Genomic DNA, 72,089 nt, shown 5'->3' with positions numbered 1-72,089 from the left:
GGAAGGTGCTGGGAATGGAGGGTGGGTTGGTGGGGGGGTGGGGGCAATGGACCTACAAGTGAAAACACCGGCGGCAGTAGTCCATAGGCCACCTAACAGCAATCGTTCTGTAGGACAGAGACTAAAAATCAGGCAATAATGAAGGCATGTGATTAAACGATTGTGCATTAACCGTTGGTAACCTTTATATTCATGTAAATTGAGAAAATCAAGTTGGGGAAGGTAGCTACAATGCAATATTTATTTTGGACACTTTCCTACAACAGATGTTGTGGATCCATTCAGGGATCAGGCTGTTTGGGCTAATGGGGCAAATTTAATCCATGATCTGAGAGTAAAAGATCCTGTCGGAAACACTGACCATAATATGTTGGAATTTAGTGTTCCATTTGAGAGGCAGAAATAAAAGGAACTGGAGGTCGGCTGGGTGAAGATAAGAATTGGTCATGATCTAAATGAATGTCAGAACAGAGCCAATCGCTTTCCAGTCCTGCCAAATCCAGTCATGAATGGTAGTGGACAATTAAGTAACCCATTGGAGGAGGAGGCAGCTCTACATATATTTCCATCCTCAATAATACATCAGTGCAAAAGATAAGGCTGAAGACTTTGCAAAGATCTTCAGCAAGACGTGACGAGTGGATGATCCATTTTAGCCTCCTCCAGAGATGCCCAGCATCACAAATGCCAGTAATCACCTAATTCGATTCACTCCACATGATATCAAGGAATGGCTGGAGTCACTGGATACTGCAAAGGCTATGGGCCCTGACAACATTTCAGCAATGTCTTCAAGACTTGTACTCCAGAACTTGCAATTACCCCAACCACACTGTTCCAATACAGGTGTAACACTGGCATTTCCCAGCTATGTGAGAAATTAACCAGATACACCCTGTACACAAACTGCAGGGCAAATTCAAACTGGCCAATTAACCCTCCATCATTTTACTCTCGATTAAGGGGTCATTAACAGTGCTATCAAGCAGCGCTTGCTCACCAATAATTTGCTCACTGATGTTCAGTTTTGGTTATACCAGGGCCACTCAGATCCTGACCTCATGACAGCCGGAGTTCAAACATGGACAAAAGAGCTGAAATTCTGAGGTGACTGCCCTTGACCTGAGACCAGATTTGGCCGAGGGTGACATCAACGAGCCCTGGCAAAATTAGAGCCAATGAGAATGTGGGAAAAACTCTCTGTTGGTGAGAGTTATACCTGGCACAAAGATTGTGGTTGTTACTGGTCAGTCATCTTAGATATCTCTTCGGGAGTTCCTCAGGGTAGTGTCCCCGGCCCAAGCACATTTAGCTATTTTATCAATATGACCTTTCCTCCCGCATGACATCAGAGATGGTTTGTGGATGATTTCACAATGTTCAACATATTATATGACTCTGCAGACACTGAAGCAGTTCATGTCTAAACACAGCAAGACCTGGACAAATTCCAAGTTCGGGCTAACAAGAGGCAAGTAACATTTACACCATACAAGTGCCAGGCAACAACCATTTCCAACAATAGAAAGTTTAAGCATCATCCCTCGGCACATACAAAGATATTACCACCATCGAATGTCCCACTGTCAACATTGTGGTGGTTACCATTGACCAGAAACTGAACCGTCATAGAAATAGAAAGGTGACAAGAGCAGGTCAGAAGTTAAGAATTTTGCAACAGGTAACTCAACTCCTTAATTTCCAATCCTGTTGAGAAAGCGTGTAGTCTTAAATATGACACATGTGCTGCAAAGAATGCAGGAAAGTGCTTGTTCAAAGGAACTGGGGACATCTGTTCTTAGTGTCCATGGATCAGTGTAAATAAGGTGATAACATTTGCTCACTTGTGGAATGTGTGGCAGTACTTCCTTCTCACGCCAGAAGCGCATATTTCACAGCAGGATGTAGAATAACTAAATTGCTGGATTATATCAAAGACTCTTAACAAAACTCATACTCAAGAGGAAATGAACTTGCAATTTAATAAGCTGAGTGGAACATGCATGTAATTGAACAATCCTGATTTTCATATATATCACACTGAACAGATTTGAATTTATGAAGGCGAAAGTGAGGACTGCAGGAATCCTGATGAAGGACTCCTGCCCGAAACGTCGATTTTTCTGCTCCTCGAATGCTGCCTGACCTGCTGTGCTTTTCCAGCACCTCTCTAACCTTGACTTTGAATTTATGAAGCTCGGTTCCGTCATCTTGACTGTCCTGAAATGGGAATGTCTCATTGACTTTACAGACTAGGAAAACACAAAGGCTGAAAGTGGCATAGTAAGGAAGTTGTGTGAGTGAGAGAGAAACCTTCTTCTGTAAATTACATTCACTGTCTGAAGGGTTCAAGGGAAACTGAGAGAGAGAAAAGGAGACAGAGACATGACAAAAGCTGGTGGAAAGTTTAGCTATTTATGGTCTGATTTGAGTGAACATTGGCTTATCATGGATTGAATGTTTGTGTGTTGTTCTCTGGAGTTTGAGATCCAGGAATGTTATTAATTTAATTTGCATTCTGAGAATTTAAGATGATTTTAAAAAAGAAAGCCATTTTGTAGGACAATGATACTGGGTATGTTATCTGAGCAAGGTTACCTCGTGGCCTTTCCATGTAATTTAAATTAATCGCTCATTATGATGTACTGTTAAAAGGGAAGGTTATCTAGCCAAAGCAATCAGCCATTTGGGGATCAAGGTTTCCCACTCTGATGTGCATGTAGCTTAATTAGTCAGACCTGTCAATGAGTTTCTCTTCCTCTGCAAAGTTTTGCCATTTTGTTGCTACTTATCTGATTAAGGATGTGTGGCGTTTTTGTCATTTTAATACCAATTTCTGTACAAAGATAGCTTGTTTGCAACAATAAGGAGAGTAGCCTGAAAGAGCTCTTACAGCTAAGAGCTGGTACCACTACTCTACAAAAGGTTTTAGAACCTTAGCTCAAGCCTGGCTTGTGGGGATCTATGTTATAGTGTAACATTGATGCCATTGGTAAATAAAAGTAATAATTTAAATTAAACTGTCTGTAAGAGTCTTATATTCCAGACTACCTCAGAGTACGATCTCTGGGATGAACCAAGAAAGGCTACAGGTCGAGTCCATCAGGGATTCCCTGAGCCGTCTCGAATAACACTGTCCATCATTTACAAGCCACAAGTTAGGATTATGATTAAATACTCCCTACTCTCTGTATGAGTGCAGCTCCAACAACACTCAAGAAGCTTGACACCATCAAGGACAAAGCAGCCTGTTTGATCGCTACCACACTGACATTCACATTCTTCACCACCAATGCTGAGTAGCAGCAGTGTGTATCATCTACAAGATGCACTGCAGACATTCAACAAGGCTCCTTATACAGCACTTTCCAAACCTATGACCACTACCATCCTATGACCACTTTCCAAACCTATGACCACTACCATCCTACTCACTGCAGAATTCCTAGCTTCTGACCTGCTCTTTATTTGTATGGTTTGTCCAGTTCAGTTTCTGGCCAAGGATAACATCCCACTTCCCAGTCTGTAATAGTGAGGTAATGCCATTGAATGTCAAAGCAAATTATTCAACCAGTTCAATACGTGTGCCTATTTGTACCACTGAAGAATGTCTGGTAAGGCAACTTGTGCTGATGCAGAAGCAGCTGATAAATTTGAAGACAGTCATTGAAGAACGTGGCTAACCAGCTAAATAATTTCTCAAGATTAATTGAATGTGACATTTTTGAAAAGTTATGCTTCAGTGAATGTAGATCTCTCAAGAGAAGATATTACCAACATTCAAGTTGCCAACGATTACTCGGCTATTTTACTTTGGTGAGAATGCTGCAGAAGATTTTAAATTAAAGCCCTATATACAAGGCCAAGGCACCATGGGCTTTGTGGAGTGATTCCAAGGAGCACTGATGTGTTGTTTAACACTGAAAAAAAGAAAGCCTAGGTAATAGGCTTTTTATTTCTTTAGTTCCTTAAGTATGCCATTCCATGTTGTGCCAGAGAAAATCTGTACTGTAAAATATTGCCATTATTGGATAATTTCCCCAGGTCTTCCCATCAACTCGATTAAGTTTTGGAAAACTTCATCAATGCTTTTCCTGCCACCCAACATAAGTAAATTGACACGACTAATGGATCAGGCAGCAAAAGCAGCATTCAAGACTTACTATCGCTGCTGTACCTCCTACCAATTCATTGCAAGAATGCACCAGTGAGGGAACTTGACGCAAATTTAAAATCCTCAAACACTGATTCGTGGGACTTAACCAGGTTGACATGCCTAAACAATCTGTGGCAGAAACTTTGGGGCAAAGGTGTCAGAGGCAAAAAAGAATTTCAGGACACATGAAATCATCACCTTGGTGAGGGAATCTAGCTTTGATGAAGTTTAAGGCTAATATATATGGTGAAATTACTTGAATTCCAAGGAGTGGAATTGTCCAGCCAGTACTTAATGCAGCTCAAGAATCAACAAGCTAAAGAGCTACTCGGGTTTTGACAAAGAAATAGTTGGCAAGAGTTTTCAACTTGTGACCAAAGTGTAGGAAACCCTCACTGGCAGGAATTCAAATTCATGTTTAAGGAGCAGGAGGAACTGGAATATGTTTGGGCATTCTGGATTAAAATGAAATCGCTCAACAACTTAATGAGTGCAACAGGACACAAAGCCTTTGAAAAGATGGGTTCTATGTTCTATGGGTTCTATGCTTGACAAACTTTTGGAAGAAATGGTGCCTAAGTGCTGACAGTCACCTAGTAACACTCCCTGAACTGAAGTTACTGTTTCAGTACACACTCTCATGTATCAGTTGTAGGAACTAACCTTCAAGAAGATGGTAGCAAAAGGATTTCTGTTTGGCAATAGGGAAAATAACTTGGTTCCAAATACTGCTTGACACATCTATCAGAGATGTTTTTCAGGACATAAAAAGCAGAATAGGTTAGATTGAACCAGTGCATGTATTTTACTTAGGTTTTTGGAAAGCTTTAAGTAAAGTCCCATATAAGATGTTAGAATGAAGCGAAACGTTCTCTCAGCAAGTCTGTAAGTTAGCTCACTGAACTTGAAGATTTGTTTTCAGATGTTTCGTCACCATACTCGGTAACATCATTGGTGAGAGTCTCTGGTGAAGAGCTGGTGGTATGTCCTGAGGTGTTTATTGAGTACCCAAGAACTATAAAAAGCGAAAGAAAAATATCTATACAACGTTTTCAAGAAAAACAGGTACCCAATGAGCACAATCTGCTGATTCCTCAGAAACAAACCTAAACAAGCAGACACAAAGCAACCAAGATCTATAGCCACACTACCTCACATTAGACATATCAGAAATGACTTCCAGACGACTCAGACCCCTTGGCATAATGGTAGCCCACAAACCTACAAATGACTTAAACAGCAACCAGCAAAACCAACGTAATTTGCAAGATACCATGCAAGAACCATAAAAAACATTACATTGGACAAACAAGTAGGAAACTTGCCACCAGGACACATGAACACCAATTGGCCACCAAGAGACACGATCCACTATCACTAGTTTCTATACATACAGACAAAGAAGGATGTCACTTTGACTGGGACAACACACACACCCTAGGACAGGCGAAACAAAGACACATAACAGATTTCTCAGAGGCATGGCATTCTAACCAGAACTCCATCAATAAACACATCAATTTAGATCCTATCTACATTCCCCTGAAAAAAAAACCAGAAATGACATCACCCACCTTAAGAAATCAAGACCTATAAATAGAGAGGAGGAACATGCCACCAGTGCTTCACTGGAGACTCTCACTGATGATGTTACCTATTCATGGTGACAAAACATCTGAAAACAAAACTTCAAGCTCAGCAAGCAAACTTACAGATTTATCATCAAGCAGAGCTACAAATCTACTCAAAAATCGCTATCCTCTCAGCACTTACCTTGCTCTTTACAAATCCTATATGCTTCAATGAAAACACCTCTGATTCTTTTAAACTCCTGTGAGTAAAATCCCAACCTGTTTAGCATTTGTTCATAAGACAATCCCTCCTAACCAGGATCATCCTAATGAACCATCTCTAAACTGCTTCCAATGAAAGGATATCTTTCCTTAGCAAGGTGTGAGATAAGTTCTGCTCATTCAGAAAGTAAGGAAGAATGGGATACAGGGAAATCTGGCCGTCTGGATACACAATCAGCTGGCCCATAAAACACAGAGGGTGCTGTTAGATGGAAAGTATTCAGCCTGAAGCTTGGTGACAGCGTTCCGCAGAGATCTATTCTGGGATCTCTGCTCTTTGTGGTTTTTATAAATGACTTGGATGAGGGAGTGGAAGGGTGGATTAGTAAGTTTGTTGATGACACAAAGGTTGGTGGAGGTGTGAATATTATGGAGAACTGTTGTAGGTTTTTAATGGGACATTGACAGGATGCAGAACTGGGCTGAGATGGCAGAAATGGAATTCAACCTGGAAAAGTGTGAAGTGATTCACTTTGGAAGGTCGAGTTTGAAACCAGAATACAGGGTTAAAGGCAGGATTCTTGGCAGTGTAGAGGAACAGAAGGATCTTGGGGTCCATGCCCATAGATCCCTCAAAGTTACCACCCAGGTTGATAGGGTTGTTAAGAAGATGTATGATATGTTGGCTTTCATTAGCAGCGAGATTGAGTTGAAGAGCCACAAGGTTATGTTGCAGCTCTACAGAGCTGTGGTTAGACCATGCTTGGATTACTGTGTTCAGTTCTGGTTGCCTCATTATAGGAAGGATGTGAGGGCTCAGAGTTGGTGCACAGGAGATTTACCAGGATGCTGACTAGACTGGAGGGCATGTCTTATGAAGAAAAGTTGAGGGAGCTAAGGTTTTTCTCATTGGAACGAAGGGTGAGAGGCAACTTGATAGATGTGTACAAGATGATGTGAGGCACAGATTGAGTAAACAGTCAGAGATTCTTTCCCCAGAGCAGAAATGGCGATCACAAGAGGGCATTATTTTCAGGTAATTGGAGGAAGGTTTAGGGGAGATGTTGTGGATAGGTTCTTTACACAGAGAGTGGTGGGTGAAGGGAATTCACTGCCAGTGGTGGTAGTAGAGTCAGATACATTAGGGACAGTTAAGCAACTCTTGGATAGGCACATGGATGATAATAAATTGAAGGGTATGTAATTTAGTTTGATCTTAGTGTTGGATAAAAGCTCAGCACAGCATCAAAGGCCAATGGGCCTGTACTGTGCTCTACTCTTCTATGTTCTAAATAAGGAGAAAGTGAGGTCTGCAGATGCTGGAGATCAGAGCTGAAAATGTGTTGCTGGAAAAGCGCAGCAGGTCAGGCAGCATCCAAGGAACAGGAGAATCGATGTTTCGGGCATAAGCCCTTCTTCAGAAACGTCGATTCTCCTGTTCCTTGGATGCTGCCTGACCTGCTGCGCTTTTCCAGCAACACATTTTCAGCTATGTTCTAAATAAGGAGACCAAAACAACTCACAGTACTCCAGATATGGTCTCACCAGCACCTTGGACAGCTGCACTTAGATTTCCTTACTCCAACCCTCTTGAAATAAGAGCCAACATTCCATTATCTTTTGCACCGTGTGTTAATTTTTTGTATTTCAAGTTCAAGTACCCCTAAGGTATACTTACCACAGAAGAAGTGCAGTAATGGGTCACCAAAATTATTCCAGGTTTGACTTATGAAGAGAGATCAAGTCAACTGAGCCTGTATGCACTGGAGTTCAGAAGAATGAGAGGGGATAAAACATAACAACATAGGATTTAGGAGCAGACGTAGACCATTCGGCCATCAAGTCAGCTCCAGCATACAATACCAAGGTTGATCTGACTAATCTCAACACCACATTCCTGCATTATCCCCATAACCTTTGATTCCCTTATCAATTAAAAATGTCTCTGTCAGCCATGAATATACTCAGTCTCCACAGCACACCATGAGAAAAATAATTCCTCTGAACCTCTCTCTTAAATGGATGACCCCTTTTGCTGAGATTATGACCTCGCAGGAGAATCCAGGACCAAACGGGAAAAACACCTCTGCACCTAACCTGTCAAACCCACTAAGAATCAATAAGATATCCTCCCTGTATTCCAAATGCCAGTGAATACAAACAAAACTATTCAACCTCTCCTTTTAACAAAGCACATGCAGAATCAACCTGGTGAACCTTCTCTGGATTGCCTCCAAAGCCAGTATATCTTTCCTTAGACCTCTGCAATATATTTGTCAGGCATGATTTCCCCTTCCTCAAGCCATGTTGACACTGCTTATTCTGCTTGATCATATTATTTATTTATAAATGCTTTACTATTACATTCTTTATAACAAACTCTTAACATTTGAAACTAACAGGTATTAAGCCTATGGTCAATTCTTTTTAATCTCCCTCCCTTTTCGAATAAAGATAGTATATTGGCAATTTTCCAACCCTCTGGGGTTTTTCCAGAACCTAAAGATTCTTGCAAAAATACAACCACTTCATCCGCCATCACTGTTGCTACTTCATTTAAAATCCAAGAATGCAATCCATCAGGAACAGGGGGTATATCAGTCTTTTTATCAATTAGTTTTTTTTTCCCCCAAGGCTCTCACTGAAAAATATATAATTCTGACAGGTAGGACAGACTGGATAATGATGATAATAGCTGAGGGGTCAAACACTAAATGTGTCAAAGTATTCAGGGAGAGAGCAGGAACGTAGTACTGAGTTATTGGATCAGCCATGATCATGCTGAATGGCAAAGTGAGCTCGATGAGCTGAATGGCTCATTCCTGTTCCAACTTTCTATGATTCTATGATTAGTAATTTAATTGTTAACCAGTTTTGCCAGTTATTGTAAGAATAAGTTTCTTTATAATAAACAAGTTCTTTTTTTACAGCTTATTACAGAAACCTGTGAAAATCTCCTTTGTCCTGGGTTAACAGTAACCAAGAGAAACAACTTGCGTATTTTGGTGATTAAATAAGAGAAGTATACTTTTGTCACAGCTCATGAAGTAGTGGGACGTGATCACCAGCAAACTGCTCCTGTTACAGTCACAATATCGCACAGAATAAGAAGAACAGAAAGCACAGTGCCAGAGCAAATAGCAAGTTTAATTATGCCATTAACAGCTACAATGAGAGGTAAGTACAAAGCAAGCTTCATGGATCAACAAAGCATGCAGGGACTAAGTACAAACTCAGTGGTCGACAGAATTGTGGAACACCCAAAAATGTAGGTGGTGTGATTTCCTATCAACCAATGTTGCCAGGAATGTGGCAGAAAAGGTGGTTGGCAGAGGCAGGGCACAAGACAGAAGCCAATGCAGAAACAAAGAGCTGTGCATGGACCCAAGCAGACTGTGTGCAAGGAGCATCTTCAAACTTCAATAAAGACCACCTGGGTTCCAACCAGAGGTGTGTACCTGAAGTGATTGATAGACCAGAATCTGAGGATGTACACGTGGAGACAGCAAGTGGTGAACAGACGTTTCACTCTGTCACCTTGTAGAAAGCATCAATGTCACCACAACGGCCAGACTGTTTGTAAAAATCTAAATGATTGGCCCTCAGAAAACTACTGATGGTTTGCTTATACCTAAGGTTGCCTTAGGGACAAGTGTCAAGATCATACTTTTGTGAATTCTAACAAAAGATTTACAAGGATGTTGCCAGGCTTGGAGGATTTGAGCTTTAAGGAGAGGTTGAATAGGCTGGGACTGTTTTATGACTTTTTATGACTCTATAACGAAGGGGATGCAAAGGACAACTGTCCTACAGTCCTCAAATACATTTTTCAGATCTGCTGCTGACCCAGGTTCTCATCCCACTAACCCCACCAGGACCTTGTTACCTTCAATTCAAAACCAGCAATCTCCTCAAAAGGTTTTTGAAGTCCACTAACAAGAGATGCAAAAACAAAATGCCCAACCTCAAGGCTCTTAATCACTCAAAGCCATCTTCACTGAAATACTTTAGTATTCCTGAAGATTTATCATTTTGGATACTATTGGGACACAATTTCTCAGGAATACTAGCAGGAGCAAGGTCCATCTGCTGCACAAGAGGGAAGAAGAGGGACAGGACTATAGTGATACAGACACATTAGTAAGGGAAATAGACAGGTGCTTCTGTACGGCATCAGTATGCCCTTATTAAAGAGGAGGAAGTGCTGGATGTCGTGAAACCCATGAAGGTGGATAAATCCCCAGGACCCAATCAGGTGTACTCTAGACCTCTGTAGGAAGCTCTTGTTGAGATATTTGTATCGTTGATAGTCACAGGTGAGGTGCCAGAAGACTGGAAGCTGGCTAACGTGGTATCATTACTTAAGAAAGGTGGCAAGGACAAGCCATGGAACTACAGACAGGTGAGCCCGACGTCGGTGGTGGGCAAGTTGTTGGAGGGAATTCTGAGGGACAGGATTCACAGGTAGATGGAAAGGTAAGGACGGATTAGGGATAGTCAAAATGGCTTTGTGTGTGGGAAATCATGTCTCACAAACTTGATTGAGTTTTTTGAAAAAGTAACAAAGAGGGTTGATGAGGGCAGAGCAGTGGACGTGATCTATATTGACTTTCAGTAAGGCGCTCGACAAGATTCCCCATGGGACACTGGTCAGCAAGGTTAGATCTCATGGAATACAGGGAGAACTACCCATTTCGATACAGAACTGGCTCGAAGATAGAAGACAGAGGGTGGTTGTGGAGAGTTGTTTTTCAGAATGGAGGTCTGTGACCAGTGAGTGCCACAAGGATCGGTTCTGGATACACTACTTTTCGTCATTTATGTAAATGATTTGGATGTGAGCATCAGAGGTATAGTTAGTAAGTTTGTAGATGACACCAAAATTGGAGGTGTAGTGGACAGCAAAGAAGGTTGCCTCAGATTACAATGGGATCTTGAGCAGATGGGCCAATGGGCTGAGAAGTGGCAGAAGGACTTATACACTTAATGGTAAGGTCCTAGGGAGTGTTGCTGAACAAAGAGACCTTGGAGTGCAGGTTCATAGCTCCTTGAAATGGGAGTCGCAGGTAGATAGGATAGTGAAGAAGGCATTTGATACTCAGAGCATTGAGTATCGGAGTTGGGAGGTCATGTTGCAGCTGTACAGGTTAGGCCACTTTTGGAATATTGCGCGCAATTCTGATCTCCCTCCTATCGGAAGGATGTTGTGAAACTTGAAAGGGGTCAGAAAAGATCTACAAGGATGTTGCCAGGGTTGGAGGATCTGTACTATTGGGGGAGGCTGATTTGGCTGAGGCTGTGTTCCCTGAAACATTGGAGGCTGAGGGGTGACCTTATAGAGGTTTATAAAATCATGAGGGGCATGGATAGGGTAAATAGACAGTCTTTTCCCTGGGATCAGGGAGTCCAGAACTAGAAGGCATAGGTGTAGGGTGAGAGGGGAAAGATATAAAAGGCACCTAAGGGGCAACATTTTCATGCAGAGGATGGTGCGCATATGGAATAAGCTGCCAGAGGAAGTGTTGGAGGCTGGTACAATTGCAACATTTTAAAAGGCATCTAGATGGGTATATGAATAAGAAGGGTTTAGAGGGATATGGGCCAAGTGCTGGCAAATGGGACTAGATTAGGTTGGGATATCTGGTCAGCATGGATGAGTTGGACTGAAGGGTCTGTTTCTGTGCTGTACATCTCTATGACTGTAAAATAAAGTCAAGGAAGGTTTGTTGCCTCCTTGATGTTAGGTTCAAGGATGTCTCAGAAGCTACTGGGCTTTCTGAAATGGGAAGGTGAACAGCCAGTGGCTGTGGTACATTTGGTACCGACAACACATGAAGAAAAAGAAACAAGATCTAACACCCTTGGAAGAGTATAAAGGCAGTAAATCAGGACATGGGATAGCATTGGCAAATAGGGTTAAGGAGAATCCAAAGCTTTTTAGAAATACATTAAGGACAAAAGGGTAACTAGGGAGAGAATAGGGTCCCTCAAAGGTCAGCAAGGTGGCCTTTGTGTGGACCACAGGAGATGGGGGAGATATTAAACAAGTATTTTGCATCATTGTTTGCTGTGGAAAAAGACATGGAAGATATAGAATGTAGGGAAATAGATGGCGACATCTTGAAAAAGGTCCATATTACGGTGGAGGAAGTGTTGGATGTCTCCAGGACCTGATCAGGTGTGGCCTAGAACTCTGTGGGAGCTAGGGAAGTGATTGCTGGGCAACTTGCTCAGATATTTGTATCATAGATAGTCACAGGTGAGGTGCCGGAAGACTGGAGGTTGGCCACTATTTAAGAAAGGTGGTAAGGAAAGCCAGGGAATGATAGACCAGTGAGCCTGACGTCAGTGGTGGGCAAGTTGTTGGAGGGAATCCTGAGGGATAGAATGTACATTTATTTGGAGAGGACTGATTACGGATAGTCAACATGGCTTTGTGCGTGGGAAATGTTGTCTTACGAACTTGAATTTTTTGAAAAAGTAACAGCGATTTGATGAGGGCAGAGCAGTGGATGTGGACTTCAGAAAGGCATTTGACAAAGCTCCCCATGGGAGACTGGTTAGCAAGGATAGATCTCATGGAATACAGGGAAAACTAGCCATTTGGATACTAAACTGGCTCAAAGATAGAAGACAGATGTTGGTGGTGGAGGGTTGTTTTTCAGACTGGAGGCCTGTGACCAGTGGAGTGCCACAAGGATCGGTGCTGGGTCCACTACGTTTCATCATTTATATAAATGATTTGGATGTGAGCATCAGAGATATAGTTAGTAAGTTTCCAGATTACACCAAAATTGGAGGTGTAGTGGACAGCGAAGAGGGTTACCACAGATTACAATGGGATCTTGATCAGATGGGCCAATGGGCTGAGAAATGGCAGGTGGAGTTTAATTTACATAAATGCGAGGTGCGGCATTTTGGGAAATCTTAGCAGGACTTATACACTTAATGGTAAGGTCCTAGGGAGTGAGTCATAGAGATATATAGCACAGAAACAGGCCCTTCGGTCAAACTCGTCCATGCCAACCAGATATCCCAACCCAATCTAGGCCAACCTGCCAGCACCCACCCCATATCCCTCCAAATCCTTCCTATTAATATACCCATTCAGATGTCTTTTAAACGTTGCAATTGTACCAGCCTCCACCACTTCCTCTGGCAGCTCATTCCATACATGTATCACCCACTGCGTGAAAAAGTTGCCCCTTGTGTCTCTTTTATATCTTTCCCGTCTCACCCTAAACCTCTGCCTTCTAGTTCTGGACTCCCCCACCCCAGTCCAGAGACTTTGTCTATTTATCCTATCCATGCCCCTCATCATTTTATAAGGTCACCCTTCAGTCTCTGATGCTCCAAGGAAAACAGCCCCAGCCTATTCAACCACTCCCTATCCTACAAATCCTCCAACCCTGGCAACACCTTTGAAAATCTTTTCTGAACCCTTTCAAGTTTCACAAAATCCTTCCAATAGGAAAGAGACCAGAATTGCACACAATATTCCAACACTGGCCTAACCAATGTCCTGTACAGCCACACACGACCTCCCAACTCCGATACGCAATACTCTGACCAATAAAGGAAAGTATACCAAACACCTTCTTCACTATCCTATCTACCTGCGACTCCACTTTCAAGGAGCTATGAACCTACACTCTGCCAGAGGATGTGGTGGAGGCTAGTACAATTGCAACATTTAAGAGGCATTTGGATAGGTATATGAATAGGAAGGGTTTGGAGGGATATGGGCCGGGTGCTGCCAGGTGGGACTAGATTGGGTTGGGATATCTGGTCGGCATGGACAGGATTTATTTCCATGCTGTACATCTCTATGACTCCAAGGTCTCTTTGTTCAGTAACACACCCTAGGACCTTACCTTTAAGTGTATAAATCCTGCTAAGATTTGCTTTCCCAAAATGCAGCACCTCACATTTATCTAAATTAAACTCCATCTGCCACATCTCAGCCCATTGGATCAAGATCCTGTTGTAATCTGAGGCAACCTTCTTTCCTGTCCACTACACCTTCAATTTTGTTGTCTTCTACAAACTTACTAACTATACCTCCTATGTTTACATCCAAATCATTTATATAAATGACGAAAAGTAGTGGACCCAGCACTGATCCTTGTGGCACTCCACTGGTCACAGGCTTGCAGTCTGAAAAACAACCCTCCACCACCACCCCTCTGTCTTCTACCTTTGAGCCAGTTCTGTATCCAAATGGCTAGTTCTCCCAGTGTTCCATGAGATCTAACCTTGCTAACCAGTCTCCCATGGGGAACCTTGTCAAACGCCTTACTGACGTCCATACAGATCACATGTACCGCTCTGCATTCATCAATTGTCTTTGTTATTTCTTCAAAAAACTCAAGCAAGTTTGTGAGCCATTTATTATTGTCACATGCATCCAGATACAGTGAAAGTTATTGTTTTGGGTACTATCCAGACAAATCATACCTTATATATCAAGTTAGTAGATCAGATTTCAGAATACATAGTGTTACAGCGGCAAAGAAGGTGCAGAGAACGATCAACTCTATGACTGACCCATTCAAGAATCTAATAACAGCCAGGAATAAGCTGGTCTTGAATCTGTTGATGCACGTTTTCAAACTTCTGTGTCTTCTGCCCAATAAAAGTGGGTGCCAGAGAGTATAATCAAGGTGGGAGAGGTCTTTGGTTATGCTGGCTGCTTCCCCGAAACAACTGGAAGTATAGGAGAAGTCAATGGATGGAGGGCTAGTTTGTGTGATAGACTGGGCTGTATTCACAACTCTAATTTCTTATGGTCTTGAGCAGAGCAATTGCCATACCAAGCTGTGATGCTTTTGGCTAGGATGCTTTCTATGGTACATCTATAAAATTTGGTAAAATCATTGTTGTTATGCCAAATTTCCTTAGCTTTCTGGGGAAGTAGAGGCATTGGTGTGTTTTCTTAACTGTAGCGTTAACATCAATGGACTAAGGCAGATTGTTGCTGATACTTACTCCTCGGAACACGGATTCAACTGATCCAGGAAAAACTGATTCAAGAGAGAAAACTCCAGCATCCAGCCCAGCACAATTTCATGAAGAGAAAACCAATGAACTGAATTTCTCATTCATATTTTCTTCGAGTTGCATGCTGAGGCAACACTACAGCATCGGGAGTCAAGTACACCAGGTTTACTCACTGGGGAACAGGTTCAAATCCCACCAGGGCAGCTGAGTTCTTTTGTTTTCCAGTGTCGTGCAATCAGTGGACCACATTTATATAGATTATGGTTGGTTGCACCTCCTGGTTAATTATCTCTAAAAAAAAACCTTCTATTTGGTTGCACTTCCCTGTACTAAAGATCTTTAAGTACCTGGTGTAGAGAAGGCAGGCAGGCAAGTCAAAGGAACGTCTCAAGGACCTGTTCCTGGGCATGGCTCACATACACATCGACAGATTCAGGCAGGAGGCTATGAAGGTGGCCATAATTCCTGCTGGGCTGCCTCAATTTCATGTCTTTGGATAGGGACTTCATAGTGTCCACTGGCAATCCTGAAGCCTTTAGAGATAGTTTGATACCATAGGGTATATTATTATCCCACCAACAGCATTTTTATTGAGACCACTCCCTTATTTTCCCTTTTTTGTTTTGGTTTTTGTAACATTGCCTCTGGTAGACTCAGTTTGTAACTGCTTAATTGGTGATTGTTTAATTGGGGATGGGTTTATTTACAAAGAAATAAAAATCAGTTCTTCCTTATGAATGTTTAGTTTCTGGACAGGGAAAAGGTCCAGAAGGGAAAGGTAAAAATTATTGTGCATATGTTATAGCTTTCCAATAAAATCCTCGTAGATCTCTCTATGTCTCTTTCTGCCCAAGCCAACATATGGCTGTTGGTCAGTGAAACAGCCATCACCTTCTCAAATGTGTATCGGGATAGGCAATCAATATTGGCCCAGCCAGCAAAGTCCACTTCTTATGATGAACAGAAATAATGCAGAAGTATTGATAATATTGCCCTCATTGTACCATTTCACTCTGATTACAATATCTCCTGAACCCCGAAGTTGAATGGAACACAGTGGTAGGTATTACGTTTGTACCATAAATAGAAATCTGAAAGAATAGAAAAAGCTGCCCCATTTATAATTCAAAATTAGTTTTGTTGCCATTAATAATAATACATGTGTTCCTGAAATCTGTAACTTCTAAAAAGAATAGATTTTGATCTTCACCGTTCACTACTTTTTGATCAGCTGCAGAATGGAATGGTCTTTTTTCCAAACCTTTGATGGTGCAGGCAAGCTTTGTTTAGGTGGTGCTTTGTCCTGCCACAGTATGAAAGTGGAGCAATGGTTATACCTATACACTCTGCCTTTCAATTCAGGTTTCTTCTTGCTGAACAAAGAGACCTTGGAGTGCAGGTTCATTGCTCCTCGAAAGTGGAGTCGCAGGTAGATAGGATAGTGAAGAAGGTGCTTGATATGCTTTCCTTTTTTTGGTCAGAGTCTTGAGTACAGGAGTTGGGAGGTCATGTTGCGGCTGTACAGGACACTGGTTAGGCACTTTTGGAATGTTGAGTGCAATTCTGGTCTCCTTCCTATTGGAAGAATGTTGTGATACTTAAAAGGGTTCAGAAAAGATTTACAAAGATGTTGCCAGGGTTGGAGGATTTGAGCTATAGGGAGTGGTTGAATACGCTGGGCCTGTGTTCCCTGGTGCGTCGGAGCTATAGGGTGACCTTATAGAGGTTTATAAAATCATGAGGGGCATGGATAGGATAAATAGACAAAGTCTCTGTCCTGGGGTGGGGGAATCTAGAACTAGAGGTTTAGGGTGAGAGGGGAAAGATATAAAAGAGACCTAAGGGGCAACTTTTTCACACAAAGGATGGTACGTGTATGGAATGAGCTGCCAGAGGATGTGGTGGAGGCTGGTACAAATGCAACATTTAAGAGGCATTTGGATGGGTATATGAATAGGAAGGGTTTGGAGGGATATGGGCCGGGTGCTGGCAGGTGGGATTAGATTGGGTTGGGATATCTGGTCAGCATGGACGGGTTGGACCGAAGGGTCTGTTTCCATGCTGTACATCTCTATGACTCTGTGCTGAGTATAGGAAGTTAGGACATAAAATCTCAAAATTATTAATTCTACATTCTAATGGAGAATGTAGAAATATCAGATGAGTACACAGCTGAAGAAATGGTGTACTGCAGAGAAGTGTAGATTCCCGAGACATGAGATCATGGGGAAAATAGGACCAGTACAAATAGGATACAGCAGAAGTGGAACCAATATTCTCAGTGGGGTTTAAATTAGAATAAGAATCTGAGCAGGGAGACAGAGAAGGGGAAAGCAAGGATAGAAATAAAAGACAGGAAAGTAAGAAGTGAATGGTGAAGGCAGAAAAAAATGAGCAAAAAATGGGAAAACTGTGCAAAATAAAGCAAAGATGACTAATAAAATTAAAAGGACAAGTAAAGGTATTCTGTATTAAAGCGCAAAGCACTCACAATAAGACGGATGAGTTAACAGCGCAAATAGATATTCACATTTATCATAGAAACACTACAGTGTGGAAACAGGCTATTTGCTCCAACACGTCCACATTGACCCTCCAAAGGGTATCCTACCCACACCCATTCCCCTACCCTATTATTCTACATCTCCCCTGACTAATGCACCTAGCCTACACATCCCTGAACACTATGGGCAATTTAGCATTGCTAATTCACCTAACCTGCACATCTTTGGACTGATGGAGGAAACCACAGCAAGCGGGGGAAATCCACACAAACGCAAGGAGAATGAGCAAACTCCACACAGATACTGCTGAGCACTGAACCATCATGCTGCCAATATCAGTTGCAATTACAGAGATAAAGCTGCAGGTTGACCAAGGATGGGAACTGAACATCCAGGGGTATTGTAACACTGTTAGTAAAGGAGAAAGGATCATGATGTGGAAAATGTATGGATGGAGTTAGAAAATCTCAGGGAGCAGAAAACATTGGCAAGGGTTGTCTATAGGTCCCAACAAAAGCAGGATGTAAGAAAAGACATTAAACAGATTCAAGACATATGCATTATGGGTACAACAGTAATCATGGGTGACTTTTGATATATATCGCAAAAACCAAACCAGCAATAATTCTGGCATGTATACAATATTAGGTTAGACCAATACACTGGAGAGCAGGCTAGACTAGTCTGGGTACTTTGCAATCAGAAAGGATTAATTAACAGCCTTTTATGCAGGATCTTTTGGGAACGGGTGACCATAAAATGATATAAATGTTTATTGAGATGGAGAGTGAATAAATTGAATGTGAAAGTAGGGTCCTTAATCTAAATAAAGGGAACTATGAAAGTATGAAGCACAAATTGGCAATGGTGGAGTAAGCAACCTTACAAAAGGAACCGGCAGTGTGTAGACAACCGATAATATTTAAGGAACACGTGCATGAATTACAATAATTATTTACTTTCAGTGGGTGCAAAAATAAAACAAGAAACATTGCTCAACCATGGCTTACAAAAGAAATTAGGGTCATATCAGATGGAATGAGGAAGTATATAAATCAGCCAGAAAAACCATCAAGCCAGAGGACTGGGACCAGCTTAGATTACTTACAGTGTGGAAACAGGCCCTTCGGCCCAACAAGTCCATACCGACCCGCCGAAGCACAACCCACACATACCCCTACATTTACCCCTTCACCTAACACTACAGGCAATTTAGCATGGCTAATTCACCTGACCTGCACATTTTTGGACGTTGGGAGGAAACCGGAGCACCCGGAGGAAACCCACGCAGACACGGGGAGAATGTGCAAACTCCACACAGTCAGTCGCCTGAGGCAGGAATTGAACCCGGGTGTCTGTCGCTGTGAGGCTAACCACTGTGCCACCCGAATTCAGCAAAAGTGGACAAAGAGGTTGAGATCAAGAGTGATAAAATAGAAAATAAGTTTTCAGAGCCTGTTTCTATGCTGTATGATTCCATGACAAAGAAGACCCCCAAAGAAGTAGCAGAAATTGAACACATATTTTGGTTTCGTCTTCACAAAACAGTACACAAACCATTTTCCAGAGATGTTAAGGAACCAAGGGTCCACTGAGAAGGAGATTGGAGATAATGAAGACTGCAGATACTGGAAAGTCAGAGTCAATAAAATGTGGAGCTGGAAAAAGCAGATCATCCTCCATTTCTGCCACCGATAGTCAGACCACCACCAGAGATGTATTTCCCTCCACCACTATCAGCATTCCACAGAGACCATTCCCTCTGCAAATCCCTCGTTAGGTTGACGCCCAGCAACCCACTCTCCACTCCTGGCGCCTTCCCTTGCGTGTAAACTCTGCACCCACACCTCCCCCCTCTCCTCCATCCAAGACACCAAAAGATCCTTCCACATCCAGCAGAGATTTTCCTGCACACCCAAACACCTCATTTACTGTGTCTGTTGCTCTCAATGTGGTCTCCTCTACATTGGGGAGACAGGACAGCAACTTGCAGAACGTTTCAGAGAACATCTCTGGGACAAATGCACCAACCAACCCCACCATCCTGTGGCCGACCACTTTAAGTTTCCTTCCCTCGCTGCAAGTCCTGGGCTTCCACCACTGCCAAATCTAAACCACCTGACGCCTGGAGGAATAATGCCTCATCTTCTGCCTTGGGACCCTCCAACCACACAGCATCAACATCAATTTCACCAATTTCCTCATCTTCCCTTCCCCTACCTCATCCCAGATCCAACCCTCTAACTCAGCACTGCCCTCTTGAACTGTCCTACCTGTCCAGCTTCCTTCCCACCAATCCGCTCTACTCTCCATTCTGACCTAACACCATCAGCCCCCACCTGCATCTACTTATCACCTTCCCAGCTACCTTTCCCCCATCCTCTTATCTATCTCTCAGCCCCCTCCCATCCCCACATTCTTGATGAGGGGGCTTATGCCCGAAACATCAATTCTCCTGCTCTTCGGATGCTGCCTGACCTGCTGCGCTGTTTCAGCACCACACTTCTCAACCAAGAATGAGAGGATGTCTGACTGAAAAATATAAAATTAAAAACACGGGTGGACAGACAAGATACAGGGAGGATGCTTCCCCTGGTTGTGGAGTCGAGAACCAAGGGTTACAGTTTCAGGATAACAGAGAAGGGCTAAGGTGAGAAAACATTGGTTAGGTCACAAATAGAATATTGTGTCCAGTTCTGGTCGCCACACTATTGGATGGATGAGATTGCACCAGAAAAGATATACAGAAAATTCACCAGGATGTTGCCTGAAATGAAAAGTGTCAATTAGGAGGATACACTGGATAGGCAGGGTTTGTTTTCTTTGGAACAGAGGAGGCTGAGGGGGAATCTGATTGAGGTGTACAAAATTATGAGAGGCATAGACAGAGTTGATCATGAGAATTTTTCCCCATAACAGTCATGTCTAAGACTACAGGGCATAGGTTTAAGGTGAGGAGGAAGTGGTTTAGAGTTCAGAGAAATTAACAGCCAGAGGTTGGTAGAAATATGAACCATTCTGCCTGAGTGCATAGTGAAAGCAGTTACTATTGCAACATTTAAAAATCATTTGAATGAGAACATAAATTGCCAGGGCAGAGTAAACTACAGACCAAGTGCAGGTAAATGTGATGAGCATAGTTTGGCATTGACATGTTGGGCTAAAGGGCCTATTTCTATGCTGGATAACTCTGAAATTTCATCATAGAAATATCAACCCATATATTTCACTACCAGAAACTGTGGACAGAGAATACTCAAGGGAGCGACCGAAACATTTCTAGACATCAAAAATAACAAAAACAAAAATTGCTGGAAATGCTCAAGCAGTTCCAGGAGGCAAAACCGAAAGAACTGCAGATGCTGTAAATCAGAAACAAAAACAGAAGTTGCTAGAAAAGCTCAGCAGGTCTGAGGAAGGGTCACCAGATGAAATGTTACCTTTGATTTCTCTTCACAGATGCTGCCAGACCTGCTGAGCTTTTCCAGCAATTTGTTTTTGTTTCCAATTTACTGCAGGCACAGTTCTTTCAGTTTATATTTATACATCAAAGATCTTGGGGGAATGGAAAGAAAGCAGAAATATGGGACTGAGATGGAGGATCATGCTCAATGATACTGAATGGCAGATCAAACTTGAAGGGCTGAATAGCCTACTCCTCGTGTCTATGACAAACTTCTTCAGCAACTCAGTGATAAACCAAAAAAGGAGTTTTTATTTGGTATGGCACCAATACAGACCTTTAAAGCATCACCTGTTATTCACTCCTAGCAGAATCTGCAGATTATGTGCTGGATTTAAAAGCCCAGACTTGGAGTAGAAGCCAATCATTCCTAAAATGAAGAGATTGCTTAAGGGAGACTTGGCAACTGTCGTCAATTTGAATTTACAAACTATTTCTTTTTGGTTTTTTTTTGGTTTTTCAAGTTATTTCAGGTAGGATTGCACTGTACAGAAGAGTATTATAATTGTTTCATTTGTTCAGCTTGGCGAAAATAATCCTAACCTCGCCTTTAACATTGATTGCAATGGAAAAGTGCAGTTCACGGTTCAAGTCAACGACCCGGGGCATTAAGCTTTAAGGTTAGTGATAGAAGGTTAATGTTCTTCTGGCTGGTGTCTGGAACTCACTGAAGGCTGCTCGAGCCAGGCAAGGAGCGGGATTGAGAAGGTGGGAATTGAGCCTGTGCTTTCGGTATCAGAGAGCAGCCTCCAGCTACCTCAGCTAACCAACCGTCCCTCCGGCAAGGTGGTTCCTCTTCTCTCACCGAATAAACCTGCCATGACCCTCTGGGCGTGCCTGCCTTGCAGAGGCTCCAACCTCACTCCAGCTATTCAGGTGTTGTGGTTCTGTTCGCCGAGCTGGGAATTTGTGTTGCAGAGGTTTCGTCCCCTGTCTAGGCGACATCCTCAGTGCTTGGGAGCCTCCTGTGAAGCGCTTCTGTGATGTTTCCTCCGGCATTTATAGTGGTTTGAATCTGCCACTTCCGGTTGTCAGTTCCAGCTGTCCGCTGCAGTGGCCGGTATATTGGGTCCAGGTCGAGGTGCTTATTGATTGAATCTGTGGATGAGTGCCATGCCTCTAGGAATTCCCTGGCTGTTCTCTCTTTGGCTTGTCCTATAATAGTAGTGTTGTCCCAGTCGAACTCATGTTGCTTGTCATCTGAGTGATAGCTGGTTTTGTCGTTTCGTGGCTAGTTGGTGTTCATGGATGCGGATCGTTAGCTGTCTTCCTGTTTGTCCTATGTAGTGTTTTGTGCAGTCCTTGCATGGGATTTTGTACACTACATTGGTTTTGCTCATGCTGGGTATCGGGTCCTTCGTCCTGGTGAGTTGCTGTCTTGAGTGTGGCTGTTGGTTTGTGTGCTGTTACGAGTCCTAGTGGTCGCAGCTGTCAGTTCGGAAATGTTTTTGATTTATGGTAGTGTGGCTAGTCCTTTGGGTTGTGGCATGTCCTCGTTCAGTTGTCTTGCATCTGTTGATGAAATTGCGAGGGTATCCCTTTTTGGCGAATACATTCTAGAGGTGTTCCTCTTCCTCTTTTCAGGTGTTGTTGGTCCTGGCTGACTCTTCCTTTTCTCTGATTTGATCCCTTTCTCTGTCCGACTACCCCTGGGTCAGCGATGGCGACGGTTCCCAGTTAGCGGGAGCACGGGGTCTCCACGCCCTGACCGCCGGGGGGCACGGGGTCTCCACGCCCTGACCGCCGGGGGGCACGGGGTCTCCACGCCCTGACCGCGGGGGCACGGGGTCTCCACGCCCTGACCGCCGGGGGGCACGGGGTCTCCGCGCCCTGACCGCCGGGGGGCACGGGGTCTCCGCGCCCTGACCGCGGGGGCACGGGGTCTCCACACCCTGACCGCCGGGGGGCACGGGGTCTCCGCGCCCTGACCGCGGGGGCACGGGGTCTCCACGCCCTGACCGCGGGGGCACGGGGTCTCCGCGCCCTGACCGCGAGGGCACGGGGTCTCCGCGCCCTGACCGCCGGGGGGGCACGGGGTCTCCGCGCCCTGACCGCGGGGGGCACTGGGTCTCCGCGCCCTGACCGCGAGGGCACGGGGTCTCCGCGCCCTGATCGCGGGGGCACACGGGGTCTCCGCGCCCCGACCGCCGGGGGGGCACGGGGTCTCCGCGCCCCGACCTCCGGGGGGGCACGGGGTCTCCGCGCCCTGACGTTACGCGGCGCCGCGCTCCACCCCCATTGACGCGTTGACGTCACCACGCTGTCAGCTCGGTGTGGAGGGAAAGGAGAAAGCCTGGAGAGGGAGAGGGGGACCTAGGCCGGACCAGGAAAGAGAGAGGAGGGCGGTAGACAGGCAGGCCTAGGCCTAGGCCGGAGCAGGCGATAGAGAGAGACCGAGGACAGAGGGGGGGCGGTCCCCGAGCCAGGCCAGGAGAGTAGCGGCGGCTCGATCCGAGCCCCGGCCTGCGAGACGCCGAGCTGCGGCCTACCTCGGAAGCCGGTTCGATGGGGAAGAAGACGCGGATCAATCTGCCACAGAGCCGGCGACGCCCCATCTTACAGCTGGAGCCTGGCCACAGGAAGGAGGAGCGCGGCTCGGGCTCCGAGGGTGAGTTGTGGAGGAGGCTGGGCCTCGGGAGGAGAAGCCCCGGCTTGGCGGGGTAGGGGGGGGAGAACCCCAGTAACTGGCAATGCCTCAGAGGCTGCTGCTGCTGTCATCCAGAACAGGGCTGAAACCTGCTCGGATTGTCCACTGATAAACACGGGGTTAATAAACCACCCACTTTGTGCACCACTGCCATGAGGCTCTGATTGCTCAGCTCTACCTCCATCCTGCTTCCCTGAACTAAGGTCATCTTTCTCATTGTACTCGTGACTTTAACTAACAGAGCCATCCCTACACCTCTTTTTCTTGCTTTGGTGCCTAAAACTCCTGTATCCTTTGCCCAGTTTCCAACTCTTTCATCCGGCAGCCATGTTTCTTATGGCTGTCAAAACATTCTGATTTATTATTCACACTGCTGGTTCACAGAACAAAGAACAACACAGCACGAGAACAAGCCCTTAGGCCCTCCAGGCTTGGGTTGACACATTTTTGCCTTTACAATTGCCATTGATCTTCACTTACAGGGTCTGTACCCCTCTATTCCCTTCCTATATATGTATTTGTCCGGGTGTTTCTTAAATGCCACTGTTGTATCTGCTTCCACCACTTCCTCTGGCAGTGCGTTCTCCGCACTCACCACCCTTTGTGAGAAAAATGTGCCTCACACATCCCTTTTAAACCTTCTCCCCTCACACTTTGAACCTGTGTCCCCTAGTAATTGACCCCTCCACCCTTGGAAAAGCCTAATTTTCCACTCTATCCACGCCATTTGCAATCTTTTAAACTTCTGACAGGTAGCCCTTCAATCTACTGCGTTCCAGTGAAAACAAATCCAGTCTATCCAACCTTTCTTCATAGCTAAAATCCCCCATACTAGGCAACACCCTGATAAATCTTTTCTGTCCCCTCTCCAAAGCATTCATATCGTTCTGGTAGTGCGGTAACCAGAACTACACGATATTCCAAGTTTGGCCTAACTAAAATTCTACAAAGCTGCAACATAACTTGTCTATCCACAATACTCCTTCCAGTGAAGGCAAACATGGTATGGACCATTTTTTTACTACCTTATCTACCTGCACTCCCATCTTCAGTGATCTGTTGATCTGCACACCCAGATCTCTGCATATCAATACTCCTAAGGGTTCTGACATTCACTGTATAATTTCCACCTGTACTTGACCTTCCAAAATGCATCACCTCACATTTGCCTGGATTAAACTCCAATTGCCGTTTTTCTGCCCATGCCTCCAACTGATCTGTATTCTGTTGTGTCCTCTGACAATCCTCCTCACTATCCACAACTCCACCAATCTTTGTATCATCCGCAAACTTACAAATTAGACCAGCTACTGGTTTTCCTCCAGATCATTTATGTAGCTCACAAACAACAGAGGTCCCAGCACTGTTGCCTGTGGAACACCACTAGTCATAGTCTTCCATTGTGAAAAGCATTCTTTCGCCACTACCCTCTGTCTCCTATTACTAAGCCAGTTCTGTATCCAACCTGCCTGTTCACCCCTGATACCATGTGACTTCACCTCTTGCATAAGTGTGCCATGAGGAACCTGGTCAAAGGCTTTACAGAAGAACCTCGATTATCCGAAGGAGATCTCGAGGTCCCGATAGAAACATTACATCAAAGATGTGTTTCTAACGCTGATCAAAGAATGAGCTTGGCTCGCTGAAATGCTGCCAAGAAAAGTCTTGTACATCAATGGGAGCCCAGGCACTGTCTCCAAATGACTGACCACCTGCCCTCCCTCTCTATCCCCCACTTTCTCTGGAGTTCTACGTAGGGGTGAACCCTGAAATCCCCTTTCCCCTGATATTCCCTCTAACGTTGTCCTGTACAGAGCAGAGGTGGAACTTAGCGCACGCGTGTGCGCGCACACGCAACTTTTTGATATTTGGAGACTTATGGGGTTGGGCACGGGGCTCACACGTGCTGTGCTGTTGCATGGGATGTGCTGCAGTCTCCTGAACGGGGAGCAGACTTAATGGAAAACTCTGAGCCCCAGAGGAGAGGCATTGAAACGATTAATCGAATAATCAATTATCCGAACAAAATAATGCCTGCCCATCTCGTTCGGATAATTGAGGTTCCTCTGTACTGAAGTTCATGTTGACAACATCAACTATTTGTCCCTCATCAATCATCTTCGTCACTTCCTCAAAATACTTAAATCAGGTTAGTGAGGCATGACCACCCCTGCACACAACCATGCTGCTGTTTATTGCTAATCAGTCCATATGCTACTAAATGCTTATAGATCTTGTCCATGAGAATCTTTTCCAATAATTTTCCTACTTGAAGCTCACAGGCCTATAATTTCCTGGATTAGCTCTGTTAACCTTTTTAAACAATGAGACATTACCTATTCTCCAGTCCTCTGGGACCCCACCTGTGGCCAGAGGATACAAAGATGACTGTCATCTGTTTTGTTTCAAATGCTACATACATTCAAATACAGTCCCCTCACCAGTATCCTCTTCTTTCCCTGCCTATTCCTCTACTCTACTGAAATGCCCCACGCCTGCTGTCTTCTCTCTCCTTTCTATAAAGCCCTGAGTCTGTGAGGCAACACAGCCATTTGGACTCATGCTGTTTGTTTCAGAAAAGTGTAAGTACCCCTCACTGTTCTGTCCCCTTCTGCGGCTAAGTTTTTTTTTTCTATCTACACTTGAATGGCTTTCTGTGCGATGTGTCATGGTTATTTAGCTAATCTATTCTGTGGCTCACTCTTGCTTTCAAATCAGAAAACCTCTCAGCCTATTGGACAATTTGCAAAGATTGAGGCTCCGCCCTTCAAGGTCTTATCCCCATCACAGCTGCAGCCATAGATTAGCTTCCTTACAGTGTGGAAACAGACTATTTGGCCCAACAAGTCCACGCTGACCCTCCAAACAGTAACCCCCTTTATTCCTGATGAAGGGCTTTTGCCCGAAACGTTGATTTTGCTGCTCCTCGGATGCTGCCTAAACTGCTGTGCTCTTCCAGCACCACTAATCCAGAATCTGGTTTCCAGCATCTGCAGTCATTGTTTTTACCTAGTACCCCACGCAGACCCATTCCTACCTTATATTTACCCCTGACCAATGCACCTAACACTATGGGTGACTTAGCATGGCCAATTCACCTGACCTGCACATCTTTGGACTGTGGGAGGGAAATGGAGCACCCGGAGGAAACCCACGCAGACACGGGGAGAATGTGCAAACTTCACACAGACAGTGTCCCGAGGTGGGAATCGAACCCTGGTGCTGTGAGGCTAACCACTGAGCCACCATGCTGCCCGTACTCCCCTGTTCCCGATCACTGACCCAATCAGATGACTTTCAGGGCTGTAACTGCACTTGGGACAAAATATGCACGGACCTTGCCCCTCCCTGATGAGTTGCAATACCTGCAGCTCAGCATCCAGCTCAAACTCTGAACTGATATTCCTTGAGGTAAATTTGTGCTGATCATACTAGCATCTATCAATTCCCATATCTTGCAGTGCTGTAACAACAGTGTAGTTGCTTCTAATCAGAAAGTAAACCTTCCTTTACTCTTTTAAATTGGGAAGTAACAAACTACATTGTCCCCTTCAAACACTCACAGTGCAGGTACAGTACCGGGTTACATACAGTGTAAAATACCTTCAACTCTTAAAATGACAACAAAGTTCCCTCGACTCTTTAAAACTAAAAGTGAACATTCCTTGACACACTCCATCAAGTACTCAGGACAGGTACACCACGGGGTGAGATACAGAGCAAAGCTTTTTTTTAAGCTGAAAGTCAGGTTGACAAGTTAGCACTGGTTGGCTAAGGTATTTTCATGGGAAACGAGAAGTTTACCAAACTCCTGGAAATTTAAAAGACGGATAAGGTTTGGGCATATTCCTTTCTGTTTTTGCAGAGCATAGATCCCTGTGTATGAATGTAAAGATACTGAGCTCTAAGCATGGCTCATTTATACTTGCTGACAGTGAAATACTTTTAGCCTTTCCAGTACCAGATACAGACTGAAAGTGTAGGCAATATATATTACAATAAACTCCTCACCTCAATCCATCTCCATACAACTTGTGGCCTGTTCTTAATCAGGAATCCAAAGGGATTCGACAATACAGTTACAACTTAAAAGGCATTCTGGATGGGCGTATAAATGGGAAACATTTAGAGAGATATGGGCCGAATGCTGGCAAATGGGACTCGATTAGGTTAGGATATCTGATCGGCATGGACGGGTTACACCGAAGGGTCTATTTCCGTGCTGTACATCTCTAACACTAAATGCGTTAAAAACAAAAGGCTAACTAGGGCGAGAATAGGGCCCCTCAAAGATCAGCAAGGCAGCCGATGTGTGGAACTGCAGGAGCTGGGGCAGATACTAAGCAAGTATTTTGTATCAGTGTTTACTTTGGAGCAGGACATGGAAGATAGCGAAGTGAATAGCAACATCTTGAAAAAATGTCCATATTACAGAGGAGGTGGTGCTGGACACCTTAAAAACATAAAGGTGGACAAATCCCTGGGACCTGATCAGGTTTACCCTAGAAATCTGTGGGAAGCTAGGGCAGTGATTGCTGGGCTCCTTGCTGAGGTATTTGTATCATCAATAGCCACTGACAAGGTGTCGGAAGACTGGATGTTGGCTAACGTTGTGCCACTATTTCAGAAAGGTGGTAGGGAAACGGTAAGGAACTCTAGACCAGTGAGCCTGACATCAGTGGTTGGCAAGTTGTTGGAATCCTGAGGTACAGGATTTGTGTGTATTTGGAAAGGCAAGGACTGATTAGGGATCTTCAACATTACTTTGTACATGGGAAATCATGTTTTGCAAACTTGATTGAGTTTTTTGAAGAAATATAAAAGAGGATTGATGAGGGCAGAGCGGTCGATATGATCTATATGGGTTTTATTAAGGTGTTCGACCAGGTTCCTCATGGTAGACTGATTAGCAAGGTTGGCTCACATGGAATATAGGGAGAACTAGCTGTATGGGTAGATAAGTGGCTCGAAGACAGAAGGTGGTGGTAGAGGGTTGCTTTTCAGACTGGAGGCCTGTGAACATTGTATACCACAAGAATTGGTGCCGGGTCCAATGCTTTTCATCATTTATATAAATGATTTGGATGTGAATGAAGGAAATATGGTTAGTATCAGAAATAAGGTCGGTGAACTTAAGACGTGGATCGGTACCTGGGACTACGATGTTGTGGCCATCACGGAAACGTGGATAGAAGAGGGACAGGAATGGTTGTTGGAGGTTCCTGGTTACAGATGTTTCAGTAGGATTAGGGAGGGTGGTCAAAAAGGAGGGGGGGTGGCGTTGCTAATTAGAAATGGTATAACTGCTGCAGAAAGGCAGTTCGAGGGGGATCTGCCTTTAGAGGTAGTATGGGCTGAAGTCAGAAATAGGAAAGGTGCAGTCACCTTGTTGGGTGTTTACTATAGGCCCCCCAATAGCAGCAGAGATGTGGAGAAACAGATTGGGAAACAGATTTTGGAAAGGTGCAGAAGCCACAGGGTAGTAGTCATGGGCGATTTCAACTTCCCAAATATTGATTGGAAGCTCTTTAGATCAAGTAGATTGGACGGGGCGGTGTTTGTGCAGTGTGTCCAGGAAGCTTTTCCAACTCAGTATGTAGATTGTCTGACCAGAGGGGAGGCCATTTTGGATTTGGTACTTGGTAATGAACCGGGACAAGTGATGGGCTTGTTAGTGAGTGAACATTTTGGTGATGGTGACCACAATTCTGTGACTTTCACCTTGGTTATGGCGAGAGATAGGTGCGTGCAACAGGGCAGGTTTTACAATTGGGGAAAGGGTAATTACGATGCTGCAAGACAGGATCTGAGGAGCATAAGTTGGGAGCATAGGCTGTCAGGGAAGGATGTCGTGGAAATGTGGAACTTTTTCAAGGAACAGATACGATGTGTCCTTGATATGTATGTACCTGTCAGGCAGGAAAGAAATGGTCGTGTGAGGGAACCTTGGTTGACGAGGGAGGTTGAATGTCTTGTAAAGAGGAAGAAGGAGGCTTACATAAGGTTGAGGAAACAGGGTTCAGATAGAGCGTTGGAGGGATACAGGATAGCCAGAAGGGAGCTGAAGAAAGGGATTAGGAGAGCTAAGAGAGGTCATGAAAAATCTTTGGCGGATAGGATCAAGGATAACCCAAAGGCATTTTATGCGTGTGTGAGAAACATGAGAATGACGAGAACGAGGGTAGGTCCAATCAAGGATAGTAGTGGGAGACTGTATTGAGTCGGAAGAGATAGGAGAGGTCTGGAATGAGTACTTTTCTTCAGTAATTACGAATGAGAGGGACCGTATTGTTGAAGAGGAGAGTGTGAAACGGACTGGTAAGCTAGAGGAGATACTTGTTAGGAAGGAAGATGTGTTGGACATTTTGAACAACTTGAGGATAGACAAGTCCCCCGGGCCTGATGGGATATATCCTAGGATTATGTGGGAAGCAAAAGAGGAAATTGCAGTACCGTTGGCAATGATCTTTTCATCTTCACTGTCAACGGGGGTGGTACCAGGGGACTAGTGAGTGGCGAATGTTGTGCCCCTGTTCAAAAAAGGGAATAGGGATAACCCCGGGAATTACAGGCCAGTTAGTCTTACTTCGGTGGTTGGTAAAGTAATGGAAAGGGTACTGAGGGATAGGATTTATGAGTATCTGGAAAGACACTGCTTGATTAGGGACAGCCAGCACGGATTTGTGAAGGGTAGGTCTTGCCTTACAAGTCTGATTGAATTCTTTGAGGAGGTGACCAAGCATGTGGATGAGGGTAGAGCAGTGGATGTAGTATACATGGATTTTAGTAAGGCATTTGATAAGGTTCCCCATGGTAGGCTTATGCGGAAAGTCAGGAGGCATGGGATAGAGGGAAATTTGGCCAATTGGATAGAAAACTGGCTAACCGGTCGAAGTCAGAGAGTGCTGGTAGATGGTAAATATTCAGCCTGGAGCCCAGTTACAAGTGGGGTTCCGCAGGGATCAGTTCTGGGACCTCTGCTGTTCGTAATTTTTATTAATGACTTGGATGAGGGAGTCAAAGGGTGGGTCAGCAAATTTGCAGATGATACGAAGATTGGTGGAGATGATAGTGAGGAGGGCTGTTGTCGGCTGCAAAGGGACTTAGGTATGATGCAGAGCTGGGCTGAGGAGTGGCAGATGGAGTTCAACCCTGCCAAGTGTGAGGTTGTCCATTTTGGAAGGACAAATAAGAATGCGGAATACAGGGTTAACGGTAGGGTTCTTAGTAAGGTGGAGGAGCAGAGGGATCTTGGGGTCTATGTTCATAGATCTTTGAAAGTTGCCACTCAGGTGGATAGAGCTTGTAAGAAGGCCTATGGTGTATTAGCGTTCATTAGCAGAGGGATTGAATTCAAGAGTCGTGAAGTGATGTTGCAACTGTACAGGACTTTGGTTAGGCCACATTTGGAGTACTGTGTGCAGTTCTGGTCGCCTCACTTTAGGAAAGATGTGGAAGCTTTGGAGAGGGTGCAGAGAAGATTTACCAGGATGTTGCCTGGAATGGAGAATAGGTCGTACGAGGATAGGTTGAGAGTGCTAGGCCTTTTCTCGTTGGAACGGCGAAGGATGAGTGGTGACTTGATAGAGGTGTATAAGATGATCAGAGGAATAGATAGAGTCGACAGTCAGAAACTTTTTCCCCGGGTACAACAGAGTGTTACAAGGGGACATAAATTTAAGGTGAAGGGTGGAAGGTATAGGGGAGATGTCAGGGGTAGGTTCTTTACCCAGAGAGTGGTGGGGGCATGGAATGCGCTGCCTGTGGGAGTGGTAGAGTCAGAATCTTTGGTGACCTTTAAGCGGCAATTGGATAGGTACATGGATGGGTGCTTAAGCTAGAACAAATGTTCGGCACAACATCGTGGGCTGAAGGGCCTGTTCTGTGCTGTATTGTTCTATGTTCTATGTAAGTTTGCAGATGACATCAAAGTTGGAGGTGTAGTGGACAGTGAAGAAGATTACCTCAGTACAACAAGATCTCGATCAGATGGGCCAAGGATGGAAGGTGGATTTCAGTTTAGATAAATTCTGATAAATTCTAAATTCAGATAAAATTTAGATTCATTTTGGAAAGGCAAATCGGTGCAGGACTCACCTTAATGGTAAGGTCCTGGGGCTTGTTGCTGAACAAAGAGACCTTTGAGCGCAGGTTCTTCGTCCCTTAATAGTGTAGTCCAGGTTGATAGGCCATTGAAGAAGGCATTTAGTATGCTTTACCTTATTGTCCCGTGCATTGACTATCAGCGTTGGGAGGTCATGTTGCAGTTAGGCTGTTATTGGAATACTATATGCAATTCGGGTCTCCCTCCTGTAGGAAGGATGTTGTGAAAACATTTACCAAGGTTAGAGGATTTGAGCTATAGGAAAAGACTGATTAGACTGAGGCTGTTTTCTCTGGAGTGTCAGAGGCTGAGGGGTGACCTTATCGAGGTTTACAAAATCATTAGGGGCATGGATTGGATAAATAGACAAGGGCTTTTCCTTGCGGTGGGGCAAGTCCAAAACTAGAAAGCATTGCGAGTTTTGAGAAGATTTGTAGCTCATGTTGAGGTTCTGGATGTAGGTTTCCTCGCTGAGCTGGAAGGTTCATTCCCAAACGTTTTGTCACCATACTAGGTAACAGCCTCTGGGTAAAGCACTGCTGGTGATTTCTGCTTTATATGTTTGGATTTCTTTGGGTTGGTGATGTCATTTCCTGTTTTTTTTCTCAGGTGTGGTAGATGGGGGTCTAACTCGATGTGTTTGTTGATAGAGTTCTGGTTGGAATGCCATTCTTCTCGGAATTCTCGTGCAAGTCTCTGTTTGGCTTGTCCGAGGATGGATGTGTTGTCCCAGTCGAAGTGGTGGCAAGAGGTCTGAGTAGCCCACAAATCCACCAACACACTAAAACAGCAGCTAATGATCTTGAAAGACTCTATACAGACAACAAGCAAAAGTAATGTCATTTACAAAATACCGTGCAAGAACTGTAACAAACACTACATTGGACAAACAAACAGACAGAACACTAGCCACCAGGATACATGAACATCAACTAGCCACAAAACGACATGACCCTCTCTCACTACTATCCTTACACACAGATGAGAAAGGACCCCACTTCGACTGGGACAACACATCATCCTCGGACAAGCCAAACAGAGACACGCACGAGAATTCCTAGAAGAATGGCATTCCAACCAGAACTCTATCAACAAACACATCGAGTTAGACCCCCATCTACCACACCTGAGAAAAAGAACAGGAAATGACATCACCAACCCAAAGAAACCCAAACATATAAATAGAAAGCAGAAATCATCAGCAATGCTATGCCCGGAGACCCACTGAAGATGTTACCTAGTAGGGTGACAAAATGTCTGGAAATGAACCTTCAAGCTCAGCGAGCAAACCTGCATCTAATAGGAATAGGTTTAGGGTGAGAGGGGACAGATTTGAAAGGGATCTAAGGGGCAACTTTTCAGGCAGAGGGTGGTACGTGTATGGAATGAGCTGCCAGAGGAAGTGGTGGAGGCTGGTACAATTACAACATTTAAAACGCATCTGGATGGGTAAAAAGAATAGGAAGGGTTTAGAAGGATATGGGCCAATTGCTGGTAAATGGGGCTGGATTTAATATAGGACATCTGGTCAGCATGCTTGAGTTGGACTGAAGCGTGTGTTTCTGTGCTGTATATCTCTTGGCTCTAAATGCAAACTTGTTATCCTTAACTCTTTAAATCTGAAAGCTGTATATATAATTTAAACTCCTGACTTACTCTTGACCTTCAAGTCATCTTTAAGGATGCCTAGTGCTGTGTACTTGTCTTGTTTAGAGAGACCATTATAATCTGAGCTGTGGCTACCTCTCTTCCCATTCCCAGCAGCATAATTAGGCTTCTCTTTTTGATCTGCAGCTCAGACCTGTCTGCTAACCCCTTCGTTCTAGGCATTATTTCATTGATAATACATTTAATAATTAAAATTTGCAATGAAAAATTAATCTGGTGTATATTTTCAACAGCTCTTTGGCATTTAATTCATGCCGATGGCAGCTTCCTGTTCCTATACCAGTGCTGATCATGTAGGGGGATCTGTTGTTGTGATGCCACTGATTTATGGATTACTACCCATTCAACCAGGCCGGTGCTGGCCTGCAGGCAGCTGAGCTGTATCTTCAGCAGAACACTGCGTTTCTCTTAACCTTTGGTTCCTTGGCTGTGTGAGCTTCCATCCCCACATCTGTTACCTCTCAAGAACCCAGCTGAAAATGAATCAAGTGGGGATGATAATTATACACTGGTTGCTTTCTTTATAGCTGGTTGCTGTCTGCTTCTTGTTTCAGTGCCTATTCTCGTGCCCAATGGTTTTTTTTGCTGCTCTCTAACTGCAAACAAATTTGAATGAATTATGTGTTTAAAATGAACAGCTGTGTTTCTAGCTGCTGCTGGGGTGAACCGTGCTGAGTTTGTGGAAAACATACACTCGCTGGGCTGCATTTGGGTTGTCAAAGATCTTACCTGTCCCTCTAGCTACGAGTGCTGTGTCATTCTGTGTCTGCTTTGGGTATTTTGAGAAAAGCTGCTGGGTGTCCAGTTGGTATTTTTTTTCTCATTGTGGCCCTGCCCCATGGTTGTTTTATTCTCCCCAGAATAGACATTGAGCTCCACGGGGAGATTCGGACTCGGGAGCAAGCAGAGACATTTATTTACTGCAAGTTCTTTAAAGTTTTGAGAAGCATGTTATTCACCACGAGTCCCTCTAGCTGTTAATTTTAGTGACTGCCATTTCTTCAGTAATATCCTTCCTTTTCTGCAGATGAACAAGAGGATGCATCTGATCAATTATTTGTTAATTCGAGTTCAAACAGTACAGATAATGGGACAGCAAAGGAACCTGCAGTCCGGACTACAGGTAGCTACTTCCTGATTACATTTCTGAATGGCCTAGCTGTCGTATCAAGATTGCACCACCAATTAAATTGTTTAGCTATCTACCCTATAAGCCATTTTAAACGTTTGTCATTTTCAGCACTTATTCTTGTCCATATTGCACTCCATTTTTTGTCGTTTGACCACTCACTTAATCTGTCGTGGTTCATTTCTGTTCTACAGTTCACATCTAAGGTGAACAGCTCAATGTGAACTGTTGCCAGCAAATTGTTGCTGACTCCTGTAGTGGGTGAGAGGAGGAAGAAGCCGCAGATAATAGCTATTTTTATTTGTAATCCTGGCTTGCAGGTGGGTTGGGCTTACTCGGAGCCTACACAGACAGCGAGGATGAAGATGGTCCTGACACTGAGCCACAAGAGGCAGAGCCACCGACTGGCAAGCCTGCAGATATCGACAGCACGTTGGCGAACTTCATGGCGGTGAGGATTAGGTTGACCTTGCAAGCTCCGCGCACAGCCAGCGTCTTCTCTTCCTCTCTACTCAATGCCCCCACCCTGAGCACAGCCCTAATTTCGCCCAGCTTCCATTCCTACATCCTATGTTAATTAAGTTTGAGGGATTTCTCTTCTAAGGTACTATCCCTCTCTTCTCTGGACAAGCTGACATCAATCCTTCCTCAAAACGTTAATCCTGGATTGCTCTGTCAATGCACACCACTGCACATTTCCAATTTCATTCCTGTCTAGTCTTCGAACATGGCAAGTTTTGAATTCTCCCAGTCAGATTTCCTTTGCCAGAATAGTGTCAAGACAAGTTTCTTCATATTCAGAAGTCACTTCCGATATCTCCCTGCCATCCTTGTCCTTCCTTCAGCTTTGATGTGATTTGCCTCCTAATTTACCCTGCTCCAGTACACATCTCCTGTTTTAGCTAGGAAGGACTGCACATACTTGGTTCTCATTGCATTTTTATTGATCAGGTCTGTAAAATGGGTTCTGTTTCTGTTGTATAGTTCTCTGGTTTTCCCTGAGGATCCAACTTCGCCACCTTCCTATTTCTCATTGATATATTCATGCTATCAATGTCATCCAAAAGTACATTAACTTGCATATGTATGTTAGCAACCCCGCTTTGATTTTCCCCACTATTTCCTGCTGTTGTTAAACCGTGGGAACATTTGCCCAGCATCCAAATTGTTTGCAAACTTGACGTCATACTTCAACCAATCAGAGACCTATTACTAAGACTACCTTTTCCCACTTCTGTAACCTAGTTCTAACTTTTTCTTTGCTTTCCCATGCTGAAACCCTCATTTGCCTTGTTACCCATAGTCTCAATTATTCCAGCTCACTCCTAGCTGGCTGCACGGTTTCTATTGCAGCAACATTCAGATTCTGCTTTTGATATCCTAATTTGGAGATGCTGGTGTTGGACTGGGGTGTACAAAGTTAAAAATCACACAACACCAGGTTATAGTCCAACAGGTTTAATTGGAAGCACTAGCTTTCAGAGCGCTGCTCCTTCATCGGGTTGTTGTGGCGCATAAGATTGTAAGACACAGAATTTATCGCCTTTCCTGCTTGCCTGCATTTCTGTAGGAACTTGATGTCTGTTTCGATATGTGCAATCTTGGAGATCCTGTTCACTTTAAGCCAGCAGTTAAGCAGGTTGTAAATTCTGTGTCTTACAATCTTATTCTCCACAACCACCTGATGAAGGAGCAGTGCTCCGAAAGCTAGTGCTTCCAAATAAACCTGTTCGACTATAACCTGGTGTTGTGTGATTTTTAACTTTGATATCCTAAATTGTCATGTTCTATTCATGCACCACCTCATGTTCGCCGATCTACTTTGGGTCCTGGTTAAGCAGTGCCTTGTTTTTAAAATCTTTACTTTTTTTTCTCAAATTCTTCCGCTATCTCATCTGTCTTTGAGAGCTAGTCCAGTCTAACAAGCTTCTGAAAAATCTGTGCTCATCTAATTCTGTCCTCAGTATCTCAAATCACTCCACCCTTGATGACCATTCATTCAGCTGGTACCTTAAGCTCTGAAATTTCTCCCAAAACATTTTCACAACTCTTGTTTTCATTCTTTAAGATGCTTCTTAAAAAATAACTGATACTTTTAAAGCCCATGCAAGAATGAGTTTTTGCCACATATATCTCTCTCCATTCCTCCCCCTAAACTAAGAGCAAACTGTTTCTCCCTCCTCTTTGTTTCCACCCTACCTATTTGCTGCACTGCTCTTCCACCTCAACCAGCCTGCCATCTTCATGGCTCCCAACTCCCACAAATTGGAGAATGACTGCCAGTTCCCGATAGACTTTATGTTTTGGTTTTAGTTGTTGGAAATGTATTATCAGGAAATGTTGTATAGATAATGAGTCACTGTTGTAAGCCCTTGTCCATGTTCGAATGCATGTGAATTCATAAGCCTCACAGGGATTTGATCGTTTTGCTTTGTAACAGTTGGCCCTTAACAAATCTGTCTGTGCTCTAAACTTCTGCCTGGTAGATTTGCACTTGTGACAGAGAAGGTGAACAAGTGCCTATGGTTCTAATTCTGAAAGTTGTGCACGCTGGAGGAAGGACTATAGCTCTGGGCAGATAAAGCAAATTATTACATTTATCTACAGTCCTTGATCAACCACCCCATGTTTCCACATGTCAAGATGGAATTTCATTCACTGTCAATTTCAGTTTTTCCCTTTAGTTCAAATTGCCAACATTCATTGTCTCTCTTTTCTGAACTAGTAAAACTCATTCTGGTACTTCAGCAATCAAGGTGACTATTCTTGACAAAGAGCAGTTTCAATGAATCTGCGTGTTGAGCCTATTCCATGTTTTGACATGTCTTTAGGATCAATTAGAAGTCGTAGGTGTTATGTGTCAGTAACTCATCTCCTGACTTCCCCAAAGCCTGTCCATCATCGACAAGGCATAGTCAGGAATGCTTGACCCCATTCAGGACAAAGCAGCCTACCTTATTGGTACTGCATCAACAAATATTCATTCCGTCCACCACCAATGTGCAGTAACAGCAGTGCATACCATCTACAAGATTTGTTGCATTACATCACTTGGAGCTCTTTAGACAGCACCTTCCAAACGCTCGATGACTATCATCAAGCAGGACAAGAGCAGTACCACCTTTGAGTTCTCCAAGCTTTCACCATCCTGACATGTATAATATATGGTACAGTTCAACATCCTGGAACTTTAGCACCATGGGTCTCCTTACACCACAAGGCCTCAGCAGTTCAAGGAGGTAGCTCACCACCATCTTCTCCATGGCAGTAAGGGATGGACAGTAAATACTGGCCCAGCTAGTGACATCCACATGCCACAAGCACATGGAAAAGAATGATGGAGCCTCTGTTTTGCTGAACTATCCTGAATGTGCAGTGTGTGTTTGCCCTTTGGCACTCATCTACAGTGTAGTGGTCGGAGAAGTGGCTGTTCAATTTCATTCTTATAATATTTGAGAGTGTCAAACGTGTCCTGGTGGTAAATGCATTTCATGGAAGTGATTACAAGAATTGATCGTCACAAATTAGTGTTTGTAGCCTATAGAGGTCCTCAGGTAGTGGGAAAAAAATGATTACCCAGGTTTTCCCACAGACTTGGCGTAACAGAGACTCCACCCTACCTCTTTACATAGCACTTTGTTTTTCACTTTATGCTAGACACTCTTTCACCTGTGCATTTGTTTTCACTTGTACTTTGTCCTGTGGAACAAGGCTGTTATGCTAAATTGTTGATGTATTTGCAATTTTCTGATAAGATAGCTGTTGCAGTAGCATAGATTGGAGTTGAGCCATTTACCTGGCAGGCAAGGCACCACCCCTTCAGTTGCTTTCAGAATGGTGATAGGACCCTTAAATCATAGAATGTGCCATTTACTAATGAGAAAGGGGACGTGGTTGCCACGCTGATCCTTCCCACTCCTGTCGCCATGGATATCTGGGTTCACCAACACTGCGTCAACTGGGATGGCTTCTAGCCAGGAAATTCAAAGGGCAAGCTCATCATCTAAAGGCAAGTGACTTGTTATTTTCTTCAATCAGGGTCCGATGTAGTATTTCCAATCCTGATCAACAAATGCCTCACTGCTTCTTTCAAGCACCTCACTATGTTTCATATCCGATTGCATTGCAGATGGTCTACAGGCGAAAGTGGCAATCACCTTCCACTATCATTGTCCCACAGAAAATAAAGACATAGGCAACTAGTTACACCTGTTCTTTGATGTTATAGGGTTGATTTTTTGATTGTTACCTGTATGTTCCCTGTTCAGTGCAGCTTCTCTCACTCCTCAGGACCATCCATTAGGAGTGGGGAGTTTAAATCCTCAACTTTCAAGACTAGAACTAAATATGTGGCTGACTGAATCCAGTTACAACTTGACCATAGGAGCAGAAGTAGGCCATTCAACCCATCAAGTCTGCTCTGCCATTCCATGCATAATGCAATCTTTTCCATCTGTATGCATAATCCTTCTTATAATGCAGATCCTGGATCAAGGGTATAAGGATACTCTGCATGGGAAAATGTGGCCTGGTTTTTGGATGCCAATCAGAAATGGGTTTTGTGGAAGATTGACTGACTGACTGGGTGGATGCTGACTGGATATTTTCCCTTGTGGGGGTATTTAGACAGGTGCCCTGTTTTCCTTGCTTAAGACTAGGAGGTTAGGAGAAATTTGGAGGGTCATCTGAGTTTGGAATTCTCTTCCCCATAGAACAGTGGAGGCCAGAACATTAAATGTGTTCAATTCTAAGTTAGATTGTTGATCTACCGAGAGTCTAAAATTATAAGGGTGCATGGGAATGAGAGTTGAGGTCATGATCAGTTCAACTGTGATCTTATTGAAGGGCACACCATGCTCAAAGGGCCAAATGGTCTCCTCCTCCTGTTTCTTGTTGAACTCTTTGAGTCCAAAAGGCATCATTGGGTTGAGTGTGGGCTGAATCAATGCTTGTTCAAGTGTCATGTTTGTATTTCTGTAAATGCAGGAGATTGATGCAATTACAGCACCCATGCCTGTCTCTGAATCAGTGGCTACTCCCACTGAGACGCCACTGCCAGCACCCACACCACCACGACCAGAACCCACTGCTCAGAAAGCTGCAAACAACCATAAAAGCAGTGAAGTGAATGCAACAGTGGAAGGCAGTCACGTGGGAACTGATTGGCACTACGATACACAGTACTCACTTGCTGGAGGTATGTAATTGGTACATGTCCAGTACATTGGAGATCTGTGATTGATTAATATTATATATGGTGCTCAATGACTGTAACTGTTCATCATTGACTTTTCTGAGCATAGGAGACCAGTCAGCCTATCAAGCCTGTTCCACCTTCTTGAAATTTCCAATTTCATCCCATTCCTCTCCCCTGTAAACCTGCAAATTAGACCTTATTATGTATATTTTTAGCTGCCTTCTGAACGTTGCTCTAGAATCTGATTCCACCTTTATTTATAGGCACTATGTTGTGATCTGAAAAACTAGGTGATGAATTTTTCCTTGTTGCCCTTCACAATTATTTTAAATCTCTGACCGCTGGGTGCTGGTATTTTTATTTGAAAGAAAGCAGTGTCCCCCTATTTGCCTCAACATCTGGGGAGCATCCCAGCTTTACATTTAATAATGTACATTAAGGGGGGGGGTTAGCATGCTTACTTTGTTTTTGTATCCAGTACCGTAATCTGTTCCCTCTCTCGATTTAATACTCCCAAATTTGATAATCATTTGCAAATTTGGCAATTGTGCTGCCTTTGTCTAGCTGCTAGCCCCTTTTAATAAGAAAATAATAGTCCAAAAATGGAGCTCCATGGAACCTGTCTGGTCAGAAGAATGTCTTTCACCGCTATGCTCAACCTCCCATCCCTCAGCTAATTTCTTACCCACCGTACTGTCATGACTTTAATCCAATGAGCTTCGAATTTTCCAAATAAATCTGTGCTGTGGTATATTGTTAAATATCTTTTTGGAGGTCTATTTATACAACAGCTGATACTGTTAAATAAGGATTTTGGATTTGGCAGGTGCTATATGAGGAGCCTTGCTGCATTGCTTCTTATAGATGTTACACACTGCTGCATTGACACTGAAATAAGTGCATATTGAAGGTGGTGGATGGGATGCTAATCAAAGGGGTGTTCGATTCTGAATAGTGTCAGGTTTCTTGACTGTTGATGGAAATGGCAAGTTGAGAATATTCCATCACATTCCTGCCTTGTGCTTTATAAGTAGTGGGCAGGCTTTGAGGAGTCAGGAGGTGAGTGCATGGTCCTCCGCCTCTGACCTGCTTTTGTAGCCAGACAATGGACAGGTAGTGTCCAGGTTGAGAATGGGTTCCATTCTGGAGTCCGTTCACAAGTTGGGACAAAATGCAGGACAATATAAAGCAGCTGTTTGTAAGTATGGGGAATGTTAATGTGCCACATCTTTAAAATTAACCTTGTATGGGATTTGCATTTGTAACTATGAGCATTCATCAATCAGGGAACTGGTCCAGTTCAGTTTCTGGTCAGTAGTTACCCCCCCCAGGTGCTTGGTAGCGGGGATTCAGTGGTGGTAATGCTAGCTGATGGTTAGGGTAGTGGTTACATTCCTCTTGTTGGAGACAGTCATTGCCTGGCACTTGAGTGGCATGAATGTTACTGGTCTTTCCTATACATAAAGTTAAAAATCACACAACACCAGGTTATAGTCCAACAGGTTTAATTGGAAGCACACTAGCTTTCGGAGCGACGCTCCTTCATCAGGTGGTTGTGGAGTACACAATTGTAAGGGGCAGAGTTTATAGCAAAAATTTATAGCAACTTTTGAAGGAGCAGCACTCTGAAAGCTAGTGCTTGCAATTAAACCTGTTGGACTATAACCTAGTGTTGTGTGATTTTTAACTTTGTACACCCCAGTCCAACACCAGCATCTCCAAATCATTCCTTTGCATATTTTGGGAGTTCTTCTCTTTGCCCTCCATTCTTTCTCTCTTAAATACGGGCTTTCTGCCTATCCACAGTGCTCTGGGAAACATAGAACTCATTGTAGCTCCATTTCCAAGTTGTTGGCTGATCACTTATAACTGATGGAACTTTAGAATTCCTGTCAAAATCTAACTGATATGAGGTACATCTTCCTGCCATCTGCAACAAATTCTTAACATGGTTTCTTTCATATACTCCATTGCTGCTAGAGCTTTCTGCTGTCAGATTCATAACTATTATGTTTTTATTCACACACTCATCTGAATTGTTCACTAGTGAGTTCTACGCACACCTGAATCCAGATCTCTTTGATCTGGATCTCCGATTTCTTCCTCTGAATCCTTTGTTTCATATTTGGTTTTGAATACATTATAACAAAGTTAGGGGTAGTTCATGATATCCATAATATCTATATTTTGTACTTTGTCTTTACTATATGCTATTGTTGACTGACAAAATCTGATTACCAAATCTATGACGTGAAATGATTTATTTCCTTAAATCTGTGGTCACTATCTCATTGAAATCTCTTGCTAAGGATAGATTTGTATTAGGTGGTTATGGTGTCTTTCAATGTTTGTAAATGCTGCAGTTATTGCTTATCTTTGAGAACTTGATTGCCTTCCACGTCTCTCATTCCTGCACTCTTTGCGAAATGTTTTAATCTTTGAGAAAGCATGTGCATATGCAATTCTAATATAATTACCTTCGTTTCCTAAGTTTCTATCCCCCAATGTTCATAACACTTGTTTAATTTCCCGGTTGGAGCGGTTATTTTCCGTCAAAGGAATACAGTAGTGTCCTGATTGTGGAAATTGCAAATTCAGATATTTCCAAATACAAGAGCTTTATCGTCTTCCATATCCAGTTGCATCTGTTTTCTCCATTGATAATCTACTTTAATAACAAGAATATTTCACTGAACACTTCATCCATGCTAATTAAATGATTAATTCTGGCTATTTTACAAGGAATAGGCATCTTTTCAAAGATTTTGTGAGCAGTCGCAAATTTGAAACTAGTGGAAATCTTCAACTTTGTCCTGATCCTTTTTACTAAGTGTCTCAGTAGCATGTTATCCATATGGGAGATGTGCGCCTGCTGTTCAATGCTGCACAATTGCAAAACTGCAGCCAACACGTTGATCACTGATCTGAAGCTTCTAGTGACCAATACAATGCCCTCTCTTTGATCTGGATCTCTGATTTCTTCCTCTGAATCCTTTGTTTCATATTTGGTTTTGAATACTTTATAATAAAGTTAGGGGTAGTTCATGATATGGTCGTACTTTGAATCCGACTGCTTCTAGTGTTAATTTGCTTATTGTAAATCCCAAATATTGTTCCCCTCTCAAAATTTTCCATAATATCGCTGTTCTCGTTTCTAATAGTACAAAAAGAGAACTATAACTATCAATTACGATCTATACCTAGATGCTGAAAATGTGTTGCTGGAACAGCGCAGCACGTCAGGCAGCATCCAGGGAACAGGAGAATCGACATTTCGGCAATAAGCCCTTCTTCAGGAAGGGCTTATGCCCTTATCCATATGAGAGATATGCGCCTGCTGTTCAATGCTGCACAATTGCAAAACTGCAGCCAACACGTTGATCACTGATCTGAAGCTTCTAGTGACCAATACAATGCCTCCAGCAACATATTTTCAGCTCTGATCTCCAGCATCTGCAGACCTCACTTTCTCCTCGAAGATCTCTACCTAGATGGTCTCACCAATTTGTTAATGTTGTGTCCTTCACTTGTGTTGTATCACCGATAGACCCCTTTGTGCCATGCGTGCTGCTGGGAAGGAATACTTGCCCGGGAATTTTTTGCGCTTCTAACATACATTCTAACAGCGTATATTTATCCTCACATTTAACTCCAGTCAAAACAAGAGATTTGTCCATACTTAATACTTTGGTACAGTCCAATAACTTAAATTTGGAATTTCCAAATGAATTTTTTGTAGTCTTGCATCCAGCCTCCTGAATCCTGTTATGTACCAATTGGTACTACTAGCCTCAGTCTTTCTAAATTTGTCCAAATCTGACTATGCATCATTAGCCCTAAGTAAATCAGCTTTTTAAGTATGGAAGTTAACAAGCTGTCTAAATCTTCATCCATGATCAATTCTCCAACACCTTGCATCTTAACTTACCTCTGTGTGGTGACAAGAGTACTCTTTAGTAAAGAAGTAACCCAATTTAACTGCATTCTTCCAATTTTAATAAGGTTCATTTTCAGAAAATAGGGGTGTGCAATCATACCCTGAAACATATCTCAGTATGCCAAAGGATAACTATTTAAATAGGATTCAAGATCACATGAGAGAGCTTCATTTCACTCGGCCACAATCCATAAATCTCACTCCCTGCCACTGGTTACAAGCTTTCCATATTTATATATACAATTCAGACCCAATTAACTTCTAATTAATACACCCATCACTTTTTTTCCTCATTCCATTAGGTGTAAAAATCTAGCCAGAATGATCATGAAAGTAACAAAAATCTGGCAATTTCCAACTTGAAATTTTCAAATTACTATGCTGCCCCGACATCCCAAACACTGCAGGTTTTGGAGAATTACTGATTTACACACCTTATGAAACATAGAAGGAGCAGGATTAGGCCATTTGGCCCTTCAGGTCTGCATTGCCATTCAATATGATTAAAGCTTATCATCCAACTCAATACTCTGTTCCTGTTTTCACCTCATACCCTTTGATTCCTTTAACTCTAAGAACTATATCCATTAACTTTATGAAAACATTCAATATTTTGGCCTCAACAATTTTCTGTGGCAGAGAATTCCACAAGTTCATTACTCTCTGGGTGAAAGGATTCTCCTTGGTCCTGAATGGCCTACCCTGTATTCTTAGACTGAGAGCCCAGTTCAGGACTCCGAGTCATCAGTCACATCCTTCCTGCATTTACCCTGTCAAGTTTTGTTATAATTTTATGAATTTCAATTAGATCCCCCTCGCCCATACTTCTAAACTCCAGTGAATATACAAGCAGTCTCCAGATTGTGAACGAGATACGGTTTTGAGTCCGTTCGCAAGTTGATTTGTGCACAATTTCGAATAAAATGCAAGACGCTGCTTTTAAGTACAGGAAATGTTCGTATGTCAGACTTTTGAAATTAATCTCCTGTATAGGATCTCTTTGTAAGTATGAGTGTTCGTAAGTCAGACATCTAGCAATTGGAGACACCGTTAGTTCTAACCAAACCAATCTCTCTTCATACATCAGTCTTGCCTTCCTAGGAATCAGTATGATAAACATTCATTGTACTCTGTCTATAATCAGAATGACATCCTCAGGTAAGAATGTCAAAGTTGCACACAATGGTCCAGGCGTTGACTCACCAAAGTCCTGTACAATTGCAAGAAGACCTTCTTCCTCTATACTCAAATGCTGTTGCTATGAATGCCAATACCATTTGCTTTCTTCACTGCCTGTTGCTCCTGCATGCTTGCTTTCAGCAACTGGTGTACAAGTCCATAGTATTGCACCTCCCCCTTCCCCAAACTTCTGTCATTCAGATCACTTCCCTGATTTTGCTGCCAAATGTGGATAACCTCACATTTATCCACAATGTTCATCATCTGCCATGCATTTACCCTCTCACTCACCTTGCCTAAATCACACTGAAGGATTTCTGCATTCTACCAGCCAGGTTGGTATTGTGTGCAAATGTAGAAAAGTGCTCCCTACTTTTAAGAGAGGGAGAGATTTCGTTCTGACTACCCTAATCAAATTCTTGAAGTATGTTTAGCGCCACCTTTCAGTAATCTATGCATGAGGGAATGCAAACCTGCACTAAATGACTTCTCAGTTCAACTACTTCAGTCTAGTAGCATTGGTGAATCTGGATAGGTCCCCTCTAAGGTCAATATAACTACCTTAGTGTATGCTTTATAAATTGAATACAATATTCCATGTAGTGTTTAATGGGGCATACATTTTGTAATCCAATTGCTTTGAACTAAAGGCTAGCATTTCAGGAGCCTTTTACCTTCACCTTTGTGTCTAGCCACTAGGTTTTAGTATTTTTACATTTGGATCTTTAAACCTCTCAACTGTGTAGTTCCGATGGTACATTTAGGAAACTACGTGAAGAATACACTCTTACACGAATCCTATGATTTCCCATTTTTTAAAATTAATTCGTGAGATGTGGGCGTTATTGGTTAGGCCAGTATTTATTGCCCAGCCCTAATTGCCCAGAGGGCCGTTAAGGGTCAGTTGTATTGCTGTGGGTCTGGAGTTGCACGTAGGCCCGAGCAGATAAGGATGGCACTTTCCTTCCCTAAAGGATGTCAGTGAACCAGGTGGGTTTTTTCCAGACAATTGACAATGGATTCATTCATTCTAGATTTATTTTTTAAATTTGAACTTCACCATATTTCAGACCTTAGTCTCCAGAATGTTACCTGGTTCTTTGGATTAACAGTCCAGTGATAATATCACTAGACCAATAACTTCCCTAAATACTAAATTCCATACTGTAAGTTTCACCCAGAAACTTAATCTATGAATGACCGTTTGCAACTTTATGCTCCTGTGTACATGTTTACTGTGCCACCTAATTTGGTGTTCTTTATTCCTTCATACAAATCATTAATAATTTCAGTAAACATCTGAAACTCCATTACAGACATTTGGGAGACATTATCAGTTATATACTACCTAGTGGAGTATGTTTCCTAGGTCTCCTAACTAATTTGCTACCCCTAAGTCAACCACCATCTCCCCCTCCTGGAGGACTGTATGCTTGGATGTAGATGTGTTTATGCTTCATGTGTAGCTGTAATGACTCTGCTGTTGTCTCTCTCTGAACAGTTAATGTGGATATGGGTGACTGGCAGGAGGTGTGGGATGAGAATACTGGCTGCTACTATTATTGGAATGTTCAAACTAATGAAGTGACATGGGAGCTGCCCCTCTACCTGGCTGCTCAACTCCAAGGGCTCCATTACCAACACAGGTAGGTGCTTAACTGCAATGTACTCTGCCAGCACACTACCTAAGAAGCATTCCAGTGCTGTATCTTGTGTAATGCTATTTGTCAACACAAAATGGAAAGATTTCAATTGTTGGATGCCTTGTGTTATACAGTATAGAATTGCATTAACCTTATTTTTAAATTAAAGAAAAGCTTTAAAATTGGCACTTGGTGTAAAGTCCATCTCCTTCCCCCACAACTGCACCCACATTGGTGATATTGACCAAGGGTGATGGCCATGTTGTGCACTGTATTGTGTAGGACAATTTGAGGCATCTCCATGGCACTGACTTGTCCCTTTGTTGGGCAAACTGCAGCGATTACGAGTTAACGCTCAGCTGAAAAAGCATTCTTTTGCATCCACCCAATCCTGTAATTCTGAGATGTTTTATCCCATGTCATGATTGGACACATGCTTTGATTTTAATGCGTGTGATCTCTGTGGGAATCCAGAGGTTTTTTTAGTCATGTGGATTGCATGGAAATGCACATTTGACAGTTGTTTACATCCGTTTGTGTCTTTCCATGAGAGAAAGTTTACCACGGTAATGGAGAAGATGCAGCAGTAGCAAAACACATGGCCCAAATTGAGGGCATTGAAACAAAGACAGACAAGCATGTGAGTACTTAACAAGAGGAGTAAGGGATTGAAGCTGGGAAGGGGCCACAACTTGAAATATAGTGCTGATATTACACTGATTCTAACCAAAGAAACCATATGCGATGTCTCCGCTCCTAGCAGTGTGAAATGTGAAGGGCTGTCTCGCCAGGGGGCCCAGCAACCGGTTTGCACAAGAGTAGGTTGTGATACGACCAGTGGCTCGTCGCTGTATAGTGCAAGTGGTGATCTTGCATCTACCTCTGTACCCATTTACTATTGAGACGATGCAGAAGGTAACCGCTTAACGTTCTGCGGGTTGCATGGAGGCTGTAGGTTAAGTATTACAACGCAACCTGTTATTTACGACTTCTTTTATTTTGCTGGAGTCGCTGAGCCTAAAGGGTTGGATGATTTCCTTTAACACTACAGTGGCTTGTTCCTCGTTCCCCCTCTTGAATTTCAGTGAGGGAAGTGACTAAATAGCAAGAGGTAGAAAATGGTCAAGAGAGGTATGCAGGCTCATTGGTTGACTTTAGGATGAGAGTTGCTTCATTGTGGCCCATTACAGTTGGCACTGGTGCGAGCACAATCAGGTCCCTCTTCAAAGTGGAAGTCCTTAAGTGCTAATATGCTGGAGAGATTAACGTTTTAGTAAAGGCAATCAGAATTCCAGAGTGAAGACATTACAAGACAATTCCACCTTGTACATCATAGCTTAGCTTTTAAACCCTGTAAGTACATGATCTGGGTTTATATTTCCAATTTATCATTCATATTTTCCAACCACCATTAAAAGTAAGTCACTCACTAATGTTCTGATTTTGCTATTTTCTTTTAAACACTGATCCTGATGCCCTGTTTGACCCAAAGGAGAGTGTGTGAAAAAGTTATGATGTCCAATTTTATACGGTAATCCAAGATTATCCATTCTATGTATGCACCGTTCAAGAGTAATGGATGGAGAAGGGTCTCAAGACAGTGACGCAAGGAGGGGCTCACATTTCATCGTGCTGTGTAAAATACTCCTAGTAGTACACCATCTAGATCATGAGGTAACAAAGAGAAGGCTGAGGGGTGACCTGATAGTCTATAAATTAATGAAACGTTTCCATTTGGGCAGAGGGCAAAAGTAGAGACTGTATATATAAGTTTGTTGATATAAAACTGGGTGCAGAATTATAACTGACGGGGCCATAAAGACACTGGTTAAGTTGTTGGGATTTCTGGTAGACGAGGAGATAATGTGGAGATATACTCACTCTTGGTATATAAATGTTGGTATCCTGAGAAAAGTGGGTTCATGTCCATGAATTGCAGTTACAGACTTATAAATATTGGACAAATTTTTGCTGAGTGGGATATTGGTCTTTAACAGAAAGTGTTAGCCTTGCTGCAATTATTTAGGACTTTGGTGAGACCAGACCAGGAGTGTAGTGTCTAGTTTTGGTCTGTTAATCAAGGGGAGAATAGACTTGCCTTAGAGAGGGTGGAACAAAGATTCACTAGGTTGGCTCCTGAAATTTTGAAAGAATGATCAGGTGGGCCTTTATTCTCTGGAGGGGTCAGCCATTTTGAACACAAGAAATGTCTTTGGTCATTTGTGAAGCTTTGAAAAATCTATACTAGTGTGAATTCTGACTGTTCATCTGATGAGCATACTACAATTCAGATTAGATGCTGATGGAATTTTGATGGAGCTGTAAGTGGATTTTATTTCTAGATTATGATCAACTTGAATCTGGAATAGGCTTTAAGGATTATATGGCCTGCTGATATTTATGTTCTTCTTGAGATCAATTAGCAGCTGATTTGCAATGCAGAGTAACACCACTTAAATTCCTATGAAGATCCCACTTTCTCAACCATCCTCTTTGCTTGAGATGTGGTGGCTCTCAAGTTAAACCACCAACTGTTGTCCTTCTTTCTAATGAGGGAGAAACGCTATGGTTCTGTGGGACTAGGGTGGCTTTAAGTTTTACCTTTTACTTACGATGTGCTGAGGTGGGTGAGTGGCAGGGGGCATCTGTGGGCCATAACTGTAGTAGATTGAGTCGCACATGAGAGCAGTGACGTTTTTAGTAAAATCCCTCGTAAAAACGTGTCCACTGTTTCCTTCAAAAGATCAGGTGTTGTCATTGGTACAAGTAGAAGGGCAACACTCCTTATCTAGATTAAAGTGGTGCTAGAAATGCAGAGCATCCGAGGAACAGGAGATGTGGTGGCCAGTTTCCTCATTTCCCTTCCCCCCCCCCCCCCCCCCCCCCCCCCCCTCCTCCCCACCTTACCCCAGTTCCTAACTTCTAGCTCAGCACTGTCCTCATGACCTGCCCTACCTGCCAATCTCCCTTCCCACCTATCCACTCCACCCTCCCCTCTGACCTATCACCCCCATCCCCACCCCCATTCACCTATTGTACTCTATGCTACCTTACCCCCAGCCCCCTCTTCCCCCCACCCCCTTCCATTTGTCTCTGGAGGCTACCTGCCTCCATTCCTGATGATGGGCTTTTGCCCGAAACGTTGATCTTCCTGCTCCTCGGATGCTGTCTGACCTGCTGTGCTTTTCCAGCACAACTCTGATCTAGACGCTGCTTTCCAGCATCTGCAGTCCTCACATTTGCCTAACACTCCTTATCTATGCAGTTCTGGGATTCTTTGCCTAAGATTTGTGCCATTGCCTACAGAGAGGAACATTTACTTTGTATTTACTACAAGTCAGTTGTTTTTGAAGGCTAGCCATTAAGACAGTATGCTCACCACCAAGGTGGAGCTTTAGGGTTGATTTTTGGGAAATCACAGAATTTGTCTGTAAGTTTATAGGAAGGTATTAAAGATGGTGGGGGGGGGGGGGTGTGTGAAAGAAACAAAAATTGGTGTCAGCGAAATTTAAATAAATTCATTTACAGTCGGTAAATAAACCCGAAGAGCAAAGTGTGAGATTAAACAAAACTTTTCTTTGCAAAGGCAATCAGCGAAAGAGTTTGTGGTTCAATAGTGAGAGTTACAGCACTTTAATGCACCCTTTCAGTTAGCTTGAAGATTGTCACCCCCCCACCCGTCAGTGAGAGGTTCGAGCAGGAGCATGGCTGTGTAATTTGATCCATGCAAGCTGGCAGCCATTACTGCTTCAGGTTTCGCAGGCCCACAAGCTTACAGCTCATGCCTCCACTTGGGTTTCCAGCCACCACTTTGAGAAGTCCTGGCTTATAACTTCAATGGAAGAGCCACCACCCCAGTGCCTTGATGACTCACTGTCTGCAGTCACAAAGCTCCAGTTGAAGTTTCGCATCGTGTGTTTAGGAGCGATACGCTGACCAGGTGTACAGTTGGATTTATTTACAGCAAAGCTATGGAAGCTTGGATTTCTTCTTTATTATAGCTGTGTGGCTTCTGACAGGTGAGGTTTTTGACCACTTCCACCCCGAACATAATGGGAGTAAACCATTCAGCCCCTTAAGGATGTTGCACCTTAGTTAGTCATTTACTTGCTCTGTTTCCTGAATAGTTTTGCTCTATACTCTTTTGATTTTCAATTGAGCATTGTTTGTTTGTTTTTGTGTAGGCAGAAGGAACTCTGGGGGAAAGACCTTTTTTAGCATCACATCACCCCACCTCCAATTTTAAGATTCTGTCTCTTCATTCTGGTGTTCCTTGACCAAAGCAAAGAATTTATTCTTTCGCTTTCATCATTTTAAACTTGTCAATTAGATTATCCTTGATCTCTGTATTCATGAGACTGCAAGCGTAGTCTGCAACCTGCCCACAGAATTAGGTTCTCTTTACCATGGTTTAATTCTGTGAATCTGTACTCCATCTCTAAGGCCAATCCATTCTTCTTGATGTACTCCAAGTGGGTTCAAGCCAACATTTTAAATAACTGAGAGAACTTGCACATTGAAAACCACAGAATCGGATTACGTCAGGATTACCTATATAATATGTAGAGAATGAACAGCCTTTTCACGATGTGCAGCAGTATGGGTTTGACAGTAGGTCTTAAAAGGGGTTAGCAAGATCATCCAGTTCAGGCAAGGTGTGTTGCCACAGAATGTTTGAACAGTGCCGTGAGGAAACACGCGTTACCATGTGTTGTCTTTCAGCTCCATGACCCTGTCCGCTGGCGAGGTGGAGAGTAGTTATCAGCACACAGGCGTCTATCACCATGACCAAACTGTGACAAAGCCAGATGGCAGAAACCTGAAGAAGAAGGTAGGGGTGAAATAAGGTGATACCTGTTGCTTTTCTGCAGGGCAAAGGGGCAACAAAAATAAAATCTTGTGCGGAAGCCTGCATTTATTTCGGTGGGGCCACTGATGTCCAGGTAACTTTGAATTGCGACCGTTCTGGTTCCTTTGTGTGCCATGTCACCAACCTGCGATTTTCTGCTTCCAAAGGAAGTTAACGAGAGCGTGTTTGCACTGGCCAGTGAGAAGGAGGAACGTTCTGGTGTGGCTGCGTCTCTGTTGGCTCCACTCATCCCTGAGGAGGTGAAGAAGGCTGAGGAGAAGTGGCGGAAGAAAATAATTTGCCAGGAGGAAGAAGGTGCTGAGGAGGACAGTAACAAGAACAGCAGCATCATACCTGCACAAGAAGCAGCTCAAGAGGATCGTCCAAGTTTGAACATTGGCCTGGAGAGCACAGAGGAAGAGGAGGCTGTGGAGAAAGAAGAGGAGGAGGAGTATACCCGGGAATTGGAATTGGTACTGGAGAGAAAGAAGGTGAACTTTTGCAAATTTGATGCAAATTTAAAAAGAAATTGAATGTTTATGCTTGGCAAAATTAAACTACCATTTGTAATCTTCAATCAATTGCATGTTGATTTGAAACCACTTAGTAAACAAGAAGTTCTCTGATTTATAGCAGAGTAGTGTATGGTGTACCATAATAGAACATTAGAGGTTGAAGTGTTACACTCAATACAGTGAATGATGCCACTGAGGATCAGCCAGTGTTTACGCTTTGTTTTAATTTGGAATGAAATAATTGATCTGAACAGTGCAATGAGATTATGGACTGGTTGCTGGGACTGGACATCTGGAAGGGTCAAGTGTACAGAAGCATATTTCAATGCATCGATAATCACACTTGTCCCAATTTTGCCCAGAATAAAAGTGAGCTTGCCTGCATGCCAAAGTCTACCAGAGTAAGAAGTGACACTGAAGATGATCTTTCAGTTTCACAGCTATAACATCTGGTCATCGTGGACAACATCCACAAAAATTAATGATAGCAAATGTTGCTTTGCATAACTTTGTAATTGCTTTTTTATATCAATGGTCATAATTTGTACCCTGTGTTTCCAGGCAGAGTTGCGTGCACTGGAGGAGGGCGATGCCAGTTTGACTGGCTCTAGCCCTCGCTCTGATTGCAGCCAGACATTAGCACAGGAGGGACAGGTGTCTGAGAACAGCAAACATGTCCACAGGAAAGGGAAGTGGCAGGCACTGGTTCGTACCTTCAGTCCCGAGTCTACCAGCCATACTTCGGATAACCTGGAGCAAGAAACCACCCCAGAGGAAGCGCACCGTCCTGAAACTGGTAAGTGGTTGGAGAAACTTCTTTCCAAGAATCCTGCCCCAATCTGGCTACGAAGCTAGGCCTCTTGCTCCAGAATGTGGTCAGCACTGCAAGGCCCCATTCATAAACCCCACCAGCTGTCCACCTTGCTGCCCTAGCAATATAGTGTGCTTTCATTTGGCACTGTGTACGCCCTCTAGGTGGGACAATACCAGGCTAGCAAGCTGTGGCAAATACAGACATTCATAAATCAGCTCAGGTTTATGTCCAGCCGCATTTATGATCCTGTTGTTTCTGTAAAGGTGCCACAACATGCTGTATTGTTTAATGTATCCAACCTTTAACATTTTCAGCATGATTCAAAGTGAAATGACCACAGTTTCTTCATATCAGACCATTTAGAAGGAGCTTGCCACAATCAGATACTCTCAGGGCAAGGGGCAATTAATGAGTCAGCCCCTTCCTAATAGCACTTTGGATACAGCTATCTTCCTTGAGTGTAACTAGGTAATTGCATGAAATGTTGGCATAGGTCAGCAACACCCTGTATCCTCTGAAAGCTTTGTTTAAAAGTATAAATGAGTATGAGAGATTATGCTTTCATACCAATTTTTATGGCTCTAACGAACAAACATAATGATTCGCACTAACTAAAACTTTTTTCCACTTTGCCCATTAGATATGAGTCAAGACAGTGAACTAATTTCACTCTGCTCCTGAAACCAGCAGGAAATTAAGCAGGAATCACAATATAGCAGTCGTTTTGACAGTTACCGCTTGGGTGGTTGTTATAGGTTTAGGCAGGAAGGGCTTGGTTTGAAAGAAAGTGGTTGAGTGTCGTGTGTGACTTTAGTATAGCAGAGAATTGAATGATTTCTAAAACCTACTCGTCTATGCTCCTGCTTCACAATTCCACTCCCCACCACCTGACTTCTCTCTGCAGTTCCTGAAAAGCCGGGCGTCGATCCTGAGGAGAGTGACATGGATCTTGAAGGACCTGCAGAAAAGCAAGTAGCTGCACCAAAACTACCACCAGAAGAGAAGGATGACCGGGGTGAACTAAAGGTGAGAAGGCCAAAGTCCAGACTGTGCTGGCATTATAGCTGCCCTGTAGTTTAACTGCCCTGATTGTTGCCTGGCTTATTGTGTGATGAGATGGTCTTAGGGTGGGTAGCTGCAAATATTCGAACATTAATGCTGACTCATGCTCTTCTTAGTTTCAGATCGCTGAATTGGCAAACACACTCTCCAGTAAACTGGAATTCTTGGGAATTAACAGGCACTCTATCTCCAACTTCCACTTCCTGCTGCTCCAGATTGAGGTTTGAGACTTGACTGTTCATTCCACACGGAGTCTGAATTGCTGTTTGACATGTTCGGAGGGAGCTGCTTTGTCCGTGCTGTACATCTCTCTGATTCCATTATGTCTGTCTTGGGTTTCAGACTCGAATATCAGACTGGCGAGAAGGAGCATTGAATGGCCAATACCTGAAACGTAAACTGCAGGAAGCTGATTTACAGATTAAACACTATGAATCTAATGCATCCCCAAAAGGCTGGTCCTGCCATTGGGACAGGTACGCACTCTTCTACTTTTTCACCTTTCACCTTTGACACGTGACAACCGAACTGTGACCTCCCCTCCCCATCTCCACATGACGACGTGGCAACAGTAGTTGCAGACTGCCAGCTCACTGCTAATTTGGTAATGAACCCGCATGTATACAAATCCTAAAAGCAAAACCAAAATCATTGGACCAGCCTAAAATGTAATCCTCAAAATTTGGCCATTTCTCTTGCTGAGGTTTGATTGTTGAAGTTGAACAGATAGACTGCTCATATAATTGTGTTGAGTAAGGGATTAACAATAAAGGGGAAAGGGGCGGGAGAGAGAATGCGCATGCAAGAAATGTCTGCGCTTTGCTGGAAATTTCTGAGATGGAATTCCTGAGCCGACTGCACAAGAGAAAGAGGGACAGTGCCTCCAGCAGCAGCTACGAGAGAAGACCAAGATTATTGCCGGAAGCTCAGGTCAGAATTATTTTCTTTTCTCTTACTACAGTTTCCTGTATCAGTTAAATATGTAAATGTGTTTTAATACATATATAAAAATTACTGTTTTATTTTTCAGCTTGAAGAATATTTTTTGCACCAATTCCTTCCTTGTTTGCTTCTAGATTAATGGGGATGTCTGAGTTACCCATCAGACACCCTGCTCAATGCCACCATTATCAGGCAACAGTTTTCTCACACCAAAAACAATGATAATTGGGCCAATTTTTTTTAAAAGGCACAGAATATTAATTTAAAAATACAAACCAAAATTGAATAGTGAGGCTTTCATTAACCTCTGCTTTTCCTAGTCAGCTAGGAGCAAGAGGTTTGAAACCTCCTGATGATCAAAAAAAAAACATTTTTTTTCCACCTCTGGCAGGGTGTGCCCGCAGCTGCCCCCAAACTAAGTGTGTCCTTTCTGTCACGCCGTAGGGAGCACCGGCGCTATTTCTATCTCAATGAGCAGACGGGCCAATCACAGTGGGAGTTCCCTGATGTGGATGAGGAGGATGAAACGGCTGAGTGTGCCTTGAGCCTGAATGCTGGCAAGAGCGTGTTCTCTCCCAACGCTCCAGTGAAAGAAATGACTGCCTCAATAGGTGATCCGACAGGTATGGGGTTTTGCTGTCATCTGTATCTCTGTCTTGAGCTTGGTTGGCTTTATCCTGCTGTTTGTGGCCAGAGCATACCTAGCAATGATCCATGTTGCCAGTTAGATGCCAAGGTTGTAGCTGAAACAACTTGTCTGGAATGTCAGTCTTCAGTCTTGCTGGAATGTTCTCAGGACCGATAGCCTTTGTAGTATCCAGTGTCTTCAGCCGTTCCTTCATGTCACGTGCAGTGAGTCAACCTGTCATAGGACTGACATCTGTGATGTTGGTGACCACAGCAAGTGAATAGTGATGGATCATCTACTTGGGCACTTGTGGAGCATTTTATTCCTGTTGGTTGTTTAATAATTCACCACCATTCACTACTTAACATGGGGTAGTATTGCAGAGTGTAGATCTCATCGGTTGATTGTGGAATTGCTTAGCTCTCTCTGTTTGGCTTGCAAATGATTGTGTTGTAGATTTACCAGGTTGAAACCTCCTTTTATAGCTGTATTTGGTCTTGCTCCTGGTATACTTTCCTGCATTTTGCATTGAACCAGGTTTGGCAGTAATGATAGATTGGGGATATTCCCGGCCTTGAGGTTTATAGGTTGTGGTTGAATAGTGCTGTTGATGGCCTGGCTTTAAGTCTGCCATGAAATGAGCGATGCAGCATCCTTAATGTGTGGTGATCCCTCATACCATTACTGTAATGGACAGGGGAGGTGGCAGCTGAGAGGTAATGTCACTCACTGGGCTAGTAATCCAGAAACTCAGGCTAATGAGTTCAAATCCCACCATGGCGGGTGGTTAAGTTTGAATTATGTAAAAGTCTGGAATAAAATGTTAATGGCGACCAAGTCATTGTCAATTGTCATTAAAAACCCATCACTAATATCCTTTAGGTAAGAAAATCTGTCTTCACCTGATCTGGCTTACATGTGACTCCAGACCCACAGCAATGTGGTTGACTTATAATCTCCCTGGTACAGTTAGGAATTGGCAATAAATCCTGGCCTATCCAGTGATGCCCACAATCCATGAATTCACAAATAAAGGTGCATCCATGACGGGTACCTCTGTGAGAATGAGGTCAAGTAGATTTTTCCATCTTGTTCGTTCTTTCACGAGCTGCCCACTGTAGCAGCTTATCCTTTAGGACTTGGGCAATAGTGGAAGCAGGCTTGGTGATGGACATTGAGGTTCCCCGACACTGAGTGAATTCTGTGCCCTTGCCACCTTCAGTCCTCCCTCCAAGAGAAGGGATTCTTCTGTTGAGTGTCAGGTTTAGATCTGTGACTGAAATGCTGGTTTCTGGAGGATCTCTGGACCTACAAGGTCTCTGGAAGCAACGAGGATGCTGCTATCAACCTGCTGGATATCTGTATTCTCAACGGTAGGAGATCGCTGCAAGAGGTCCTCCTAATAGATATTCTCTAGAGCAAGTAGGCTTGAACCTGGATGTCCTGGCTCAGAGTTAACGACCCTACCACTTCAGTGCAAGAGTTCGAGTTCCCCAGGAGAGTGACCTAAGCTCTAATACCTTCAGCTGCTTCATCACTAACCTTTCTCTCTTATAATTCATAAGTGGAATGTTCACTGATGGTTACACAGTGTTGTATACAATCTGTGCCTCCTTAGATACTGAAGCAGCTCATGTCTAATGTAACAAGGCCTGGGCAATATCCAGGCTTGGACCGATGATAAGCAAATGACATTCATGCTATACATGTGCCAGGCAATAACTGTGTGGCAGATAGGAAATAATCTAGCCATCACCCCATGACATTCAATGCCTTCACCATCGCTGAATCCCCCACTATCAATAATCCTGGGGGTTACCATTGACAGGAAACTGATCTGGACTACTCATGTTATTTAATGTAGCCACCAGAGCCAATCAGAATCCTGTAGTGAATAACTCACCTCCTTGACTCCCCAAAGCCTAACCACCATCAAAAAGGCACAAGTCAGGAGTGTAATGGAATGTTCCCCACTTGTAAGAACTCACCAACAGCACACTTCAAATCCACAACTTCCACCATTTTGACTTGGAAGTATATTACCATTTCTCGTTTGTTGGGATCAGAGTCCTAGAATTCCCTCCCTGTTGGCACTGTGGGTGTCTCTGCACCAAATAGGCTGCTGTGGTTCAAGAAGTCACCTCACACTTACCCCATAAACATGTCTTTTTAGCAATCCCTGCATTGTGTGAATCAGCGTTTTAGCAATAAGATTTTGTGAATGGTTAATGAGCTGTACAAAGTCTGAAAATCCATGTAGCCACCCTCCAGATAGTGTGCAACAAGTTCCAGGGACCACTATTGTCCAAGTACCTTACTGCAGCAGTGTTGGATGCTTTTTTTTAAATCTCTGCTGACTCTCAACTTTTTTCTTCCCTGCCCTTTTACTGTGTCTCTCAAAGCATCTCAACCCACATCATTGGTTGTGCATTATAGAATTCCTTCAGAACCATAGAATCCCTGCAGTGTGGAAACAGGCCATTTAACCCAAACGAATCTATGCTGACCCACCGAAGAATATCCCACCCAGACCCATTCCCCTACAATTCTATGTTTACCCCTGGATAATGCACCTAACCGACATACCCCTGAACTCTGTGGGCAATTTAGCATGGCCAATTCACCTGACCTGCACATCTTTGAATTGTGGGAGGAAACCCACACAGACACTGAGTGAATGTGTAAACTCCATGCGGACAGTCACCCGAGGTTGGAATCGAACACAGGTCGCTGGTGCTGTGAGGCAGCAGTGCTAACCACTGAGCCACCGCGCCGCCTTTATGCTTCAGTACATGAGCTGCTACAAAGCTAAGTACCAGAACCGCTTCGGGACTGTTTGTTTGTGTGTGTGTGTGTGTGTGTGTGTGTGTGTGTGTGTGTATATATGTCAGTGGTACCATGGTCCAATTCTTTGTAGATATGGAAGTACCACTGCATCTGTGTGATGAGATCTGGAGCTCATTTTAAAAGTAGTTTTTCAATTTTCAAGCAAAGTTTCCCCAATTGCCTCCAAGTGAAGTCCAGGTGTTATAATTCTGAGTTGGAAATGTCGTAGGGAGTGATGATGTTTAAGGAATTGCGGAAACACCGTGTTGAGTAGGTTAGAACATGGGTTGTGTATTTGGAATTTAGGATGATCCTGTCTGTGGACGCCAAGCCCGGTTGGTTGCTGGTATTCTAGGATGGAGTGACTCATACAGTAATTGTGCTCTTCCTATAGTTACTTCTTTGCAGTGTAACTGTTTCCTTTGCATTCAGGTACGATGCATACAGAGCTATGTGCCAGCCAGGTTGCAGTTTGTCAGCCAAATAACACTGCTGTAAAAAGCAGCGTCCAACCTCCTCTCCCTCCTCTTCCTCCTCTCCCATTGGATCTTCCTCCTCCGCCTCCACCTCCACCTTCCTCTCCTCCCCCACTGCCACCGCCACCACCACCGCCACCGCCTCCCAGTGATGATGGGGATATACAGGAAGTGGAGATGGAAGTGGAGAGTAAGGAGCCACCAGCACCGGGAACAGAAGAAGATTGTTTGGAAAGATCCCTTCTTAACATCATTCCAGTGACAGCAGTTCAACCTCCAGCAGCAAAGAAGGTAAAATTGCAGTGTTTATTGAAAAAAGAATTATACCTCTTCCTCTGAAGGCTGCATTGATTAATAGCTAAAACAGATAGAATGATACCCTTCTGCACTAATCCCATCTGCCAACACGTTTTGTCTTCCTGTACTCCCTGCCTGTTCAGGTAAGTACCTCCTAAACACTGCTATTGTCTCCGCTTTTGTCCCCTCCCCAGGCAGCACATTCCAGACACCTATAGATCATTCTGCTTTTCACGCACGCTTCGTCAGCACGAATTGGCTTTAACGTGACTGACGAATTGTGGACATTTTTTTGGATAACGTGAACTTTCTACTGAGCGGGTATAGCGATTTTTCTATCACACGTACAACAGCGTGATTTTCTGTAGCAGTTCTCCACAGCTCATTTACGACAGCGTGAGGTTACAGAGGAACGCAACTGTCAACTTTATAGCAGAACGACCTGCGCCATGCTGTGTGGGGAAAAAAAAACACTCCTTGCACATCCCCTTTAAGTGTTTCCCCCTCTCACCATAAACCTATGTCCCCTTGTATTTGACATTTCCTCCATGGGGCAAAGACTCTGACTATCCACTCTATTCAGTGCCGCTCATAATTTTATATACTTCTATCAGGCCACCCCTCAGCCTCCAATGCTCCAGCAAAAAGCAAATATGAGTTTGTCCAAGCTCTCCATATAGCTAATATACTGCTATCCAGGCAACAGCTACAATATGATTTTCCAACTTTATACTCAGTGCCTGAACTGGGGAAGGAAAATATGCCATACACTGACTTCACCACCTCATGAACGTTTGTTGCCACTTTCAAGGAGCTACGGTCTTCGACCTCAAGGTCTCACTAAATGAATGTTCCAAAGGTTCATGCCATTTACAGTATATTTTCCTTCTGCATTTGACCTCCCAAATCACTGTTATCTAGATCCAAATCCATCTGTCATTTCTCTGCCCAACCTTCTGTATCCTGCTGTATCCTAACTTCGTCATTATCCATAGCTCCACCATCTGCAAACTTAGTAATCAGAACAACCCCATTTTTATTCAAGTCATTGTAATATATTACAAACAGCAGATGTCCCAGCATTGATCCTTGTAGAACACGGCTGATCACATATATCTCCAGTTAGCAGAAGCACCCCTCCACAACTGTCTTTTATAACCAAACCAGTTTTGTGCCCAACTTGCTAACCCACCATGGATCCCATGTGACTTCATCTTCTGGATCAGCCTATTATGAGAGACTTGTCCACTGCTTTACCAAAGTCCATGTAGACAACATCCTCTGCCCTCATCAGTCATCTTTGTCACTTCCTCAGAAAACTCTTATCATGTTGTAAGGCAAGACCTCCACTGTGTAAAGCCACACCGACTGTCCCTAATAAGTCCATTCTTCTCCAAATGCAAATAAATGCTATCCCTACTAATCTGCTGATATAAGGCTCACTGCCCTATAATTTCCTGGATTATCCCTGTTGCCCGTCTTGAACGAAGGAACAGCATTGGCTGTTCTCCAGTCTTCTGTAACCTTGCCTGTGGCTAAAGAGGATCCAGTGATCTCTGTCAAGACCCCAGTAAACTCTTCCCTTGCCTTCTTCAGTATCCTGGGATAAATCCCATCGGGCTCTATAACTAATCTACCTTAATGTTCTTCAAGACACCTAATAACCACCACTTTTTAATATTGACATGCCCAGAGTTCTCCTTGGTGAATACTGGTGCAAAGTACTCATTAAGGACTTGAACTCGCCTTGTTTGGCTCCATGCAAAAGTCACCTTCTTTGTTCTTGAGTGGGCCTACCCTCTTCTCAGTTTCCTTTATTCTCCTCGAGCCTTGTTTGATTACATCAGAGAAACCCAAGACCTCAGATCAGCTTGTGTGCTATTCTGCAAAATCAATTGCAGACAATGGAACATTAGCTGTCTTGAACTGGGCTCTATCTGGCCAAAGAAAATCATTTGCAATGGATTCGAGAGTCAGACATAGACTATCCTCACAGGTTCTGTTACTTCATTCCATGTGGCATGTTTGGGGAGGAAGGTTTAATGGAGATGTGTGAGCAAATTTTTTACCAGAGCGTTAGGTGCCTGGAACGCACTATATCAGGGGAGTTAGTAAAAGCAGATATGATAGCAACATTTAAGGGCATTCAGACAGGCACATGAGCAGGCAGAGAATAAAGGGATACAGACCATGTGCAGGCAGATGGGGTTAGTTTAGAATAGCATCCTGATTAGATTCCCTACAGTATGGAAACAGGCCCTTCGGCCCAACAAATCCAAAGCGACCCTCCGAAGAGTAACCTACCCAGAACCATACCCCTGCACTATATATACCCCTGACTAATCCACTTTGCACTGTGGGCAATTTAGTATGGCCAATTCACCTGACCACATCTTTGGACTGTGGGAGGAAACCGGAGCACCTGGAGAAAACCACGCAGACACTGGGAGAATGTGCAAACTCCACACAGGCAGTTACCCAAGGCTGGAATCGAACCCTGGTCCCTGGTACTGTGAGGCAGCAGTGCTAACCACTGAGCCACCTTGCCGCCCCATGGTCAGCACAGTATTGGTAGGCTAAAGCGCCTGTTCCTATCCTGTGCTATTCTGTGTTGTATGTTCTATATTAGGTACTGTTTTTTTTTATTGATAGACTTCTTAGAGCAGCTATCACTCAGGCTAAGATTGTGCCTGTAAGTTGAACAAGTGAAGTCTCAGCAATGCTAATAAACATGGAACTGATCATCATCCCTTTCAGAGTAACTCTGCTTCGAACACAAGTATTAACTTACCAGCTTCATGTCAGACTGCAAAAGGCAGCAAGAGGAAGGCGGCACTGCTGACGGCTGCACCTGTACCTCGTAACATCACCATTGGGAGCAGTCCTGTCCTGTACACTCAGTCATCCATGATTGCAGGTAACACAGCTGCATGCTGGTTTGTGATTGTTATTAGGGACTGGCACATTGCACGGTGGTTTCTAGTAAGTATTATCACTATGACGGGGATGGTAAGTGGGCATGACAGGGGGGGTGGCTGCATGGGACACAGTCTGTGCAAATGACAAGTGGGCAGAGGTGCTGAGTGCGCAGTGTCAGGGCATTGAGCACACACAGGTTGATGTAATTCAGCCGGGAGCTTTATTTAATCCCACTTTAGGGGATCAAAGTATTGCAAAGTTAATAATTATGCTGACAGATTGCTGCTTTCCATTTTTGTTGAACTGCAGGTCCCCAGCTGCTGGCCACGATGGTACCCATTCGTCCAATGCACCAACCTGTACCTGCGCCAACACCCCCTCTATTGCCCATGCTGACCAGACCAGTGCAGATGCCGCATCATATTCCTCAACGCCAAGTACCAGTTGCCCAGGCAAACCCACCACTCCCTAAGGTGCCAGAAGTGCTGCCAACTAACACGGTGACTCAAGCAGTGGAAAAGAGCAGAAAAGTGAAGAAAGACAAGGTGCAGCTGCTTGTCTGTCTCAGTTCAAAATGAATGGGGGCCACAGAGAATTAGTGGAGAGCAGATAGATTTCCCCAACATCAGTTTCGTTCTCTCAGAACCCCTGTCAGCGCCTACCCATTGAAGGATTTGTTGTTGCTGATGTAGTATGCAATCTTAATATTGAGCAGTGTTGCTGCCATCTGCCCTTCGGCTTCTGTTACAGATCCTTCATTGTGTAGTTTTGCCATCAACTTCCCTACATCCAAATACACAGGCTGCCCTGAGGAGACAGATTTAACTTTAGCACCTCATTGTCCACAACTCAGTGAAGATCTTATCAGTAAACCATGCAGCCCTTTGAAATTGCTATGTCAGTCAGCAAGAACCTGGCTGATTCAATTGCAACTTGTTTTCCTTGTTGCCCTTCATAACCTTTGAAACTCTTGTTGATCAATTTGCCTCTGTGGAATTGGTGCATTTGAATTGTTTCCTGAAGTGTTCATTTACATCAAGCTGTTTTCCCCTCAGTCCCCAAAGCTCAGACAGCAACAGCATCCCCATAATCATAGAATCACTAAAGTGTGGAAGCAGGCCATTCAGCCCCATCGAGTCCACACCAGCCCTCCGCAGAGTATCCCACTACTACCCTTGTAACCCTGCATTTCCCATTGCTAACCTGGATACCATGGACAATTTAATATGGCCAGTCCAGCTAACCTGCACATCTTTGGACTGTGGGAGGAAACCGGAGCAAACCCACACAGACACAGGGAGGATTGCAGAATTTGCGCAATTACCTGAGGGTGAGGCACCCGCGAGCTGTGAGGCAGCAGTGGTAACCACTGAGCCGCCATGCCACCCAAGTCGCTGCACTGAATCATGTAACATCCCAACTGTATAAAATGTCCCTGTCCAAAGGCAGAGCAAGTAAAATTAACCAAAGTTGAATCTGGAATGGTGACCATCATGCCTTGACCTCTACTTACCTGTTTACTGAGTCATCAGATCATAGCAATCTTAAGGCCCATGCCTCATTGACGCAAAGCTGGGGCATTAGTACGTTATACAATTGACCTCAGTATGACCTGGGAGGAGAAATCAGTGAAGTAAGTTGCTAGTCGCTACCTCGAGCTAGCCTTGATCAGAGTTGGCCCCATTGTATAACTGTATTCGGGGTTCCTCACTCCTAAACTTTCCTCTTTCAGAATAAGAAAAGCAAAATGAAGATGCCATCATTGGTGAAGAAGTGGCAGAGCATTCAGCGGGAGTTAGATGACGATGAGCACTCGAGCTCCAGTGAGGATGAACAGAGAGCGATTCTGGCTCAAAAGCGAATTGAGGAATGGAAGCAGCAGCAGCTTCTCAGGTGAGTGCTGTGCGCTAGGCCAAGGGGAGAATCTTTTGGAGGATGGCAGGGAGGAGTACACCTTTTAACATCTTCCTAGCCCATGTTCGAAGCTGAGAATGACCCATCTTTGAGCTAGGTGTGACTCCCCCAGTAATGTCTGAGTCTTCCCCTCTCGTACTGAATTCCTGGCTGTAGCATTCACTCTGGGTGTCCTTTCAGCACTCAGCTTCTCAACTAACTTACATGGGAGGCTGTAGAACTGAGTAACAGGAACAGGCATGACTGACCAGGTTGTGGGCTGAGCACCGCTTTCTGGTCTGTATTTCATACCGTTTGGCTACTCTGCGGTGGAACGCTTCTGGAATCAGGATTCAGAAGGCAGCCATCCCTTGGCATTTGTAATGCAATGTGGTCCATTTTTGTTGAACTTACAAGTTTTGAGGATCCAAATTGCCATGGAAGTTTCTCAGTTGTTTGAGCTGATTAATAGTTAAAAATGTGTTTAAAACAAAAAAAAATTGCTAGAATTTCTCCAGGCTCGGGAGAAAAGCTGGGTTTTTTTGAAAACTAGTCTAATTTGGTCCAAACCCTTCAGCCAGTCAATGTGTTGTTTACTGGTTGCAGGATTATTCCAAAGTCAGGTGGGAAAATGGGCACGGAGTCAATGGTGACCAGTTTGCAGTTGACTAGAATGACTGTGGTACAACAGAGTGCTGTCTTAGTATCTGAACAATCACAGTACAGGGGCATCAGAGTGTGTCGAGGTCCTTCTGTTTGCAAGTAGCAAATTAGTCACAAAGAGAACTTCAGTCTTTAGGTGTTAGGCAGTGTATGGCATCAAAGGTAATTTTAAAAAAATTAGTGAGGCAAATCAATTAGCAGAGAGTGAACTTCAGTGGGCAAGAACAGAGCTGAGCAGAATTGACTTAAACAAGAGGTTGGAGGAAAACCAGTAATTAAACAACGGGCTACTTTCAATGAGGAGATAGCTTGAGTACAGATGAGATGTATTCACTGAAATGGGAAAGACCGAGTAAACAAACCCAGAGGAGCCTGGGTGACAAAGGAGATAGAGTGAAAGTATGCTGAAGGCCAGTGTCACAGAAAGTACCAGTGTGAACCAAGAGACGTATTAAGGGTGCATGGGGAGGTGAAAAATCAAACAGAAGCAATGGGGAATTCTGATAATAGACGAGCAGCCAACATAAAGGCTTCTCTGACCATATAAATAGTGTAAGCGTGGGAATAAAAAGGTGCATTAAGGCCAATTAGTGAACGAAAAGGAAATTTACACCTGGGGGCCAGGACCATGGCTGAGGTGTTAAACAAGTACTTTGGATCTACCTTCACCAAAGAGAGCTAGCAACTCACCATGATGAGAGAGGAGGGAACCTAGTCACTGGAAGGGTTCAAAAATGGATACAGCAGAGTATTGGATAGACTACTGGTACTTAAAGTTAACAAGGCACTACAGAAAACCATGGGGCTAGTTAGCTTAATGTCTATGGCTGGGAAATTGTTACTGTATTATAAAGGATGCAAAGCATTTAAAAATGCATAATGTGATCAAACAGAGTCAGAACAGCTTTATAGAGGGAAAATCAGACCTGACAGATAGATAGAATTCTTTGAGGAGTTAACAAGCAATGTAAAGGGGAAGCGGAAATTGAGAAACAAATTTGTAGAGATTTCAGTTATCTGTAAGAATAATAGGGTAGTTTATGGTAGGGGATTTTAATCTTCCAAACATAGACCGGGACTATCATAATGTTAAGGGTTTAGATGGAGAGGAATTTGTTAAGTGCGTACAAGAAAATTTTCTGATTCAGTATGAACTTTTGAAAGCTGACTGGGGGCAGATGTTTGCAGGTAAAGGGATGGCTGGAAAATGGGAAGCCTTCAGATAGCAATGTCCTGTCCCTGATCGCTGATATCACCCAGTGATTCCGTCCTGACCCTGATCCGTGACATCTCCCAGTGACAGTGCCGTGTCCCTGATCTCTGATATCACCCAGTGATCCTGCTCTGTCTCTGATCCGTATATAACCCAGTGATCCTGCTCTGTCCCTGATCCGTGATATCACCCAGTGCTGATGCCGTGTCCCTGATCTCTGATATCACCCAGTGATCATACCCTGTTCCTGATCTCTGATATCATCCAGTGATCGTGCCCTGTCCCTGATCCCTGATATCACCCAGTGATCATGCCGTTCCCTGATATCACCCAGTGATCATGCCGTGTCCCTGATATCACCCAGTGATCATGCCTTGTCCCCGATATCACCCAATGATCATGCCGTGTCGCTGATCTGTGATATCACCCAGTGACCGTGCCCTGTCCCTGATATCACCCAGTGATCATGCCGTGTCCCTGATCCCTGATATCACCCAGTGACCGTGCCCTGTCCCTGATATCACCCAGTGATCATGCCGTGTCCCTGATCCCTGATATCACCCAGTGACCGTGCCCTGTCCCTGATATCACCCAGTGATCATGCCGTGTCCCTGATCCCTGATATCACCCAGTGACCGTGCCCTGTCCCTGATATCACCCAGTGATCATGCCGTGTCCCTGATCCCTGATATCACCCAGTGACCGTGCCCTGTCCCTGATATCACCCAGTGATCATGCCGTGTCCCTGATCCCTGATATCACCCAGTGACCGTGCCGTGTCCCTGATCCCTGATATCACCCAGTGATCATGCCGTGTCCCTGATATCACCCAGTGATCATGCCGTGTCCCTGATATCACCCAGTGATCGTGCCGTGTCCCTGATATCACCCAGTGACCGTGCCGTGTCCCTGATCCCTGATATCACCCAGTGATCATGCCGTGTCCCTGATATCACCCAGTGACCGTGCCCTGTCCCTGATATCACCCAGTGACCGTGCCCTGTCCCTGATATCACCCAGTGACCGTGCCCTGTCCCTGATATCACCCAGTGACCGTGCCCTGTCCCTGATATCACCCAGTGACCGTGCCGTGTCCCTGATCCCTGATATCACCCAGTGATCATGCCGTGTCCCTGATATCACTCAGTGATCATGCCGTGTCCCTGATATCACCCAGTGATCATGCCGTGTCCCTGATATCACCCAGTGATCATGCCTTGTCCCTGATATCACCCAGTGATCATGCCTTGTCCCCGATATCACCCAATGATCATGCCGTGTCGCTGATCTGTGATATCACCCAGTGACCGTGCCCTGTCCCTGATATCACCCAGTGATCATGCCGTGTCCCTGATCCCTGATATCACCCAGTGACCGTGCCCTGTCCCTGATATCACCCAGTGATCATGCCGTGTCCCTGATCCCTGATATCACCCAGTGACCGTGCCCTGTCCCTGATATCACCCAGTGATCATGCCGTGTCCCTGATCCCTGATATCACCCAGTGACCGTGCCCTGTCCCTGATATCACCCAGTGATCATGCCGTGTCCCTGATCCCTGATATCACCCAGTGACCGTGCCCTGTCCCTGATATCACCCAGTGATCATGCCGTGTCCCTGATCCCTGATATCACCCAGTGACCGTGCCGTGTCCCTGATCCCTGATATCACCCAGTGATCATGCCGTGTCCCTGATATCACCCAGTGATCATGCCGTGTCCCTGATATCACCCAGTGATCGTGCCGTGTCCCTGATATCACCCAGTGACCGTGCCGTGTCCCTGATCCCTGATATCACCCAGTGATCATGCCGTGTCCCTGATATCACCCAGTGACCGTGCCCTGTCCCTGATATCACCCAGTGACCGTGCCCTGTCCCTGATATCACCCAGTGACCGTGCCCTGTCCCTGATATCACCCAGTGACCGTGCCGTGTCCCTGATCCCTGATATCACCCAGTGATCATGCCGTGTCCCTGATATCACTCAGTGATCATGCCGTGTCCCTGATATCACCCAGTGATCATGCCGTGTCCCTGATATCACCCAGTGATCATGCCGTGTCCCTGATCCCTGATATCACCCAGTGATTGTGCTGTGTCCCTGATCCCTGATATCACCCAGTGATCGTGCCGTGTCCCTGATATCACCCAGTGATCGTGCCGTGTCCCTGATATCACCCAGTGATCGTGCCGTGTCCCTGATATCACCCAGTGATCGTGCCGTGTCCCTGACATCACCCAGTGATCGTGCCGTGTCCCTGACATCACCCAGTGATCGTGCCGTGTCCCTGACATCACCCAGTGATCGTGCCGTGTCCCTGACATCACCCAGTGATCGTGCCGTGTCCCTGACATCACCCAGTGATCGTGCCGTGTCCCTGACATCACCCAGTGATCGTGCCGTGTCCCTGACATCACCCAGTGATCGTGCCGTGTCCCTGACATCACCCAGTGATCGTGCCGTGTCCCTGACATCACCCAGTGATCGTGCCGTGTCCCTGACATCACCCAGTGATCGTGCCGTGTCCCTGACATCACCCAGTGATCGTGCCGTGTCCCTGATATCACCCAGTGATCGTGCCGTGTCCCTGATCCGTGACATCTCCGTGACCATGCGGTGTATATGTTTGCTCCTGTAGTGGCCAGGCTGAGAAGAATGCTAACTTTGAAGCACTGCCAGAAGACTGGAGAGAGAGACTGAAGAGGAGAAAACTGGCTTCAAGTTCTTAATGTTTTGAGGTTTTTTTTTACTGTTTGTGTAAACTATTTTTCTACATTTCTACAAGAACTGTTTATTTGTGTAAATCAATGTGACTGAGATATTGGATCTGTGAACAGCTTGGTGCATGAGCAATAGATTTAGTGGTCTGTATGCAGCCAAAATTTTTTTTAAAGATTTGAGCGACAAATTAATTCATATACTAAAGTGATTGCATCCGTGCTGTGAGCTAATCCACCTTTACAGATTCATATCTGTGCTGTACATTTGTACATAACATCAATAAAAACCTTTTTTTTTTAAACAATGGTCTGGATTTCTTTGTTCTGACTCTGGGTCCATGTTGTGTACCAAGTTCATTTCCAGTCATGCTTCTGTTACACCACAGGCCAAATGCAGTCACGATCCACACCTCACTCTGCGATCCAAGAGGCAGTTTATATATCACTGTCCCTCATCTGGGTGCAGTTTATTTACCACTGTACCCCCTCGGTGTGGTTATTAAACCACTGTCCTCACTCAGGGTGTGGTTATTAAACCACTGTCCTCACTCAGGGTGTGGTTTATAAACCACTGTCCTCACTCAGGGTGTGGTTTATATACCACTGTCCTCACTCAGGGTGTGGTTTATATACCACTGTCCTCACTCAGGGTGTGGTTTATATACCACTGTCCTCACTCAGGGTGTGGTTTATATACCACTGTGCTCACTCAGGGAGTGGTTTATATACCACTGCCCTCACTCAGGGTACGTTTTATACACCACTGTCCTCGCTAAGGGTGTGGTTTATACCATACAGTCCCAGCTCATGATGTGGTTTATACACCACTGTCCTCACTCAGGTGTGGTTTATACACCACTGTCCCAGCTCAGGGTGTGGTTTTTACACCACTGTCCCAGCTCAGGTTGTGGTTTATACACCACTGTCCCAGTTTAGGGTGCGGTTTATACACCACTGTCCTCACTCAGGGTGTGGTTTATACACCACTGTCCTACTCGGTGTGGTTTATACACCACTGTCCCAGCTCAGGGCGTGGTTTATTCACCACTGTCCTCGCTCAGGGTGTGATTTATACACTACTGTCCTCACTCAGGGTGTGGTTTATACACCACTGGTCTCGCTAAGGGTGTGGTTTATACACCACTGTCCTCACTCTGGGTGTGGCTTATACCCCACTGTCCCACACGGTGAGGTTTATACCCCACTGTCCTCACTCAGGGTGTGGTTTATACACCACTCTCCCAGCTCAGGGTGTGGTTTAGACATCATTGTCCCAGCTCAGGCTGTGGTTTATACACCACTGTCTACATTCATGGTGTGGTTTATACACCATTGTCCTCGCTCAGGGTGTGATTTATACACCACTATCCCAGCTCAGGGTGCGTTTTTTTATACCACTGTCCTCGCTCAGGGTGCGGTTTATACACCACTGTCCCTGCTCAGGGTGAGGTTTTTACACCACTGTCGTCGCTAAGGGTGTGGTTTATATACCACTATCCCAGCTCAGGGTGTGGTTGATACACCACTGTCCTCACTCAGGGTGTGGTTTATACACCACTGTCCCAGCTCGGTGTCGTTTATACACCACTATCCCAGCTCAGGATGTGGTTTATATGTTGACTGTCGTCACTCAGGGTGTGGTTTAGACACCACTCTCCTCGCTCATGGTGTGGTTTATACACCACCGTCCCAGCTCAGGGTGTGGTTTATACACCACTGCCCTCTTTCTGGGTGTGGTTTATACCACGCTGTCCCAGCTCATCGTGTGGTTTATACACCACTGTCCCAGCTCAGGGTGTGGTTTATACACCACTGTCCTCACTCGGGATGTGTTTTATACATCACTGTCCTCGCTCAGGGTGTGGTTTATACACCACTGTCCTCACTCAGGGTGTGGTTTATACATCACTGTCCTCACTCAGGGTGTGGTTTATACACCACTGTCCCAGATCGGGCTGCGGTTTATACACCACTGTCCTCGATCAGGGTGTGGTTTTTACACCACTGTCCTCGCTAAGGGTGTTGTTTATATACCACTGTCCCAGCTCAGGGTGTGGTTTATACACCACTGTCCCAGCTCGGTGAAGTTTATAAACACTGTCCTCACTCAGGGTGTGGTTAAGATGTTGACTGTTCTCGCTCCTGGTGTGTTTTCCACACCACGGTCCTCGCTCCGAGTCTGGTTTATACACCATTGTCCCAGCTCAGGGTATGGTTTATACACCACTGTCCCAGCTCAGGGTGTGGTTTATACACTACTGTCCCAGCTCAGGGTGTGGTTTATATGTTGACTGTGCGAGCTCAGGTTGTGGATTACACACCACTGATCACACTCAGGGTGCGGTTTATACACCTGTGTCCTCACTCAGGGTGTGGTTTATTCACCACTGTCCTCGCTCAGGGTGTGGTTTATACACCACTGTCCGGGCTCAGGGTGTGGTTTATACACCACTGTCCTCACTCAGGGTGTGGTTTATACACCACTGTCCTCACTCAGGGTGTGGTTTATACACCACTGTCCTCACTCAGGGTGTGGTTTATACACCACTGTCCTCACTCAGGGTGTGGTTTATACACCACTGTCCCAGCTCAGGGTGTGGTTTATACACCACTGTCCGGGCTCAGGGTGTGGTTTATACACCACTGTCCTCACTCAGGGTGTGGTTTATACACCACTGTCCCAGCTCAGGGTGTGGTTTATGCACCATTGTCCCAGCTCAGCGTGTGGTTTATACACCACTATCCCAGCTCACGGTGTGGTTTATACACTACTGTCCCAGCTCAGGGTGCGGTTTATACACCACTGTCCCAGCTCACGGTGTGGTTTATGCACCACTGTCCTCCCTCAGGGTGTGGTTTATACTCCACTGTCCCAGCTCAGGATGTGGTTTATACCCTACTGTCCTCACTCAGGGTGTGGTTTATACACCCCTATCCCAGCTCAGGGTGTGGTTTATACACCCCTGTCCCAGCTCAGCGTGTGGTTTACACACTACTGTCCTTACTCAGGGTGTGGTTTATACACCACTATCCAAGCTCAGGGTGCATTTTTTACACCACTGTCCTCGCTCAGGGTGCGGTTTATACACCACTGTCCCTGCTCAGGGTGTGGTTTATACACCACTGTCCCAGCTCAGGGTATGGTTTATATGTTGACTGTCCGAGCTCAGGTTGTGGTTTATACACCACTGTCCACCCTCAGGGTGTGGTTTATACACCACTGTCCTCACTCAGGGTGTGGTTTATACACCACTGTCCCAGTTTAGGGTGGGGTTTATACACCAGTGTCCTCACTCAGGGTGTGGTTTATTCACCACTGTCCGGGCTCAGGGTGTGGTTTATACACCACTGTCCTCACTCAGGGTGTGGTTTATACGGAGAAAGTGAGGTCTGCAGATGCTGGAGATCAGAGATGGAAATGTGTTGCTGGAAAAGCGCAGCAGGTCAGGCAGCATCTAGGGAACAGGAGAATCGACGTTTCGGGCATTAGCCCTTCAGGAATGAGGAAAGTTGGTCCAGCAGGCTAAGATAAAAGATAGGGAGGAGGGACTTGGGGGAGGGGCGTCGGAAATGTGATAGGTGGAAAGAGGTCAAGGTGAGGGTGATAGGTCAGACTGGGGTGGGGGCGGAGAGGTCAGGAAGAAGATTGCAGGTTAGGAAGGCGGTGCTGAGTTCGATGGATTTGACTGAGACAAGGTGGGGGGAGGGGAAATGAGAAAACTGGTGAAATCCGAGTTCATCCCTTGTAGTTGGAGAGTTCCTAGCCGGAAGATGAGGCGTTCTTCCTCCAACCGTCGTTTCGCTGTGGTCTGACGATGGAGGAGTCCAAAGACCTGCATATCCTTGGTG

The 72,089-nt window shown here is 44.4% G+C and overlaps 1 protein-coding gene across 2 annotated transcripts; it reads left to right on the top strand.

Moving 5' to 3' along the window:
- Positions 1-23,221: 23,221 nt before the first annotated feature.
- On the top strand, positions 23,222-68,539 carry fnbp4 (formin binding protein 4). 2 transcript variants are annotated; one of them, XM_087996828.1, is made up of 17 exons: positions 23,222-23,524; positions 34,363-34,458; positions 34,785-34,915; positions 39,451-39,661; positions 46,279-46,423; positions 51,143-51,251; positions 51,437-51,760; positions 52,346-52,580; positions 53,503-53,624; positions 53,777-53,881; positions 54,003-54,136; positions 55,047-55,225; positions 58,489-58,823; positions 61,587-61,746; positions 62,058-62,293; positions 63,481-63,641; positions 68,159-68,539. In XM_087996828.1, the coding sequence occupies exons 1-17, from the start codon at positions 23,422-23,424 to the stop codon at positions 68,247-68,249; spliced, it is 2,877 nt and encodes a 958-aa protein (XP_087852954.1). In that variant the 5' UTR covers positions 23,222-23,421; the 3' UTR covers positions 68,250-68,539. The 2 variants fall into 2 exon arrangements, with proteins under 2 accessions (XP_087852954.1, XP_087852955.1); XM_087996829.1 differs by lacking the exons at positions 23,222-23,524; positions 34,363-34,458; positions 39,451-39,661 and having other exon boundaries at positions 34,782-34,915.
- The last annotated feature ends 3,550 nt before the right edge of the window (positions 68,540-72,089 follow it).

The sequence above is a fragment of the Chiloscyllium plagiosum genome, unplaced genomic scaffold, assembly GCF_037043375.1.
Source record: "Chiloscyllium plagiosum isolate Xiang-an unplaced genomic scaffold, Cpla_swu_hap1 HiC_scaffold_18, whole genome shotgun sequence".
Lineage (NCBI taxonomy): Eukaryota > Metazoa > Chordata > Chondrichthyes > Orectolobiformes > Hemiscylliidae > Chiloscyllium > Chiloscyllium plagiosum.
Note: the sequence above shows the minus strand (reverse complement) of the source record. Positions and strands in the feature narration are given on the sequence as shown.

Coding starts and splice junctions, on each gene's coding strand:
- fnbp4 (XM_087996828.1), top strand. CDS start 23,422: ATGGGGAAGAAGACGCGGATCAATCTGCCACAGAGCCGGCGACGCCCC. Junction 46,424..51,142: donor GGGCTCCATTACCAACACAG/GTAGGTGCTTAA, acceptor GTTGTCTTTCAG/CTCCATGACCCTGTCCGCTG. Junction 62,294..63,480: donor GAAAAGTGAAGAAAGACAAG/GTGCAGCTGCTT, acceptor TTCCTCTTTCAG/AATAAGAAAAGCAAAATGAA.